Below are 72,089 nucleotides of genomic sequence, written 5' to 3' on the forward strand. Positions count from 1 at the left end.
CTTTTGAATACTAAGGGCAATTTAGCATGGCCAATCCACCTAACCTGCACGTCTTTGGACTGTGGGAGGAAACCGGAGCACCTAGAGGAAACCCAGACGCGGGGAGAACATGCAGACTCCACACAGATGGTGACCCAGCAGAGAATCGAACCTGGGACCCTGGTGTTGTGAAGCCCCAGTGCTAGCCACATGTGCTACCATGCTGTCCGCCACGTGTGCTACCGTGCTGCCTAAATTAGGGTGCTCTTGCTGTGAATCTTCTGAAAGTATCACATGAGTATTTTGGCAACAATACGAGTGCAGGGGCTGAGAATTATGCAGTGAGTAACTCACCTCCTGACTCCCCGCAACCTGTCCACCGTGTACAAAGCACAAGTCATGGACATGACAGAATACTCTTCACTTGGCTGAATGAACAAACTCCAGCAATTGTCCAGAAGCGCGACACCGTTCAGGCCTAAGTAGTCCACTTCATTGATACTTTCATGCATCACTTCATATATATTTAATCTCTCTACCATCGATGCACTGTGGCAGAAATGTGCACCATCTACAAGGCTGCTTCGACAGGATGTTTCAAACTGGTGAACTTCTCCACTTAGGGGAACTAAGGCAGCACATGCGTTGGAAAACCACCACCTGCAACCAACCCCACACATCATCCTGACTTGCTGATATGTCACCAATTCTTCACTGTCACTGCATCAAGAAACTGGAACACCCTACAACACCATGGGTGTTTCTACATCACTGCATGGACTGCTGTGGCTCACAAGGTGATTTACAACCAACTCCTTGATGGCAATTAGGGATGGACAATAATTATTGATTTTGCCAATAACACCCACATCACATGACTGAATGAAAAATAAGAAAGCATTATGTACTATGATCCGGGTCATTTCTGGGAGTGCATTTAATATCTTAGTCAGATATTTGCATATCTTAGTGGCGCCATTGGATCTACAGGCCCAAGTAACTTTTGGAATAGGAGAACCTTCTGGAATGAATAAGATATGTATTTTCACCTAGTTGATGCAGACATGTATCTAGCATGTGTGTTTGAAAGGAGAATTATAGAGAGCCTAATGTATATGAGAGAGAGATAGAGACTGAGACAGAGAGCTCAATTTTCAAACTACATTTGGCAATCCCTCAGCCAGATAATTTTAGGGCTCCCACCTTACACTGCAACTGTCTTGAAACTATCTTGAAATCCAAATTCCTAAATGGGTTGGAGGTAATCTTGGCACCCAATTAATGATGCTAAATGTAAACATGAGACCAGAGCTACCTACAGAGTGCAAGTGATAAAGGCAGACATCAGCCTTGTTGGGGTTTGCTGCTGCCTTGCAGAAAAGAGAAGGCCACCCATGTGATGACCACCAGCCTCACTGAGCAGAAAAGTGACCAATGGCCAAAAGTAGGTAAAACGCACCATCTCAGCACGTTCCAGTATTTCTCGCTGCATAAGGAAAACCTTTCCCTTCTTCCCTCTTTAAAGCAAACATTTGTTCACTGACTGTTTGGGTATGTTAATTTTAACTTTGCAAATTCCTTCGCCCATTAACAAGCTCATCCAGAAGTTAAACGGGCAACTAAATAGAGGCCAATTGGACGTTCTCCCCATCGGCCACATTGTGAAAATTGCTTGCCTTCTGAATGTGGTAGGATTCGTTGTTACACTACTGGAATGCAATTTTAAAATTATACTGTCACACATTCCTGCCCCCACTGGCAATAGTAAATCCAGTCAGAGAGAGAAGACTCATGATGACGAGAGTGGAGCCAGACTGCAGGAGACAAGTCGTGATCAAATATTTTAGCTTTGTGTTATATTCAATGCCTTTTTAGTTATTTACTCTGCAGGGAAGGGAGGGGGAGAGGGGAAAAGGACACATTTGTCACTGAATCCAGAGGATTGGTGATGATAACACATCTAATTCCTTTTTTGGCTACTTTGAAAAAAACTTTCAATCACGTCTAATGTCCTAGTCTTGTTTCAAATCACCTTTATGCCACTTATGGCAGGACAACTTTTGTCAACTTATTTGAACACTACAGAGAAACATGTACACTTTGATCAATTCTATTTTTAGACATGTTTGATTCCTGGCTGAACTTTATTTAATTTAGTTTGATAGTTTACAGAGCATCGCAAGTACACTTGTATCTCCTCCAGATAGAATATTCTCGGGTGACCTGTGATACCCTTCCACTTTGTCATCGTGGTGTATGTGCAGCTGCTCAGAGAAACTAGAACACAACATCAGAATCAGATTGTGTCAGCCTCGGTTTAGCATGAGCACTCTTGTTTATGAGGCAGATGATGCTGCAGTCAAGTCCAATTCCAAGGACATTGTTCACAATAATAACTCAAAGACAGCCTTGGAGCACGGAGCATGATTGATGAGAAACTGGAAAAGGTTTCAACACATCAGTTTATGATATTTCAACAATGTCACCACTTGACAATATTACTTATGGGTCTACTGTCGGGTGCACAGCAGCAGGCATGATGTGGACCCGCGTGACACAATCTCAACTCGAGTATTTCAGGGCCTATCCAATTGTAAGACAAGAAAGCAATACAAGCATTGATTATTTGTTATGTATTGCGTGCCTGCCTTATAAGGAATCACATGAAATTCTGTTCAGTTTCCTTGCCTTTGAAAACCTGTGAGGTACTGACAGACATTCCAAGCATGACATACAACCGTAGAGAGAATAACGGAGTCCAGCTGAAGCACAAGGCAGTTGGTGTTCAGGGCACTGCGAGTATGTCTTCTTCCATGGCCAACTCTGTGGAATATGAATTGCAGAAGTTAAATGAGTCTATCAAGCCGTGACCATGGCTATACACATTCTGTATGGAACCTTCTGCCCCTCTCTAATGGTGTGTGTGGAGATGGTGCAGACATTTACTCGGACAGAAGGGATGAGTGGAGCACCCTTCTTCCAATCCAATTAAGGCCAGGGTTTGTGGATGGGGATTATGATTTAGTGGGGGAACCTCGTTCAAAGGCATTCAGTACATGATTTAGAGCCCGACCTCAGGAAGCAGGAAACCCACTGAGAGCCATTGTTTCCCTTGCTGCCGACCTCATTATGCATGCTTGACTGAGAGCCAGGCTTCCATTAATTTGTCAAAACAGATGCAACAACGAAAAAGATTGCTTGATTGTCATCTTTTTTCTATGATGTATTTTGTCAATGTCTCAATGCTTATTCGCACAAGATAAAGAGGTTGAAGGACTTATGGTTTCTGTTATTCATATTTTAAAGGTCTGATTGATTTACATTTTTATGGGGTTGTGATAACAGCAGTTTTTTAAGAAAGTTAGAAATATTTAGTTTGTTAGAGCTGTTTCACAAATGCCATTATTATTATAGGGTTCATTGGTTCTGTACAGAGTATATACTAGATGAATGTGTTTGGAAGTGCTATGAGTTGGCGTGGAGGTTATGAAATGAAAAAATGAAAATTGCTTATTGTCACAAGTAGGCTTCAAATGAAGTTACTGTGAAAAGCCCCTAGTCGCCCATTCCGGCACTGTCTGGGGAGGCTGTTACGGGAATTGAACCGTGCTGCTGACTTGCTTGGTCAGCTTTCAAAGCCAGCAATTTAGCCCTGTGCTAAACAGCCCCTTACGAGGAGCTATTTGGTTGGGTGTGGACTGGGTTGACATAGGGGATGTGAGAGGCCAGTGAAATTGGGTGGGTGGGGTGTTCTCAATTGGCATAAGGGGCATGGTTATCTTTCCGAAGGATCCTGCCACCAGATTATGGTTTACAAGTCCTCTGGGGGGCATGAGGAGCTGGTTTAGCTCACTGGACTAAATCACTGGCTTTTCACTGGGTGCCTGGTGAAAACCGAAAATAGGGGATCTCATCCTGTAAACCAGGTGCGAGAGCGGGCTCTCCTTTGCCATTTCTTCATGCGGATAGTCTGCACGATGCTGCAGAGTATCGCCAATGCTAGAAGGGATTTAATTACGGAAGAAAAAGAGTACCACGTTATGAACTTCTCATGGTGCATTGTTGGTTGTCACTGGGCTCTGGGTGCTATGGGGGTGACTCAACAGGGTTTGTTGGGGTGAGGGGGTTCATTTCTGTCATGTCTTCATTGTTGTCTTCTTTCTTCTCTTCACTTCCTGTTCTTCTCTTTCTTCCTGGAGCTTCTGGAAATCTGTGGAATCAAGCATAGTTTCTGGGTCTACCTTGTTTAATATCTTGTACGTTATCATGTCTGTCCTTTAGTGCCAATTTCCCTTTACAATTGGTCACCAATCTGTGACTCCCTCTTTTTTTTTCATAAAAACGAATTTCAGGACCAGACATACTCAAAAATATTGAACCATTGCGAGCCGTCTCGCAGGCTGTGCGTTTTACCATCCAAACGTTCATGGATGTAAATAGCAGGAGGGGTGGCAACCGAAGGGTCCCCCTAAAATAAAACAAAACTTTTCAAACCAAAAGAGCCAAAATTAGGTGCGTATGGGCCGCGACGGTTAAGATTTGGGTGGAATCCCCGGGTAGGGCGGGCTGTGCTCTACCCGAGCGTAGCTGACCAGAGGTGGGGTCCTCAGACAGGGCGGGTACCACTGCCGTCTGTCCACTGCCTGGGTGACCGACAAGAACGGGCAAGAATGTAGTCATCATGGGGGGTTGCTGTAATGGTTCTACCATCGAACCAGAAGAGCAATTATGAACAGGGGTTTGGCAAGCTCAAAGAGGTGTCTGCTGATAAGGGTATCCTCAAATCAGAAGAGCAGTTACGAATAGGGATCTGGCAAGCTCTCAGCGGTTTCAGCTGATAGGCATGCCGGCAAGTTCTCAAAGGTATCGGCGGACAAATGGGGCGTGTGGACACCGAGCTGTGTTAACTGGAACAAAGAACACACACAAACACAAACAAACAAACATGCAACATAAATCGTGCAGGTTCCATCAGAATAGACAACCGTTTCTCTCTTAAGCGGTTCCTTTTAAAACATCATGTGGACACCTCAGTTATCAGTTGCGAACAGGGTCGTAAAGGGGTTCTCGTGTTGGGAGTCAGGCTCAATGTCATCCTCTTCTCCCGGATGCCATACGTTTGTATGAATGAGGGTTGCTAAGGCTGCATGGTGTGACTTTGGGTCCATCTCGTCCGTTCCGGATGAGCCTGTATGAATTGTCACAGTGCCAAACAGTCGTCTCTAATTCAGTGGGAACGGAGTCGGGGTCGTCATCGTAGGGCGGTGGTCTTTGGTGAGGGTTGTTACGGAATGTGATCAGGAAGGGATCAGTCGAATCGTGTTCAGATGCGTCAGGTGTGGGGCCTGTAACATGGGGATAGTAGGGAGGCGTGCTGTGGCTGAAGTCTGTGTCACAGTCGCTGTCTCTGCTGCTGCTGCTTGTGGGCGTACCGGAGCGGGGCCTGGAGTTGGGGGGCGGAGTCGAGGTCGAGTCCGTGGATGGGTCAGTTGTGCTGGGGGAGGCTATGTGATACGTTTGCTATGGGCGGGGGGGTGGTCTGCTGCGTCAAGCATGACGTGGTGTGCGTGGTTAGACTGCGAGCCATATGCCTTGAGCTGGTTTATATAAACCATGCAGACTTCCCGTTGGGGTACTTTATTTTATAAAACTGAGGGGCTTACTTTGTCAGCAATTGAATACGGCCCTGAATACTTTGGCGACAGAAATGTGCTGGGGTTGTAAATAGATAGCATGACCTGCTGTCCTACCTCAATCTCAGTCGCATGCACTGTCTTATTGAAACAGGCCTTGCTCTGTTTCTTTCGCGTGCCTAATGTTACTGCGGCTACTAGCTGAGCCGTTTTTACATTCTCAACTAACTGTTTAACTGCGTTTTCGTGGATGAGGGCCATCACTCAGGGCTGGTCAAGTCAAGTCCTAATAAAAATTCAGTGCCTTTCATGGGGCGTCGGTCATGAGAGTGTGTGGGGTGAAACCTGTAGAAGTCGAAACAGTATTGCGCAAAAACATTAATGCAAAAGAGAGGACTGAATCCCAAGTGGTGTTGTTTTGTTGGACCATTTTCCTGAGGGTTGCTTTTATGGTCCGATTCATTCGTTCCACGATACCACTTGACTGGGGTGGTATGCTATGGTGAATTTTTGTGTGATGCCAAATATCATGAGGACGTTCTTCATGACACTTCCCGTAAAATGGGAACCTTGGTCAGATTCAATGCAGCGGGGGAGTCTCCATCTCGTAAAGATGTGGTGGGTTAAAAATCTTAGCCGTGGTCTTTGCTGGTATTCGTCCCTAGATTGGGAATGCATCTACCCATTTTGTAAAAGTGTCTATAACAACTAATACATATCTGTAACCATTCCTGCAAGGGGGGGCAATGGTCCTATAAAATCAAACTGGAGGTTAGTCCAGGGGCCATTAACGGGGTGGGTGTGGCTAAGCTGAGCTTTCTTGGCATATCTGTCCGGATTGTTTTGGGCGCAGATAAGGCAATTTTCTATATAGTGAGTGACGTCTTCCTTTAAATGTGGCCACCAACAGAGCTGTTCTGAGGTGGGCTGTAGTGGGGTCAATTCCCTGATGTCCATGACTATCATGGAACAAACAAATAAGCTGATTCCTGTCCTGTTCAGGAACCACATAAAGGGTGTCTTTTAGAACCACACCGTCATGTGTGGTCAGTGCGCTTTTAAACCTATCGTACAGGGCTAGGAACTTTCCTTTTAAAATCTCCTGAGATTACTGTCTTGCTTCTGGGCCTGCACTAAAGCCTCGATATTAATCTGTGACACCTGAATTTCATTTACTGGGGCGCTTTCCGGGGGGGTTCTAAAAATGTCCATGCCTGGAAACCTGCTTTTGCCAATGCATCGGCTTTTACATTTCCAGGTGGGGAGGAACGGTGGTGACTTCTTACTTTAATGATACCAAAGGTCCTGTCCTTTGATTATCTAAATGTGGTGGAGCAGTGGGGCTGAAGGGAGGGGTTTACCGTCCGCTGAAACAATCCTCTTGCTTTCCACAGGGTAGGAATTCTGTGAAGCTGTTACAGACATAGAGGCTGTCCGAGTATCTGTCTGCTGGGCTGGGAAACAAATCTGGGTGATCAGCTACATATGCAATGGCCGCTAGTTCTGCTGCCTGCGCGCCTAAGTGTCCTGGCAGTTTTAACAAAATTTCCTCTAGGGCGCGTCCCTGCGCGTCCTCAACATAAATACCGCATCCTGTAATGCGCTTCCCTTCTAATATAGTGGAAGAACCATCCACATATATCCTTAGGGGTGCGCACGTGTCTGTGTGCTGGGGGCTCTGGGGTGAACTGCCTATCTTTCTGGGGGGTGTTTTCGCGATAAATGGGCCTGTGTTGTGGTGTGGTGAGATGATTTCGCATGTGATGGGGGGGTGCCTGGGTACTGGAGGTTGTCGGTTTAAAATAGTGTGGTCCTTATCCGTTTAACAGTGATGTCCCATCCCTGCAAAAGAAGGGTCCATCTGGCTGCTCTGATCTGGCTTACTGTACCGGCCTTTAGTCGTCCGTCTAGTAAGAGTTGTGTGTGGGTGTGTTCCGTGAAGATGGTGATGGGGGTTTAGTCCGGTTATGTAAGAAAAATATTGCACTGCCCAGAAAACTGTGAGCAGGTTGCCTTTCACAGGCTGAAAATCCTGCTCCACAGGATCTAAAACTTTGGAGGCATAAGCCACTGGTCTTAACTGGTCGTGCCGTTCCTGGAGGAGCACGGCCGAAAGGGTGCGATCTGTGGTAGCGACCTCTATAGCATAGGGGGAAAGTGGGTCTGGAACCTGTAGTGCGGGGGCTGCAATGAGGGCTCGTTTAAAGCATCCACAGCATCCGTATGCTGCGGAAGCCATTCCCAAGGGGCTCCTTTCTTTAGGAGGTCTGAGAGGGTTGCTGCTTTGGTGGCGAAAACTGCCTATGTGGTTCGACAGTAGCCAACCAGTTCTAAAAACGACTGGAGGGCTGAAACATTCTGGGGAAGGGGCAATTTGACAATCGAGTCAATCCTTTTGTGCTCGATCTCGCGTTTACCGTGCGTGATAATCGTCCCAAATATATCACTTTGTCTTCCAAAATTTGGGCCTTTTTGGGGGTTTACTTTGCATCCAATTTGCTGTAGGAGTTCCAGGAGTCGGACAGAAGCGAGATGTGCTCTGCCTTGGTGTCTGTCTGCAGTAATAGGTCGTCCACATACTGGACCAGACATTCAGGGTGAGAAAATTTAGCTAAACCATTTGCCAGCTGTCGGTGGAACATGGAGGGGGATTTGTGGAATCCTTGTGGGAGGCATGTCCATGTATACTGCTGACCTTTAAAGCTGAAGGCAAATTTGTACTGGCACGCCTTTGCCAATGGAATGGACCTGAATCCATTACTGATATCCAAAACCGTAAAATATCGTGAGTTGAGTCCCTGTTTGAGCATGGTCTCAGGACTTGTGGCTACCGTGGGGGCTGCGGCGGGGGTTATTTTGTTGAGTTCCCGGTAATCGATGGTCAGTCGCCATGATCCATTGGGCTTTCTCACTGGCCAAAATCGGGGGCATTATTAGTAGAGGCTACTGATCTAAGTACGCCCTGCTCTAATAAGCTTTTAATAACTTTTGCGATTTCTCCCTCCTGCCTCTTGCGGAAATCCATATTGTTTCTGGGGTCTAGGGTCAGGTCCTGTAATTTGAACGGAACAATCCATCCTGCCACAGTCATGTTTATGACTTGCAAATGCTTGTCCTGTTCTTCTGGAGACTGCCCTAACCTGTTTGTCTGTACTAATTGCGGGTCGGATTAAACCACTTTCACCTACTGCGCTAATCTTGTTTGCAGACTCACCTACTGGAGCGTTGCGGGGGGGCTCTTGCTGACTTTGCCATTTTTCATACACATTGATTCACAGGATCAATGACAGGTGTGGAAATTCCTGAAGTCGATGACCAAACTGTGTTCTGCTGTGTGGGGCAGGGTCGACTAAAACTATGGGGTGTTTTGTTGAAATGCTATCTATTTGAATGGATTACAGGGCTGTGATGTGTCCCTGCTGTGAGTTGGCCTGTGAAGCCGCTGAGGGTGATTGTGGCTGTAGTGGGCCACGTGTCTTTTTGAAACATGTTGGAGGAATTAATTGTGGTGCGGGACCCTCCTGTGTCCCAGAGAAGTTCAATGGGCTGTCCCCCGTATTTTTGCTGCAACTACCGGTCGGCCGGACCTATCCCAAAGGGTGTCACAGACCCAAGTCGGGGAGCCCCGAACACCGTCAGTCAGTGCCATTCATGTCTCCCTGGTCTGAACGGGTTCTAACACTATTGTATTGGCTTTGTCCTGTTTCTATTTAGAGTGCCTGTCTGCTGGGCTCTCTATGCTTTCTGTGGGGCATTGCACTCTTGTGCAAAGTGTCCTGGATGTCCAAAGTTGTAACACTCCTGTGGTTTCTGTGGGGGGCTGTTCTTGCCTTCATTCACCCATGCGGGGTTCTGGTGCTCTCTAACCGGTTGAATATCTGCCTTTGCCTGTGCGTCCTCGGGTTTCCTAATCGCGGGTTTATTATGCATAGATTGCTCCCAAGCGCGGGACAACCTTTTTAAAACCCATTTCTCGTTATGTGTTTCTTCCGAGGGGTCATAGTTAGTACAAACTCTTTGTTCTGCCTCTGTGGCATGGGAGATAAGGGTGCGCGTCCATTTGGCCATGTTGTCTGGGGACAAATGGGCGTGGTCTAAGTTTCCAAAAACGGCTATAAAATGGATCCACAGGCATCCTGCAAACGCTGTGGGGTGTTCAGTTTTCTTTTATCTGCACTTATTCAAGCCTTCTACTGGGTCACCTCTGTTATAACCGATCGCGTCTAGGATCGCCGTATGCATCTCTGCAAGGGTGCCTCCTCCTATGTTCTGTGGGTCGGGAAGGGCTGCTACAATTGAGGGGTCTAAACTTAAAACCATGATCTTCACTTGCTCACGCCCATCCAGGCCGTACATGGTTGCCTGCTGTTTTACTCTAGCAAAGAATTGGTGGGGGTCTGAGGTGGGGAGGACGGTGTGATCTTTTTGCCACATGTCCCTTAATTGGGTCACGGTTAAGGGGGGTCGTGTACGTGAATTCCACATCTCCGTCCGATGTGACTGTGCGGGGGTGGTGACTGGATTCATGGTGCCTGATCTATCTGCTCTGTGGGTGGTTGGGGTGCTTTCCACTTTTGGGGCTTTCCTCCCGCACATGTGCCCTGCACATATCTTTGCGTGGTCTCATTTAATTCTTGCCAATCAGGGCCGTCTTCCTCATCTAATTGGGAGTCAAAGGTGCTTTGAAACCCATTTGTACTGAAAGCAAAGACTGCAGTTCTGCAATCTGCTTCCGGCATTTTGCATGATCTAAGGAGGTTTGTCTCTGCTCCATGGTGGCAGCATGGAGTGCTCTAATGCTGCTTTTAAGTCGCTGCATTGCTTTCACAATGCCTCTACCTGTTCCTCTGTCTCTTCTCTTACCAGGACTGCATGTTGCATGTGCTGATAGGCCTTATCGTATTGGGTTTCGAAGCTGCTCAGATGCGCTAGACAAGACTGGTGTGCCCTCTTGGCATCATCCACCTCTCCGTCCTTTGCTGCTAACTTCCTTCTCAATTCTATATTCTCGCTCCCTACTTCGCTTAACATCAACCTTGCTCATTCGATGTCTCTCTTCTAACTCTTTGCGGAGCGTCCGAACGACCTCCTCTGTGCTCGCAATTGTGCCAGACAGGACACAATGCCATCGGCTTACAAGCTTTCCCTAAGCTCTTCTTCTGTATTTCGCTCAGGTTCTCCCACCAAGTATGTCCTATACTCCCGGACCTGTTTCTTCATTTGAGCAAAAGTCACTCCAAATCCCTTTCCTTTGAGGTACTTTCTCAACTCAACTTCCCAAACGGGACACTGACCTACTCTGCTGCTGGTCGCTGCGACACAAATCTTGAGGGTTCATGAGGCGTTCCATTGCCTGCATGGCCATTTTTCCTATCTTAATGCTCTCTTTTAAATTTGGAACGAGGGGTACTAAAGCGGTGCTGTAGACACGGGTACGGCTTTCGCTATTGTCCGGAATACAAACTCCCGACAGTTTTTCGCAACAAAATCTATCAGTTTTACCTTATAACCCTGTTAGTTACGCATGCATCAGCACACTTCCGAATTATGAGGATTGATCAGAACTGCCTGAACACTTGTGGTTACCTCTGTTCCCAATTGGATTCTAATTTCAAATTTCTGGGTTCTCTCGGAGTGGAGGGGCCACTTCTAAATCGAGTCCAGGCGGAGTCGCTACTAAATGTTGCTAATTGTGTGTGAGTGTGCTTTACACTTAATTGCTCTGTGTTTTTAACCTTGCTCCAGAGTCGCCAGGTATCTTTATACCACCACGAGGTTCAAGTTCAAGTGCTGATCAATAACTCAATAAACCAGTTAGTAAGGTTCAAATCAAAACACATTTATTATATACACAGTCAATCGCTACTGATGCATAAAATACTACAGAACTAGACTATTTCTACCACTAAAGGCCAATACTTAGCTTTGGAAAAGGAACCTACTGGGTCAGGGAACAATGGCCTCTCGTTTGATCCTGAGTCTGCAGGCTTCCAGCTGGTATGGACTAAGGGTTAGGAGCGCCTATCTCATAGCGTGTGTTGACTGGACACTTACTTGTTGGTGCAGCTGCTAGGCAAGTCTCTCCAAGTTGAGAGTCACGGTCAAGAGTTCTTTGAGAGCTGCCAAGAATACCGAATTGAACTTGGGGACTCTATTTTATAGTCCCCAGGGGCTTTGCGCCCTTTTGGCCGGACACCGTACCTGGCTCCAATTGATTGGACTATGTTCCAATCGATTGGTTTGATTTCCCCAATACTGGGGCTGTTCCCTGATCGCTGGGCGGTTCCTAAGTGTCCGTTGGCTTCTTTTGTGTTGGCTCCTGCTGGCGCCGAGGAGTCTGGCTTTATCTCGATTATCTTTAACTGTTGCTGTTGTTCCCGGAGATCGCTCATTAATACGTAGATGGTCGTCAGTTTCAGTGCTGTCTGCTTTCTGCAACTCAAATATACAGGACACTTTGCATTCTGCTTGCTTTTCTGAGCCTGTCCATTTTTCCCTGCATTCTTTGCGAATCTCCATTTTAAACTCGGGAAGTGGCCAACCCAGGTGGCTACAGTCCGAGACCTCCGAGGTCTGCGTCTCCAGTTCAGAGTTGGAAGACACAATATCAGCATGCCGGCGTTGAGAGAGACTGGAGGCATCACAGCAGGCTGGTTCAGCAATGGAACCGGAGGATACAGGACCGGTTTCTTTCGAGGCACTTCACGAGGAAGCCACCTCCATGAATGAAGGTGTGGGTTCATTAGTTGGCCCCAGACCCGAACTTGGTAAGGGACTGGTCCAGTTCGGTGGACAACAATCCCTGTGAGTCAGCGAGCACCGTCGTTGAAGTTACGAATGAACACCACATCGCCAGGTACAAAGTGTCGAAGAGGTCAACATCGAACTGGCCAACGCCCTTACAAATCTTGGCTACAGCGCAAACAATGATGGACAAGCAACCCACACCTTGGGTCCAGTCTAGTGTTCGACAGAGCCATGTCCACAAGCAAGCATGGAGACAGTGCCCAGTTTTAGCCCATTTCTGTATATTTGTACATAGTTCTTGTGGTTAATAAATACATATAGTTAATCTACTTAAGCCTATAAAAACTTCATTAAGACTCACTGAACGTTATCCAACACCCTACACAAGCAGAAAGGAGCACGGTTTCGGCCAGATGGGGGAGAGTGCAGACTCGATGGGCCAAATTGGGTGGGAATTGGTCGAGCAGAAGATGTAGGAGGTGCTCAGGCTATGCTGGTGGGTGATGCAGATGTCGAGGGATTGGATGTCCATAGTAGAAAGGAAACAATTAAGGCCAGTAATCGGAGGAAGACGAAAGGCATCAGAAGAATGATGGATATAGGTGGAAAGATTGACAAGGTTAGCAAAAATAGATCAGAGACAGAAATAAATCGGTTCAGTGGGCAGCGACAGGCTGGAATCATGAGTCTTCTGGAGAAATCCTGTTTGTGGGTTTTGGGAAGGAAGTAGAAGCAAGCTGTTTGAGGTTGGAAGATGTAAAGGGAATATCTCCGGAGGAGATAAGGTCAGTGACATTCCAGGCATTACGGTGGCACAATGGTGAGCATTGCTGCCTCATAGCCCCAGAGACCCGTGTTCATTTCCAGCCTTGGGTGACTATCTGTGTGGAGTTTGCAAATTCTCCCCGGGTCTGTATGGGTTTCCTCCAGGTGCTCCAGTTACCTCCCACAGTCCTAAGATGTGCAGGTTAGGTGGATTGGCTATGCTAAACTGCCCCTTAGTGTCCAAGAATATATAGGTCAGATGCAGTTATAGGGACAGGACGGGGGTATGAGCCTAGGTAGGGTGTTCTTTTAGAGGTTCAGTGCAGACTCGATGGGCCAAACAGTCTCCTTCTGTGCTGTAGGAATTCTATGGTTCTATCGTTCTATCTGAAGCCCAATTTGAGTATGCTCAGTGCTAGTCATCTGGTTGTTATGTGGTTCCTGTGTTTCTTTGCTGTGGTTCTCTCCCAGTTCTCATCAACCAAGGCTAAAGGGTATGTCCTTTGTAACCTAGCAGCTATCCTTTAGGGTTCCTTGACTTCCCAAAGAGTTTGGCAGCTCGGCCTGCTACAGGATGAAAACACTGTGGCAGCTCACAGGGAACTAAATGCACGTTGTATCACATTTTTCTTGCTCTTACACGTAGATTGGACATTGATTTAATGAAATCCCTTGCAAATAACTAATGCTCCCTGTTGATCTGGAGGTGTCTATTTAATTATCCTTTGGGTAGCTGGCCAGAACTGTAAAGCTGCAAGCACCAGCTCATTCTGACTAATGTCATCATCACAAGCAAAGTTAACACAAATGTTATCAGTCAAAGAAGTGCAGGTTAGCTGGATTGGCCATGCGAAGTTGCCCCTTAGCATCCAAAAGGTTAGGTGGTGTTACTTGGTTACAGGGATAGGGTGGGGGCATGGGCTTGGGTTCCAATGGCCGGTGCAGACTGGATGGGCCAAATGGCCTCCTTCTGCACTGCAAATGCACTGTAAGTTTTATGATTCTATGAGATCTTTATGTAGCCGACTGAGAGATCCAGGATATGGCTCCAGTACCTCTCTGGAAGTTTTGGGGCAGTTGGGTGAGATTCACAGCCAGTGGGAGTTAGGAAAGCAATTCAAAAATGGCAGCCTGATCTTCTCCTGCACTGAGGAGCTCCTCAGCACAGGAAACGGGGCTAATCCGGCTTCTTCGGGGAGTTCCCCACTGAGGTCGCAAATTGAAGCAGAGACCTGGTAGAGAGCATGGTGTTTCTCCAGGCTGCGAGTTCTGGGAAACACTCAGCTAAACGTGCTCATCACAGGACTTTGTTCCCATTCGGTTGGATCATGCCCCCCATTTCAAAGTTGGAATATTGGGAAATTAGTAGTCAATTGGTAGTGGCTATCCACTTTATTAAGGAAATTAATTCAGATATAGTAGCGGTAATATCATAATAATTAAAATTTTACTGAAATATATTTTATTTGCAAGGGAGAACAGAGAACAAGAGGAAGAAAATGTTCTTTTACCTTGCAAGTGTATCATCCACCACCATGTGTTATTTTCTACTATTGCACTAAGTCTCATTCCAACTTCCTTTTGACTGAAATGGTCACTGAACTTTTCAAAACAATAAGCACAAGAGAAATCTGTTTGATAATGTCACAACAATAAAGTTACACCTGATGCCAAACAATACTAAAACCAGCAGCACATCGAAAATATCAAGTGCTGTTATGTCATCTGTCATGTTTACTGCCTGCAAGCTATAAAGCACAAGTGCAGACCAGAGGTAGAGCAAGGATCAGTGGGCTGGAAAGGTTACACAACCAAAGATTTAATATACTTTGTTGGAGGAGAAAAAAATCTTGAACAAAATGCTCACTCTTAAAGAACGTGCCTGCATGCCTGTCATTCCAAATTCTCAACTTGAAATACAGCATCTGAGTCACTAACTGAAGACACTGTGTTGTTTTCTTTACCCTCTGGCAGGCTTGAGCTCATTTAAAACAAAACATACAAGCTTGGGATTCTCAGTGATCAGTCTGACAGAAGACACAATGCATTACCGTCACAAATAGTCTGCAGATCCCTCAATTGGATTGGAGATTGATAATCAATGGATTCTTAGGTCAGCCATCTCCCTGGTTCTCATTTGGGAATTCTTGGGAGTTAGGAGGGAGAGAGGATGTGAGAGTTGCACAGTGCTTAGCACTGTTGCTTCACAGCGCCAGGGATCTGGGTTCGATTACTGCCTTGGATCACTGTCTGTGTGGAATCTGTGCATTCTCCCCGTGTCTGCGTGGGTTTCCTCCGGGTGCTCCGGTTTCCTCCCACAGTCCAAAGATGTGTAGGTTAGGTGGATTGGTCATGCTAAATAGTGTCCAAACGTTAGGTGGGGTTGCTGGGTTACGGGGATAGGGTGGAAGTGTAGGCTTAGGTAGGGTGATCTTTCAGGGGCCTGTGTAGTCGCGATGGGCCGAATTGCCTTCTTCTGCACTGTAAAAAAAAGTCTATAGAATTCAGTAGCACTTGGGAAGAAGGAGATAAAGGACATGGGGCGAAGGTGAGAGTAAGCTATTGAGTTGGATAATCAGCCATGGTCGGATAATCAGAATGGCGTAGCAGGCTCGAAGGGCCGAATGTCCTCCTCCTGCTCCTATTTTCTATGTTTCTATGAAACCCAAGATATTGTGCTCTCTAATTCAAGCTTCTTGAGCATCCTTGATTTTGATTGATCAATCATTGAGAGGCATGCCATCAGCTAACTTAATCCAATGCTCTGGAATTCACTTCCTAAACCTCTCCTCCTTGCTACCTTTTCACCTTCCTTTAAAGAGCTCCTTTAAATCCTACCACTATGACCAAACGTTTGGTCAGCTGTCTTAATATGGCCTTTTATCAACATTTGTTTGATAGTATTCCGGTAAAGTGCTTTTGGATGATTTATTACATGAAGTGTAAAGTGATTTGGGATGTTTTAAGACTGCAATAAAAAAGCAAAACTTTCTTTTTGAATAGGAAAACTGGGCCGGGATTCTCCCCTACCCTGCGGGGTGGGGGGGTCCCGCCGTGTTGGAGTGGCGTGAACCACTCCGACGTCGGGCCGCCCGAAAGGTGCGGAAGTCTTCGCACCTTTAAGGGCCAAGCCCTTACATTGAGGGGCTAGGCCCGCACCGGAGTGGTTCCCGCTCCACCGGCTGGCGTGAACGGCCTTTGGCGCCACGCCAGCCGGGGCCGAAAGGACTTCGCCGGCTGGCGCAAGTCCGCGCATGCGCCGGAGCGTCAGCAGCTGCTGATGTCATCCCGGCGCAGGTGCAGGGGAGCGGGTCTCTTCCGCCTCCGCCATGGTGAAGACCATGGTGAAGGCAGAAGAAGAAGATTGCCCCCACAGCACAGGCCCGCCGGCCGATCGGTGGGCCCTGATCGCGGGCCAGGCCACCTTGGGGGCACCCCCTGGGGTCAGAACGCCCTGCGCCCCCCCCCCCAGGACCCCGGTGCCCGCCCGCGTCGCCTGCTCCCGCCGGTCAGGTAGGTGGTTTAATCCATGCCAGCGGGAGAGGCTCGTCAACGGCGGGACTTCGGGCCATCGTGGGACGGAGAATCGCAACGGGGGGCCCACCGGCCGGGGCGGCGCGATTCCCGCCCCTGCCGAATCACGGGTGGCGGAGAATTCTGGCACGGTGGGGGCGGGACTGACGCCGGCCCCGGGCGATTCTCCGACCAGGCGGGGGGTCGGAGAATCCCGTCCCTGATGTTGTTGAGAGACAGAGAAAAATAAGAGTGAGAGCAATAAGTGAGAAGGTGATGGAGGAGGTGCCTGAGCGAGATAAAAAGGAAGAACCATCACCACAGTTTCTGACTAATGGATAAATTAGCAGGCTATAACTTTCAGTGTGTCATTATGGTTAGCTAAATATTATAATGCCCAGTGTGTACAATTCTCAGACAACTGAATATCTTGATTAATGGTGGTTACTCAACCTGACAACGCTTCTTCGCAGAAAGTTTGGTCAGTGTTCTAACTTCTATTCTTTCATTACTTTGTAATATGAGAGATGTTCCACTTGGAGACATTAGCTGCAGCTCAAGGCAGTGATCTATGGTGACCCTTTGTATTTTCATCCTGTCGCCCCATTAATCACTTATTAATGATTCTTTGTAACATAATGCACGTGTCAGGGGAATTTATCTCCAAAGAACTCAGTAAAATAATGAGATTCTGAAAAAAGGGCTTCCTTTTAAAGCTCTGCACAGCGTGCGTCATAACTGCTGAGGTGAGACATTGCACTCAAGCGCATAAGCGAAGTGACAGTCATCAACTTGGACATCAGGCTAGGTCCACTTGTAGAATTATTGCACCCAGCACCAAACACAGACCATACACATTTTCAAAATGTCAAATTTCCCTTTTCAGAAAGACCTTATCATGATTTGAACTACACTCTTGACCCTGTTGATTCTGTGTGAGAGGATATCAAGGACAGAAAAAAATATATCGAGCTTTTGCCAAGGCAGGCTAATTTGGTACATAACATTTCCTGATTGCCAAACCAAAGCACTCCAGGCGTACCTCATGTGGTAATACATTTTGTTCACTGCACACTCAGTACGTTCTGTCAGAACCCCTTTATTTAGGGACAATGGACTGTACAAGATTGGCAAAGATTTCCAGAGGAATTCTAACCCCAAAAATGGGTCAAGTGGAGGGTTGTGATGTGTTGGGTATTCTGGATCTGTGGAGACTGCGTTTACCTCAGCAGTAACATAGACAGGCTACCGACACTTGTAATAGTACAACTCTACTTTATTAACTTAAAAGCTGTTGAACATACTTACACTGTGGGTCGACTCTATGTTAGATTGATTGAAGACCTATGCCTAACCTGACCAGCCTATACTGCTAGCACATCGTGGATGTTTGTGCTACTGACTGCGGGCTCTGTCTGTCTCAGAGGCTGCATCCCGAATGAGCGGGAAGACTAGTGCCCTCTGGTTTTATAGTGACCGTGCCCTAACTGGTGATTGGCTGCTGTGTCGTGTGTGTTGATTGGTCTTGCAGTGTGTCAGTCAGTGTGTGTCTCTGCACCATGATTTGTGGTCAGTAATGAAGAAGTGTCTCCCAACAACATACTGGTGAAATTTCTTGACCGCAAACACCACGGGCATGCCTTCCTTTTCGATTTGGGAATAGCGGTGCTCCACATCTGCCAACGTTCTTTATGCAAATACAAAGGGGTTCTCCATGCCATCGTCCCATCAATGGGCCAACACCGCTCTGATGCCATAGGGGGAAGCATCACAAGTCAGAATGCCATGGGACGGAAACATCACAAGTCAGGATAAGCAGTCGAAATGGGTCAAAATGGGTGAGGAGTTGCGACGATGACAGACACCTCTGCACCCCGGTGAATGCTTCCTATGGGGCAACCCAGGCCCACTTTTGGTTCTTTTTTAATAATATGTGAAGGGTTGCCAAGCGAATGGCCAAGTTTAAAATTAATTTTCATAGTAATGAGCAAGGCCCAAGAATAATCGCAGTTCTGTGGCATTCCCCGAAGTTGTGATCCCTTTTATGGTCTGAACCTTCTCCTCCACAGGGTGCAGGACTCCACCCTACACCCCAAATACGCCACTGCCTTTGCTCTTGAAAAACCATTTTCTTCTTTTCAGACGGACGCCAACCTGGAAGAACCATCTGAGCACTTCCTTCAGGTTTTCCATGTGCTTCTTGTTAGTAGTCCCTGAAAAGAGCACACCGTCCAAATACACTGCTACCTTTGACAGTCCATGAAGTATGCCTTCCACCACCCTTTGAAAGATCGCAGAAGCTGATGAGACCCCGAACGGAAGGTGGATGTACTTGAGTAATCCATTGTAGGTATTTATAGTTGTGTACTTCAAAGATATGGATGTCCAGTTCCAACTGCAGAGAAGCAAGGCCCCAAACAATTTTTGTAAAGCAGCACCCTCCATCCAGTTTTGCATACAAGTCTTACATCCTAGGCATGACGTGACAGTCCAAGTAGGAAGCCCTGTTCACCATTAGTTTGTTGTCCCCACAGAGTCGAACAGATGTGTCTGGCTTCAGAACCGGTACGAGGGATGCAGCCCACTCTGCAAACCTCACTGGCCATTTTATTCCCAGATCCTCTAGGCACTGCAGCTCTGCATCAACCTTGGTAAAGGAGTAAGGAACAGGCTGTGCCCTTAAATATCTGGGTTGAGTCTTTGGGTCTCCATAGATGTGGGGAACTTGGGCCCCCTTTATTCTACTCAGCTCCTCCGAGAAAACTTCTGGATTGTGATGAATGGTTACTGTATTACTGTACTCTTATCATCATGTGAGGTGATGTCCCCTTTAAGACCGGGCTTGGAACCCTGGGGGACTCCGCCTCCAGCTCCACCCGCAGGGAGTCGTATATAAGGGGCCGCTCTGTAGGTGGCACCCGGTAAGCACCCGTCTCGGCATCAGGCTAGTTCTCAGCTTGTTAAAGCCTTCTTTACCGTTCTACTCTCTTGCGTTGTTATTGAGGGTACTACAATTTAATGAGCTGAACTATGTTAGGATGGACACAGGTCTCAAGCCAGAGAAGCTCAACCTGGAAGCACGGACACCGGAGGCAAAATACATTTTTAAGTACTGGCTCCGCTGCTTCGAGGCTACCTGGACTCCTCGGAGACCCCCATCCAAGGGCCACGCAAGCTGCGCCTACTCCACTCCTGGGTGAGTCACAGAATCTCCGCCACGATCGAGAAGACAACTACTTATGACGAGGCGGTCGAGATCCTACGCAAGTGGTTCATCAAACCCATAAACGAGGTACATGCCCGGCATCTGCTGTCTACCTGCCATCAGCGCTCAGTGGAAACGCTAGATGAATTCGTAGAAAAGCTCACTGCACTCACCAGGAACTGCAATCATCAGGATGTGTTGGGGGAAGTCCATATGAACCTGCACATCAGAGACGCTTTTGAAGCAGCCGGCCGGCTCTTCCACTTCCTCAGGGTCCCCTTCGGCGTCACAAATGGCGTCTCCGTCTTCCAGAGGGTGATGGACCAAATGGTGGACCAGTACGGCTTGCAGGCTACATACCCGTACTTGGACAATATCACCATCTGCGACCTCGATCAGCAGGACCATGGTGCGAACCTTGAAACGTTCCTCCAGACCGCCCGAGCCCTCAATCTGACCTATAACAAGGAAAAATGCGTTTTCCACACAACCCAATTAGCCATCCTCGGCTATGTCGTGGAAAACGGGGTCCTAGGTCCCGACCCCGCCACATGCGCCCCCTTAGGAACTTCCCCTCCCCCGTCGCCTCAAGGCCCTGAAACAGTGCTTGGGGCTTTTCTCCTATTACGCCCAGTGGGTCCCCAAATATGCAGACAAAGCCCGCCCACTCATAAAGACCACGACGTTTCCCCTGATGGCTGAGGCCCAGTCGGCCTTCAGCCGTATCAAGGCCGACATCATCAAGGCCGCTATGCACATGGTGGATGAAACCATCCCTTTCCAGGTAGAGAGTGATGCGTCAGACATCGCCCTGGCTGCTACCCTCAACCAGGCAGGCAGGCCAGAAGCTTTCTTGTCCCGGACCCTCACCGCCTCCGAGATTCGGCACTCTGAAGTCGAAAAGGAGGCACAAGCCATTGTGGAGGCTGTGCAGCACGGGAGGCACTACCTAGCCGGTAGGAGTTTCATCCTCGTTACTGACCAATGGTCGGTAGCCTGCATGTTTGATAACGCACAACGGGGCAAAATTAAAAATGATATAATCTTGAAGTGGAGGATCGTACTCTCCACCTACACGTATGATATCAAGTATCGTCCAGGGAAGCTCAACGAGCCCCCAGATGCCCGCGGCATGTGCGCCAACGCTCAGGAGGATCGCCTGTGGGCCATCCACAATGACCTCTGTCACCCGGGGGTTACCCGGCTCGCCCACTTTATCAAGTCCCGCAACCTACCTTACTCCACCAAGGAGGTCAAGGCCATGACCAGGGCTTGCCAGATCTGCGCGGAGTGCAAACCGCACTTCTACCGGCCAGACAAGGCTCGTCTCGTAAAGGCCTCGGGGCCCTTTGAGTGACTAAGCGTGGACTTCAAAGGACCCCTCCCGTCCACCAACCGCAATACCTACTTCCTAACCGTCATCGACGAGTTCTCCCGCTTCCCATTCGCCATCCCCTGTCCCGACATGACCTCGGCCACCGTGATAAAGGCACTTCACAGCATCTTCACCGTTTGGTTTCCCCGCTTATATCCACAGCGACTGGGGTACATCGTTTATGTGCGATGAGCTGCGTCAATATCTGCACAGCAAGGGCATCGCATAGAGAAGAATGACCAGTTATAACCTGCGGGGAAATGGGCAGGTGGAGAGGGAGAACATGACAGTTTGGAAGGCTGTCCTTCTGGCCCTACAGTCGAGAGGTCTCCCAACCACCAGCTGGCAGGAGGTCCTACCCTATGCCCTACACTCCATTAGGTCGCTCCTCTGCACGGCCACGAACGAGACCCCTCACAACCGTTTGTCTTCCCCAGGAAGTCCATCTCCAGGGTCTCGCTTCCACCTTGGCTGACGACTCCGGGACCTGTTCTTTTCCGGAGCCACGTGAGGAGCCATAAAACGGACCCCCTGGTCAAGAGGGTCTGATTACTGCATGCAAACCCCCGATACACCTACGTCGAGTACCCTGACGGTAGGCAAGACACGGTTTCCTCCGGGATCTGGCACCCGCTGGTTCCCCCACTACAGATGGCCCCCTTTCACAGTTTCCCTGCGGGACCTGGCATCCACTGATGGTCCCCCTTTCCGTCGGTGGGCACCGGCGCGTGTACCCCCTAGCCCCCCCCCCCCCCCCCCCCCCCACCGCCACACTCTCCGCCGGCGCCGCTACCCCCAGCCCCAGCTATCACCACTGTGCCCCGACCCCCTACCCGACCCGGATCAAAGCTCCGACCACCGTGCTCCCGGATGTGCCCTCACCTAAGACGTCCATGTCCGCCGCACCACCGCCTGAGCTAAAAAGGTCAACAAGGATGATCAGGCTGCCAAAATGAATAGACTTGTGATTCCACTTCACCCCCGCCGGACTTTGCATTTTTTTTTTTAAACAGGGGTGAATGTGATGAATGGTTATTGTGTTACTGTACCCTTATCATCATGTGAGGTGATGCCCCTTTAAGATGGGGCTTGGAACCCTGGGAGACCCCGCCTCCGGCTCCACCCACCAGGGAGTCATATATAAGGGGCCACTTTGTAGGTGGCACCCAGTAAGCACTCGTCTTGGCATCAGGCTAGTTCTCAGCTTATTAAAGCCTTCTTTACCGTTCTACTCTCTTGTGTCGTTATTGAGGGCACTACATCGATATTTGCCCAGGACTAAACGCAAGTTTCCAGTGCTCATCTGGAAAATCTGCTGCCAATCAAAACAGAGGACTTGTAGCCAATCACATTCCGATAGGTTAGGTCCCAACCTTTGCACCACAATTAAAAGTAGCCTGACTGTTTACTGCCCGTGGGCCGCTGGTAACACTGTGGTTCCAATGATGGTTAGTGGTTCACCCTTATAAGTTGCAAATCTGCCCTTGCTGTCATGCAGAGTGAGTGGCAAGATCCCTGTACGAAGTCGGTGACCAATGATGGAGGCATCTGCACCTGTGTCCATCTCCATCACCAGCGGGTGACGGTTCACCTGTAGTGTGATCTGTATTGGTGCCACCTTCAGGGTCATGATGCAGTTTTGCTGCATCATATTGCCTTCCTCAGGTGGGACTTGACGCACCTGTAGTTCCCATAGCCGCGTTGAATCGGTACCATTACATTAAACTGATGGCTTTGGATCAAAATGCTCAGACATCAATCCAACTAACTGATTGAATGATGTAAGGCTCTTTATAATCCTGAAGGTCGGGGCCCCACAGGCCGTTAGTAGGACTACCTTTTGCTGGTGTTCTCCCAAAATGTCTTGCCCTGGAAAAGCATCATACATGTTCTGCATATTGGGCCCAATCTTTCAGGCCTGTGTCAAATGCCTCCAGTTTGCCAAGAAGCGGCATTTTTGAACCTCAGTTCGTTGTGCTCAGTTCAGTATGGTAGTCTTCCAGGGCGGCTGCGGCATTTGAAACAGAGTCTGGAGTTTCCTTTTTCCTCATCGCCAGTTTAAGACCAAGGAAGCCAGCGATAGGAAGGATAAAGATTTATTTTAACAAACAGTAAATCTGCCCAAGGCAGTAACTATATACATCTTGCAGCCCGCGTTGGGACAACCAACATGTCGGTCACTGGCTGGGTCGGCTTTTATTCTTAGTTTTATGAGCCCTAGCTGATTGGGCCTACACCCACTACCGGAGGAGCTTGTACTCCATGAGTCTCATGGGGAGATCGATTATAGTTTCCCCATGGTCTTGTGGGGTGATAGCTATGGCCTTCTCCCGACAATTCAATCAGATAGGCTTCCAGGGAGGAACGTCTAGTGGCCTAGCTCACTCAGGGAAACTCCACAGCAAGCAGGGGGAAACCAAAACTTCTGGGTGTCTCATGCTTTGCCATCTCCCGATAGGTCAGATTAAATTAAAATGTTAATAATTCACTCACTATCTTTTACGTCAATTGAAATTAGCAAGTGCTGGGAACATTTATGATGCCAGGCAATATCCTTGGAGAGAGAGGAATGTAGGATTAATGCAAAAGGTCAGTCTGAAGCAATCAAGCCATCTTTCCTGCTGCACAGTCACAGGCCGACCTAGTTATCCGTTCATGTTTTCAGTTCAGAGCATCAACATCACAATGTTTTGGCTTTTGTTTTATCTCAAGCATCTTTCTTCAGCACTAATTCTTGCAACATTAAATGCATATGGTATGAAAATACTGAACATTTTCAACTAAAACTCCTCGCGCTACAATTTTTTGTGGAGACATTAGCCTAGTTAAAAAAAATACTTTAACCCATCCATTAAAATAGCAAGGAGAGAGGAATTTCAGATAAATTGTATGTGTGCAGCTGCATCACAGAGTGTAATTTCAGGGCCTTTGTTATACACATAATTATACAGACAAAGGATTGCCCTGACTCTTTTAGAGTAATGATTGCAACAGTGATTTAATTCCAGCAAAAAAAAAACCTATATATCATTCCACAGGTACCCATTTTTTTGTTCAACTATATCCGTATTGTTAAACCATTCAAGGCATTACATTACCTACTGCTTTCTCTCACACAAAATACAAAGAAAAGCAAAATCTCTTAAGAGCCCTGGCAAATCAAGGGGCTCAATTAAAAAAAATTAATGACCCGCTCTCAGATTAGTGAACTTGCTATTACGTGTGTGTTGAAACACGTTGTAACATGCTTTTAAGGGATATCGACATCGGTAGAAGGAAAAGGTGTCATGTAATCCAGACTTAGTTTTACTTTTGATTTGCTCCGCTGGTAGCCTGTTCCTGTTTCTCTACTTGTTTGGTGGAAGGTGCCGGAAGAGCTTACTACTCTGCATTATTTAACACCGGCCTTGGGAGTTCAGCTGGAAGCAAGGCTGCTGCTCCCTAATTAAAGGCCTGCTCGGGTTGCAAGGGCTTGCAGCCTGCGAGGCCTGAGGCCCAAAGGCTTGAGGTTTTTAAGGGGAGAAGACGGAAAAGTGGGATACAAAATACTGCATTATCACAACTGGAGATGGGTGCTTAGTTTTTTGTGGGGGGGGGGGGGGGGGGGGGGAGGGTCTGTGAAGAATCTGTGTGTTTTGAAGGCAGAGGAAAATAAGATAATTTGAAACACTTGAGAAAGGAGGGAGATGCAGCTGTGCGTATAACTCTAGCTTCCAACTCCTCCCTGCTTTCCTTTGTGTTTGAGTCCAAATAGCTGGTGCTGCCTGATGAAGGAGGAAAGGAAAGCATCTGTATGCCAGGCAGTACCAGCTTCCTGGTGAAGACATCTTCCTCCTGCCACCTTGGAAGAACAACCAGAACAAGACAGACCCGCCCACCAACACCACTTCTCACCCAGTGACACCCACCCACCCTGCACACGTTCCACCTCCTGCTATGTCTCCTTGCTCATTTCCTCCTTCTTTCCCATCTTCCATCCTCCCTATTCAACACTGGGGAGGGTGATTATACCATCTTTTCCCTCTCACCCCGATGAATGAATACAAATATTACCCCCAACGCAAGAGTATGGGTGGGTGTAACTAATAGCTCCATATAAAAGCACCATCACTGATGACAGGATCTTCCACAAGAACGTACACAGAGGAGCTTATTCTGTGACCCCATCACCATTCCAGCTGGTCACAAAAGTCTTTGGTTGTAGGGCTACACCTACCCTGAAATGACCATTGAGGCTTGCGTGAAGACTATGGTTGGAGTTGTTGGCCCCTCAACTGTAGTCGCAGCTTGGGGTCTATATGGAAGTTGTGTTTTTCCTGCGGACCGAATGGACATTGCATCTGGCCTTGGGCAAGGAATTCATTGTGAGTGGGACATTTCTGGCAGTCAACTTGCTGGAGACCACCATTCACAGAGGGTAACATTATCAAACATCCAGACCTTCATCCCCGGTGAGCTCCTCCCACATTTGCAATACTGTGTGGCGCCACTCCCACTCGGCCTCAAGGAGCCTAATCTCCACTATGTTTACTCCTTTCAGCACCAGGCTTTTATTGACTTGGCCCGGGAGGAGGTTCTTGGAGGACTCATTTACTGTCCAGCATGAAGGCAAACATTACAACGTCTTCTGGTCTGCAGACAACCTGTGGTACCATCGCTATAAAGAGGTGGGGCTTTAATGGAAGCACTGCCTGCAAGGCTGCCAGCACCAGCAAGGTGGCCCTGATTGGCTGGGACCTAATCAAAGTCTGGGCGGTGGTCACCTCGCGCCGCAGTTCTCTCCCTTCAGAAGTAGTGACTGGCGTCAGGGAACTGCTGTTCAGGAATCTGTATCTCCACCGCTATAACTTCAGTGGCTGTGGGAGTGGAGGTCTACTGGGGTGACCAGAATGGGGAACATACTGGGTAGCAGAGGTGTGGGCTGGCTGACCCCTTTGAAACTGGCATGCAGGCATCGGTGTGCATTCAGCACGCAGTCGATGCCAACTGTGACCTCGAAATGGTTGTTCTCGGACCTGATAGCACTCATGGTCTCGAGAAGATGCAGGTGTGTGAGGGACTCCTGACTGTGTGTACCCTGCTTGGACCGAATTTCACATTGGCCCCAGGCTCTGAACCATCTGCCCATTGCCAGTGCCCCACTATCTGAGTTGCCTCACTGAAATCACCCTCGTGCCCTTCAGCACGGTGCGGATGGGTTTCCTGTATGGGCTGCTGCTGCATATCTTTAACCTTCTTGTTCTTGCCTGCCACTTGAACGCGCCTTGGCATGCCTTGTTACTGCCTGACCCCATTACTATTGGGAACCTGGGGCGGAGGGTGTTCCATTCAGCAGTCCCATACAACCATAGGTTGCATTGTTTCACAGACTCCCAAGATGCAGGGGCGTTTTGCGGCCTTGTGGAGTCCATGGACCACATATATGGCAGTTATCCTATGTTGTACCCACTTTTTTAGTTTTCTGAGAAATCTGTTGCTTTCTATTTTATTGCACTTCAGCCCCACACTCCTGGCCAAGCTGGTCATTAATAGGTCTAGGCAGAGGATAATCGAGGTGGTCATTAATCCCATCTGTTTGCCCCTCTTCCGTGGATGGAAAGGGAGCACGGGTGTCTGCTGGCACCATCGCGGGCACCGCAGGGACTAGAGTGTGTTATCGATCCTTTAATCACTTACTGTTTTGATGTTTTAAGTTTCCTTTGACCGTCCGCGAACTGAATCTGCTTTGCGCATGCCACTCCTTTTCAAAGGCGTTTGAGCCAAATTCCAGACATGAATTTCCCGCTCGTGTGACACAAGATTTAAAGACATGGGGAGGTTCTTTCAAGTGGCTCTTTTAATGAACATTCATGAGATGCAAATGAATGCAAATCGCATTCACGCCGTTAGGCAGTAGGAAAACTGAGCCACCATTAACGTGCCATTGAGAGAATTGTACGCTGATGGTTTTCCAACATTTTTGCCACTCCTGCTAGATTTTCTGCTTCCACCCGCCACCAAACTTGCATGGGCAAGATGGGAGACTCCACCCGTGGCTGTTGTAGTTTTTATGGATGACTAACTCATGTTTTGTCGTTGCCAGAGCACACTAGGTAATAGTTTTTGTCATTTCCCACCAGTCCATTTCATATTTTACTGATCATGGTCAGTCTACCTTTCTCCCTCCTTTGCTGTAGTGATTCTCTTCTTTGACCAAGGATATGAAATTGGTTTCTTTCCCATACTAATTTGTGTAGAATTGTGCAGCACATCTTTGGATCGCTTCAATCTTATTTATATCTTTTGCCATATCAGGATCTCACACACAACTTGCATATTCCAGGACATGGTGAAGAATTGTTCAGTAAGCTGCAACTCTGATATTTTTGTTGTCTGCCAAAGATTTCTCCTCAGAAATCCAAGAGGCTTATTCCAATGCATTCCTTAGTGCTATTCTGAATAAAAGGGCACAGTGGTTAGCACTGTTGCTTCACAGCGCCAGGGTCCCAGGTTCGATTCCCGGCTTGGGTCACTGGCTGTGCGGAGTCTTCATGTTCTCACCGTGTCTGCGTGGGTTTCCTCCAGGTTCTCCGGTTTCCTCCCACAAGTCCTGAAAGACGTGCTGTGAGGTGAATTGGACATTCTGAATTCTCCCTCAGTGTCCCCGAACAGGCGCCAGAGTGTGGCGACTCGGGAATTTTCACAGTAACTTCATTGTAGTCTTAATGTAAGCCTACTTGTGGCAATAATAAAGATTATTATTATTATTATTGCTGCTCACATCAAGTGTGAATGAGGCTAATCATTACTGACTTCACCCATGAGTGAGGCAGTGGCACTTCACACATCATGGCGCTGCACCTGCTTCCCCCATTGAAGCTCTTGCTGCACTCTATTGGTTGCCATTTAATCCTGGAAATGTAGTCAGGAATGCGGCACAATTATCAAGTACCAATGTGGAGAACGTGCACTATCTAGTTAGTACAAGGCATGGAGCGGCCTAAGGAATAGGATGAGACTGCTGCCGGTCACTCACAAAAACAGTAAAGGTTTTGGTATTCAATGGTGAAAGAACAAATTAAAGAGAATGGGGGCCATGCCGAGCAAGTGGATGGATCTGAAGGATTGGAATGTGGACACATGAATGACATGGAAATCAAAGTAAAGGCAACAGGTAGAACACGCCAATGTGAAACAGAATTGAGGAGCAAATGTGATGGTTTTGTTGCAGCCCGAATTGACACTGAGCAACACTTAATCTGCTACAAATCCAATATGGCCTGGGGTACTAAAATGCAAGGTAATTTAATTACAATGCAATGTGTGTATGTATGATATCAAATATATTTGCGATACACAGAAACTTCAACTTGGCAATTTTTCGCAATGACAGGAATGACCCGACTCAAGTAAGGTGACTTTGCTCCGGGGAGCTGCGATGAAAAACGCAAAATAAATTATTGCACTATGTTCCTTCCGATAACATAAGCTTCTTTTTGAATAGTTCAGGTTTCAGAGTTTTGCTTCCTAAAAGCTGTAATATTGCACTACAGTGAGGCTCTGTCAACTTATGAAGAAAGATGTTATGACCTTGGTAAAATGTTTTTCTGATATTTTGACTGTCGACTATTAAAGTCTCTTTTTTCTTTGTCTTCTGAACACCAAACAGAATCAGTAAATGTAGAACATGCACAAGGTTCTGCCTTGTGGGCTTCAGGGGAAAGAGAGCTAGGGAAACAAAGTACCTTCCTCGATGATGAGTTGCTTTGCCTGTATTGTTCTTGTTCCCCCAAGGAATGCCCAAGAAGCAGCTCTTCGGAATGTTCTACGTGTTTAGACATTATTTGATGTTGCATTATTGAAGATGTCTAAATAATTTGAAATGTGCGATTGTGGTGTTAAGTATTTGCATATTATTTTGGAGCACAAAGGCTTGTTTCTTTTGTCAGAAGAAAGGCTTCGTGATTCAAATGCTTCACAAAAGAGGAAGTCACTGAAGAAAAACGGCCCTGAAGCTATGCCATGGCATCTTGGTGCATGAGTGCCTCGCATCTTTGTATAAAGTTCCACCCTCTGGTCTTTTAATGCAGATGTTTGTTAAATATTCCAGGCTACAGATTCAGCAAGTGTTCTCCCTACGGTATTTCCAGACCAAAATCCACAATATAAATGTTTGGTCAATGTATGTCTATTTTTTCATTGTTTTAAAAATTATTTTTTAAGGCCTTCGATGGCTAGGTCAGCATTTCTTGCCCATTCCTTAATTTCCCTTGAGAAGGTGGTCGTGAACTGCCTTGGAGGGGCACAGTGGCACAATGGTTAGCACTGCTGCCTGACAGCGAGCCAGCTTCAATTCCGACCTTGGGTGAATGTCTGTGTGGAGTATGCACTTTCTCTCCATGTCCTCCGGGTGCTCCGGTTTCCTCACACAGTCCAAAGATGTGCAGGTTCGGTGGATTGGCCATGCTAAATTCTCCCTTAGTGTCCAAAGATGTGGAGGTTAGCTGGGGCTATGGGGATAGTGTGGGGGAGTGAGCCTGGTTAGGGTGGCCATTCAGAGAGTCTGTACAGGCTCGATGAGCTGAATGGTCACCTTCTGCACTGTCGGGATTCTGTGGTTCCAGGTTCTTGAACCATTAGTCTATGTGGTGCAGGTACACCCACAGTGCTGTTAGGGAAGGAGTTCCAAGATTTTGACCCAGCAACAGTGAATGGCGATATATTTCCAAGTCAGGATAGTGAGTAACCTTGATGGGAACTTCCAGGTGGCGGTATTCCCATGTATATCCTTCCAGATGGTAGTGGTCGTGGGTTTGGAAGTTGCTGCCTTGGTGTGTTCCTGCATTGCATCTTGTAGATGCTTGATTCTCCGCACCCCGATGCCGAAAGCAGGGCCGGCGCCGGGGCGGAGAACCCAGTTTGACTCCGAAATCGGGCCCGGCAGTGGATCGGCGATTCTCCGTGCACCGAAAAGCGTCATCACCGGGGAGTACGCCGTGCCACTGGGGGTCATTGCAGAGGCCCACTCAGACATCCTCCGCCCCTGACTGGCTTAGTTTCCGATGGCATGGAACAAACCTAGTATTGCCGCTCGGGATACTCGCGTGGCGGCTGCGGACTCAGTGTGCGGCCGCCCTGTTCGGAGGCGTGCGCATGTGCGGCCTCTGAAGTGCAGGCGCCCGTGTCTGCAGCAAAAGCTGCGAGATTTACTCCGGGTCCCTGCTCGCCCCCTACAGGGCTATGAACTCGTATCCCTTTTCCCCAGGATTTTCAGGAGTAAAACTTCACGGTTTTGACTCCACGATGTGGGGACATAGTCTCAATAATGGTGAATCCAGCCTGATATACGTGGCTGTGACTGTTCTTCGGTGGTGGAGGGAATTAATGTTTTGGGAACAGGTGTCAGTCAAAAGAGCTGCTTTGTCCTGGACGGTGTAGAGCATCTTGAAGGGAAAGATCAAGCAGTGGCAGTACAGAACGAGATACCAGGTGGGAGAGGCGAGGTAGTTTATCAAGATCTCGGAACATGAGTATGACTACGAATAATAATAGAAGTAGAAGCCCACATGCACGTGAGATTTTGGTGGCGTCCAATAAATTAGATGAAAAAGTTATCAAAGATGCCAAAGAACAAGTACTGCATAGTTGGAGTGAATTTGGGGTATACACGGAAGTACCGGATAGGGGACAAAGAGCTCTATCCCACAGATGGATTTGTACTGAAAAGGTTCTTCCGAATGGAATTTATAAGGAAAAGGCCAGGCTTATGGCAAGGGGATTTGAAGAAAACTTAGAAGATCAGGATGTAAGGGTAGATTCACCTACGGCAGGAAAGGATATTTTAAAGATCTTCTTGGCTCTATTAGCCACAAAGGCATGCCTTTTTGCAGGGGCATCAGCTCCAAAGAGACATTTTTCTCCATCCTCCGAAAGAGGCAGCAAACACAGAGGGGTACTCTGGAAGTTGAACAAATGTGTATACGGATTGAATGATGCATCTAGAGTCTGGTACTTTGCGGTAAGGTCAGTTTTGTTAAAGTTAGGCTGTTGCAAGTTGAAAGCAGATCCGGCAATGTTTTACTGGCACTATAAAGGAAATCTTTCTGGCATCTTTATGATGCATGTCGATGATTTTTTGTGGGGTGGGACTAGTGGGACTTGATTTTCCCCTACTCGGCGGGGCGGGGGGTCCTGGCGGGATGGAGTGGCGTGAACCACTCCGGCGTCGGGCCGCCCCAAAGGTGCGGATTTCTCCACCCTCACATTGAGGGGCTAGGCCCGTGCCAGAATGGCTCCCGCTCCGCCGGCTGGCATGGAAGGCCTTTGACGCCACGCCAGCCGGGGCCGAAGGAACTTCGCCAGCCAGCGGAAGTCTGCGCATGCGCCGGAGCATCAGCGGCTGTTGATGTCATCCCTGCGCATGCGCAGGGGTGATGGTCACTGCACAGTGCCCTCACTGCACAGGCCCATCCACAGATCGGTGGGCTCCGATCGCAGGCCAGGCCACCGTTCTGGCACCCCCTTGGGCCAGATAACCCCGCGCCCCACCCCCAGGACTCCGGAGCCCGCCCGCGCCTCCAGTCCCACCAGTAAGGGAGGTGGTTTGATTCACGCCGACGGGACAGGCATTACAGCAGCGGGACTTCGGCCCATCGCAGGCCGGAGAATCGCCTGGGTGGGGGGGGGGGCGCCGACCTGTGTGGCGTGATTCCTGCCCCTGCCGAATATCCGGTGCAGGAGAATTCAGCGGCCGGCGGGGGCGGGATTCACGCCGCCCCCAGCAATTCTCTGACCCGGCCGGGGGGATCGGAGAATGCAACCCGTGATTTTGAAGCTATTGTAATCTCTGGTTTGAGGAAAGAATTTGGGTTGGAAGTCAGTCTTCCGGTGCATTTAAATATATTGGACTAGAAATCAGACACACTAAGTTAGGTCAGCAATCTTATTTGGAAAGCATCAGCTCAATCGCAATTAGTCGTGGCCGGGTTTCACAAAAAGACGCAATGGTTTTAAAGATGGATAAAGAGCAACTGCAAAGTTTCATTGGGCAACTGAATTGGTTAAATAGACAGACTAGACCGGACATGAGTTTTGATGTCTTAGAATTGAGTACAAAAATGAATGATCTCAAAGTGAAAGACATTATAAGAGCAAATAAAGCATTGGTCAAACTTAAAATGCAGGAGTGTGTTTTGAGCTTCCCGGTTTTAGGTGACACTTAGGCACTTGAAACTCATAGTTTATCGTGATGCATTCTATGCAAATTTATGTGATGGGGTTTCAAGCGCAGGAGGTCTTATAATTTTCCTTTTGGGGAACAATGGTAAATGTTGCCCTCTTTTGTGTGGAAAACATAGAAAATAAGGAGAGTGGTCAAAAGCATTTTGGCTGCTGAGACGATAAGCCTTGTAGAGGCGGTGGATGTGCCCTTTTATATATCTCAAATATTGACAGAAATTTTGGGATTAGGGGATTTGGCAAAATATACCTATTGAATGTCACATTGACAATCAATTCCTACGGGAAAATGTGCACTCTACAAAAGGTGTCAATGAAAAAAGGTTAAGGATAGACATCGCAAGTTTGAAGCAGATGTTGGACAGAGGGGAGGTAGCAATTGTCAGACTGTTTTACAAAAAGAGGGGCTAGTTCACAGAAACTTTTGGATATTGTTAAGGAAGGGCGGCAATTCCTGTGACTGTTTTTTTTTCTTCTTCCAAAAATGAAAAAAAAAGAAGGGGGGAAATTGCATGTGTGTTTTTGCAACTTTGTTTCACCTAATTATTTTTTTCCTCCAAGGAAGGGTAGACTGTTAAGTAATGGGTTAAGAGACATTCCAATTAGTTGCCTTATTTATGTTATGCATCCAATAATTGACACTGGCCGCGTGAGTGGGAGCCGCTCGGAGAGGAGGGGGAAGCTGCAGCAGCGGAGTGGGCAGCAGCGTAACAAGCTGCAGAGGACCGGGCTGCAGAGAAATGGTCTGCATAGGAATGGTCTGCAGAGGGGCAGGTGGCAGCTGCACAGGGCGGAGGACCAGCCGTTCAACTGGCCGAGGCCTCGTGTATACCGGCACCACCTGTCATTCAAGGACCTGCTGGACCATGCATGCCAATGATGACTCCAGATGAGCAGACAGACAGAGCGACACTTTTGCCAGATGATGTCACACCTGGCACTGCAGGGGTATGGGGGAGGACACCCTCTTTCTGTGACCATCAAGGTGACAGTCGCCTTGAAAGTCTATGTGACGGGGTCCTTCCAGGTGCTGAGTGGGAACCTGTCCAGGATCTCACTGACTTCAGTGCACAGGTGCATCCGCACCGTCACGGAGGCCCTACTTGCCCAGGCGGATCATTACATCCATTTCCATGTGGACCAAGCCCACCAGGATTCCTGGGCAGCATGGTTCGCTGCCATCGCCAGGATGTCCCGGATCCAGGGGGCCACAGACGGAATGCATGTCGTCCTACAGGCCCCAGCAGATAAGAGGCTGCTGTACACTGAGTGAAGTGGGTGCCACTCGATAAACATGCAGATCGTCTGTGACCATCAGCTGCGCATCGTGCATCTCTATGCCCAATACCCAGACAGTGTGCATGACACCTTCATCCTGGCATAATCGGTCATTCCTGACATGTTCAAGGGTCGTCGCCATCCCCCATCCCCCACACCACCTCCGCCCAGATGAGTGATTGGATCCTGGGTGACATGGGTTACCCGCTGCGGCTGTGGCTGATGACAACTCTCCAGAGGCCACAGACCGACACGGAGACCTGCTACAACGACGCCCTTACAGCAACCAGGAGTGTGGTCGAGCGCTACTTCGGCATTCTAGAAGATGCGCTTCAGGTGCCTGAACCACTCTGGAGGGGCCCTCCAGTATGATGTTGAGCGGGTTGCCCATATCGTGGCGGCCTGCTGTGTCGTCCACAACATTGCGCAGCAGAGGGGTGATGTGCTGGAGGGGGAGGATGAGGAGAAAGGACAGGCCTCGTCCGACAAGGAGGATGTGGGGGAGGGGGATGATGAACAGGACATGGGGCCCGGGTAGGCAGGGGAGGCCTCACGATGTCATCATCAGGCCCAACGCCAACAGGACATTTTGATCGCCTCCAGGTTTACCAACTAGGAGGGAGGGGGTGGACAGGGGGTGGAGGAATGGCCAGGGGCACGGACACCAGATCCCGGACCCACACCCCCTTCCCACACCGCCAAACCGCCCTCTTGCACACCACCAATCCGTTATACATACCTGCGGCACTATGAGCTGGGCGCACTGGGTTGACAGTGGCAGCGGGTCTGGCCCATGGGATGGAGGATGATGACAACCCGCTCTGCGAAGGGCTGTGGTGCTCCCCATCATATGACAATGTCTAACTCATGCCCACACTAGCACCTTCCACCTGGGTGATCCCTGCTTGCGAGCTGGCCAGTCCATCACAAGGCCCCGTCGAAACCCTGGAGTGGGATTGCTGGGGACAGTCGAGGCACGGGTGATGAGGGGGGAGCACGGCTCTGCCACTGTGCCTGCATTGTTCCCCCCCACCACCTCCGCAACCGGCCAGCCCGGACCAGCCCACCTCCACACTCATCAGACAGAGCACCAAGGCACCGTTTAACAGTGTTAACAGGTGTTTATTGTGCGGAAATGTGTACGTAGTCTGTACCCTAGCCCCGATAACTCAACTGTGCCCTGCATCCATGCCAACTTAATTGGTGTCTAACTTTCTGGCCTTACGCTCCCTAACATTACACCTAGGTGGTTCCTCAGACAGTACAGCAGGAATGGAGGCTGCCTGCTGTGACTCCGACCCCGCGACAAGCTTCCCCATTGGCATGGGTCACCTGATGGGTTTGGCTGCTGCTTGTGTGTCCCGGTTGCGTGGTGCCACCCTGTTCTGCCTTCTGCCAACTAGATGCACCAGGGACAGGAGGGAGGGGAGTCTGAGGAGCTGCAGTGTTCTGGCACATCCCCTGAGAGAGTCACCGGCAGGGGGGCCCAGCATCTCCTCCTCCGTAGGGGTGCCCGATGGCCCCGGGCTAGTCCACTGAGCAAAGCCCGGTGCGAGCACAGCCAAATCCAGAGGCCCCCCCCCCCTACCCCGCCACTTGGCGCTGCCTGTCCTGGAGACCCGCTCTGGTCACGACCAGGGTCTGCACGCTCATGGCCAAGGAGCACAGGGAGTGGACCATCTCGGTCTGGGACTGCACCACATCACGCTGCGACTGTGCCACCACCCTGTGGGTCTGTGCCACATGCGCCAGTGACTGGGCCACCTCCCTATGGGTTGGACCACATCCCTCTGGAACTGGGCCACCTCACCCAGTGTATGCGCTACGCCGGCCAGCACCTGGGCAATGCTGCCGATGTTCCCAACCATGGCCTGCTGTGACTGAGCGCTGCTGTAATGTCCAAGTGGCTCTGGCACATAGCTGCCTGTGAGAGGGCAGCCCTGTTCTGTGCCTCGGCCACCGCCTGCACAGAATGCCCCAGGCCTTCGACATGCTGATCCATGGCCGGAATTGTTGCCTCAATGCCTCCACCGCAGACACCACCCGTGCGTTATCCGGCTGGGTAGCACGCATGACCGGCATCATCCCCTGCTCCTGTACACGGCTGGACTCCTCCACCTGTGCTTGCAGGTTCTGGATGCCCGTCATTCCCTTTTGTGGTCCCTGGGTCTCTTGCTGCATCTGCATTGTGGCTGGGACTGGATGTTCCTGACGCCCGGGACACATCTGGACGGGAGTTGGTTCCTGGGGCTGGCCTGCCCTCCAAATGCTCCTGCTCGGCTGCTCCTTCCTCCATCTGCTGTACTGGATGCCATGTGTGGTGCTCACCAAATAGTGTCTCAGGAGCCTCTTCTCTAATGTGCCCAAACGAGGTGGTAGTCTCTGGGATGGTGGATGGTGTTGGATACAGCTGTGACAGAAAGTCAGTGTTATCTTCCAAACGGAGCTCCGGGGTGTCCTGAGTCTCGGGCGGAGGGCTGGTGTTCAGGCTGCTCTTCCCGTCAGTGCTCGGCTGTCTGGGGGGCACCGGATCTGGCACTGGCTGTGGGCAGGGGACTCCGGATAGACCAGAGTCTGGCACCATCTCCGGCAGGTCCAATAAGACAGAAGATGCCATATAAGATTAGACAGCGTGAGGGGGGGGGGGGGGGGGGGGGGGGGTGGGGGGGGGAGGAGGCTGAGGGGGGCGGGGGGGTGGTGAGGGCTGAGAAGAGTGAGTGGTGAGGCGGTGAGGGGGATGCGGGCCATGAGGGGTGAGGGGGTACGGGTTGGAGGGTTAGTGGGGTGGGGGGGGTGGGGGGTACTGGTTGGGGGTTGAGTGCGGTGAGTGATGTGTGGGGTGAGGGGGTGTGGGGGTGTGACTGTTCAAGCATGTGTCATGGGAATCTGCAAGTAAGCAGGGTCTCACTTCCTCACCCGCCGCCACCTCCGCCTCGGTAGCCTCCCTTTCTTCCGGGCCGCGACCAAGTCCAGTGTCCTCTGCTCGGGCATGGTGAGGGGCCGCAGTTCTGGTCCTGGCCTCATCGCTGCTGCCAGGGGGACCTTTTTCTGAAACTGCCCTCACTGGAGGCTGCCATGGATGTGGCCCTGGATGACGGCCAGTTGGGCGGGGTTTTTGGGCCGAGGGGATGTGCTGTTGCGGGGAGTGTGCTGCAGAGATGGACACACCCATACGGCCGGTGTCACTGTATAGAGCCAGGGGCTGAGGTGGGTGGACAGTGAGTGCACAGCAAGATGGCCGTCGTAATTGCAGTCAGTGTCTGGGCACTGCCCTAGTCCTGTGGGGGGGGGGGGGCACCCCAGCTGCTCAGCTGCTCAGCCTGACCCCCCCCCCTTCTCCCCTCCCCCACTGCAACCAGAGCTGCCAGTGTCAAGGCAAGCAGCCCGCAGTCACTCCATGCCATTTCCTACCTCCTCTCTCTCGCTCGGCAGCCACGACGCCAGGTTCACGCCTTTTGAAACCACAAGTGAACCACGCCATCAGGAACTCGGCAGATTGGAGGCGATGAATCTCGGAGGCACCTGTGAATTGTCAGGCCCGCTAATGCTTTGCCTACTGTACTTCATCCTGCGCGGCGGGCGATGCATTTACTCCATTTTCGGGATGCCAAAGCATCCCGATTTGGCGTCAAACTGGCGCCTACCGTAATTTTGGCATCGGAAGCATTCTCCGCCCAATTGCGTTTTGCGATTTTGGTGTTGGCAAGCGGAGAATCCTGCCCTTTGTCTCTGAAATGGAAAATCCCACCCGCTCTGTTTTGTAGGGGAAGATAACTTTCCTTATTTCAGTGGCTTAGTCAGGTCATCCAGGTCAGAAATCTGAAATCAGTCACAGCCCAATATCTGATAACAGAAAAGTGATCCCAGTGGCTGTAACATGCCATATAATTTGGATGTCACGATCTCAGATGCATGACCATGTGTTTTACCCCCAATTTTCCTTATGGGACAAAAGGTAGACTTTTCCACAGTTATTCCTCTATCATGGATAATTTAAGAATTCCGAGCCAGCCTTTTCCCAGCTTGATATCCAGCTTTGTTCTACATTTGGCTACCTATATTCTGAGGGTAAAATAGCCTCCTGGCTGTTTCTCTCAGCAAGCTTTCTAGTATTCACTCAGAACATACATTTAACTGCCTCCTTCCTGCTGTCCCAGGACTGGAACTTAGACAACTGACCCATCTCCTTTAAACGGATTAAGTGAAAAATTAAACGACATACTGCTCCCTGAGCTGGAGACTCTTCAGAAATACCTCCAGATGCTCTCAAAATGAATATAGCATCATCCTGGTGTGTATAGCTTGCACAAGGATTGAAATAAGTCTCCATTGCCTGAAGTCAGACAGAATAATCTATCTAGTTTTATTATAACATTGAATTTTACCCTCATCTCCACCACTTTCACCCTCCAATACCTCGCTCCTACTGAGTTCCAAGCAGATTTTAAACATCTGTGAATGTAAAAGAATGACGTAATTTAAAATTGCAATTGTATTCTTTCATGGCAAAAATGCTTGAAAGTCTCAAAATGCCTCACAGACTCTGACATTAATTAGGGATATCTCTTTAAATTCAGCTCTGTGTTCTGCAAATGGCTCCTGTTAGATTAACCAGACTAAGTCCTTTTGAATGCTTCTTAGCATGGGAGGAAGTCAAATCAAAGATAACAGAATTTCTATTACTCAGTGTGATATTAGTAATCAGAGCATTTTAGTAGATTAATAGGTCAATGCTTTGTTAAAATAGGACCCAAGCACATTGTGTATGTATTACTAATCGTGCACAGCACAATTTCAACCCTGATGCCTCTATTAAATTAGGCTATAATTGGAACATATAAGCATGAAATGCTGGTATAAAGAACATACAGCTACATCTGCAACTGCATCTTAACACTCTGACAAACTATCTAAGTTGTCTGGTCAGAGTATACTGAGGGTAAAGTTGCAGACATTGCCTCTCCTGTTACGACCTTTAATTCTGTCACTTGTGTCTGAGACTGAACCATGGAGTGGAGTTATACCGCGGAGATCTGTTTGACAGTGAGCTGAGTTTGCAATCCTCAGCCATGGTTTAGTTGGAAACAACCATACCCCTCTGAGTGGCAAAAGAAAACTCACCTCACCTGCAATTTGGGTGCCTGGTTCTTTCAAACAATAATAGTTATTTGGAAAGACCAAGGAACTGATCATCGACTTCAGGAAGCGCAGCACGACATACACCATCATCTGCATCAATGGCTCCAAAGTGGAGATGGTCGACAGCTTTAATTTCCTGGGGGTCACCATCACCAACAGTCTGTCCTGGTCCACTCACGTTGATACAACAGTCAAGAAAACCCAACAATGCCTCTACATCCTATGGAAGCAAAATAAATTTGGCATGTCTGCATCGACTCTCACAAACTTCTACAGATGTGTGAAAGAGAGCATCCTGTCCGGCTGCATCACAGCCTGATATGGCAACTGCTCGGTCCAAGGTCGCAAGAAACTGCAGAGTGTGGTGAACTCAGCCCAGCGCATTACACAAGCTTGCCACCCCCATATTGATTCTGTATTCACCTCCTGCTGCCTCAAGAAGGCAGACAGCATTATCAGAGACCCCTCCCACCCAGGCATTGCCTTCTTCCAGACCCATCAGGCAGAAGGTACAGAAGTCGGAAGACCCGCACATCCGGACATAGGAACAGCTTCTTCCCCACAGCTACAAGACTCCTCAACGACTCCCCCTTGGACTGGTCTGTTCCCTGTAAAAGTACTACTCCCTGTAAGAACACTCTGAGCTCTTGCTCATGTATTTGCTTTGTTTCGCCCCTTTTTCCACACTGTAGCCAATCAATGTTTGTCAATGTACCATTTGTCAATGTTCTCTGTTGATTAATCTCTTTGTCTACTGTGTACATACTGTGTACATTCCCTCAGCCGCAGAAAAATACTTTTCACTGTATTTAGGTACATGTGACAAAAAATCTAATCAAATGAAAATCAAAAGTGCAGCGCTCATCTTGCATCTCTTGCATTGGTTGCGGAGTGATGCAGGAATTACATTGAATTCAAAGTAGGGATTCTGGCATCACATCCATAGAATAGAATCCCTACTGTGCAGAAGGAGGCCATTCGGCCCATCGAGTCTGCACCGACCCTCTGAAAGAGTGCTCTACATGTACTGATCTCTGTATATCAATATGTATAATAATAATAATAATCACTTATTGTCACAAGTAGGCTTCAATGAAGTTACTGTAAAAGTCTTCTAGTCGCCACATTCCGGCGCCTGTTCGGGGAGGCTGGTACAGGGATTGAACCCGCACTGCTTGCCTTGTTCTGCATTACAAGCCCGCTATTTACCCCACTGTGATAAACCAGCCCCTAAATCCTACACAAACATGGGGAGAATGTGCAAATTCCACAGTGACAGTGACCCAGAGCCGGGATCAAACCTGGGATCTCAGCGCCTTGAGGCTGCAGTGCTACCCACTGCGACACCATGCAGCCCAAAATCAATATGTGTAATGCTAGTACAGGCAATTGAATACTAGATGTCTCACTGTCAGGACCTATATTAATAGCTTTCCCACTCTTTCTGAAGAAGTGTGTATCAGGAATGCGGAGAGAACAGACATGGGAAAGCTCGAAAGAAAATAAGTTATTAGTTGTCAAAGCATTGTATTGTATAATTTAGTTATACAATAGTTAGTTATCGCTACAATTGTTTCTTTGTTTTACCAATTGAGTATTAAGTAAAAAGAACTCACAATATTTATTTATATCACGCGATACGTTAGTTTATTTTACAAGAAGACTACTGCTCAGTTCAACAACTTGCCTGGTTCAAAAGGGGAATATATATATTACACAAAGAAATATAACACTACCTAGGTCCACTACCCCACCCTTTCCCTGTAACCCCACATAACCTGCACATCTTTAGCCACTAAGGGGCAATTTCCATATGGCCAATCCACCGAATCTGCACACCTTTGAACAGTAGGAGGAAATCCGAGCACCTGGAGCAATCCCAAGCAGACGCGGGGAGAACATACCTCCACATAGACAGTCACCCAAGGCCGGAATTGAACCCTAGTCCCTGGCGTTATGAGGCAGCAGTGCTAACCATCGCACCACCGTGCCACCCATCATCCAGCTGAGCCAAGTGCCAGCACGGTAGTATCCATTCAGAGATTTCCAGCATAAGCATGGGTTGTGACCCCCCCCCCCCCCCCCCCCCGCACAACACACGCATACACACATGCGCACACACACACAAACACACCGCCCTGCATCCTTCTCAGAACATTGTGTGGGCTAGGCTTGAAGCAGCTCCCTTTGCAGGAAAGAGTGCGGACATCTGTAGCATTGCTACAAAAGGTGCTCCACAAGTTAATTTATCTCCCTCTGTGTCCTCCTTGCAGCTTATTTTCCCATCTAGCTTTTCATTGCCATCAAAATTAAGTGCCTTAGGTCCTGTTCCGTCATCCAAATAATTGGCCAGGATTTCCCCGCCCTACCGTGGTGTCCCTCCGCTAGTGGGATAGCCAAAAGTCCATTAATTTTGACAGGATTGGAAAATCCCAGTGGTGGGCAGGACTGGAAAATCCCTGCCATTGAAATAGATTTGAAATAGCTGAGGGTCCAACACTGATCATTGTCAGACCCTACTTGTAATAGCATGTCCACCTGATAATTAATTTATTCCTACTCTCTGTTTTCTGCCTTTCAACCAATCCTCAATCCACACTAACATATTACCCCCAACGTCATGAACCTTTACCTTGTGCAACAAAAGGTTGCTGAATTTATCAAATTACCATTTACCATTTAACATTTATAGAATGTGTTATGCCCAGAAAAGCATCTTTTCATGACTTTATCATGGACTCTATTCAGTATAGAACTTTCTCCTCTTTTTAAAAATGGATATCAAAAGGCAGCTCAGATGGTGAGATGACTTTTGCAATTTCTACATAATCCCAGAAGTACCTCTAATTTCCAGAAAGTTCTGAACTGAATAGTCATGGGTGGAGTGCCTCCTTTAAATGGACACAGCAAGATGAAATCATCTGCTGAATTCACAAACTCAATTGGGCTGGATTCTCCATTTCAGCGGCTAAATGCCGGCGCCAATGGAGCACGTGTGGTCTTTTACGACTGAAATGTCGCCATGCAACCCTCACCGGTGAGGGGCTAGCACGAGCACCAACTGAAACCCTCGCCGTCCACGCCAAAAATGGACGGAGCATGACCGGGTCCATTGCTGCGCATGCACATGGCTGACGACCTGAAACGGTTGCACCGTACAACATGGCGCCGGCCGTGCGCGACCACACCCCACCAACTGTGATCCCACAGCCCACTCCTTGGCCACTCCCCATCAGTCCCTCCAACCCTTGCAGAAGCCCCCGCGGCCAGCAGCACGGATCCCAGTCAAGGGTGATGGTGCTGGACACAGTTCCTAGCCGTTACGCCTGGTTCCCGTATGGTTGGGACCACACATGTCCCGTGCCGTCGGAAACTCGGACCATTGGAGGCGGAGCATCGCAGGTCGGCCGGTCCATAACCCGCCAATGCTGTCAAAATGGTGCACGGCATGCGTCACAATGACGCCTGTTTGGAGGGGGCGGAACATGGCGGACCGACGCCGACCCCAATTATGGTGCCAAAGTCCGTTCTTCGCCTGATCGCCAAACAAATGTTTAGCAACAGGCTATGGAGAATCCAGTCCTATTGTTTGTGGACTTACCCAAAACTCAAAGTCAATGGACTACCGGACCAAGTATCTCCAAGCTTGATACGTAGCAAAGAGATGCAGAAACAAGCTACAGCGGAAGTAAAGGTGAATAGCCAGAGACCATTCCCCATTTAGTAGCAATGGCTTCAAATTTCAAATCATTCTGGATGGACAACAGGAGTATTGCTCATGTGGTCAATTGATCCAAATTGTCTTTGGATAGCTAATCGTACTTATTCCAAACACTGGGAGAAACCAACTAGTCTGCAAAACAATACAGCAAGGAGCAGAAGCAGTAAAGGCAGCAACATCTATGCATTAAAACTCGAGACTGCAGCAACATACGGCTTCTAAGCCTGTTCCTTCTCAAGTCCAACAGTGCAGTAAATTGACCTCCTAGTCAAAAGGCTGCAAGTTTGTGACGTGCTGAAAAATATACCTCTTTAAGGGAAAACTGCCTTGTTGTGGTGGCTTGAGTAACACTCTGGAGTCTTCCAGTAGTCACAAAGGGGTTTATTAATGAAAGGCAAAGGCTGGTGTACGTAAAGATGCAAAGCACACTGGGATGGATCTTGTCTCTCTTTGGCTCCAGGGTCCACTCTGCGCGAGCCCTTGCTCCCAAATCACCACGCTAACACACTATTGGGCTTCTGCACAATTGGCCGGTCATGTCGGGCTCCAGGCCCGCCCCCTTAAAAGGGCTCAGCTACCGCAACTTTGATATACGATTTGGCGATTGCATTCACCTAGGTATACTTCAAGGTTGGAAAAGAATCCCTCCTTACCAGGTCTGCACCTCCATGAAGCCAATAACGTGACTTAAGAACTATTCCTTTGTAACTTTAAAAGTGCACTATTGTGTGTGTGTCTCTGACTGTCGATGTGTGTGTGTGCATATGTTTTTCTGTGTGTTCATCTGTCTGTATCATCTATGTCTGTATCACACTCAGGGGTTAGGAAACAGCCACATTTTACTTTTCAAAAACACACACTGAATACTGTCAGAAAGGAAAGGGGACAGTTCTCTGTCACCCTGTACATAACAAATGCTTTTTCAAAATCCAGATATACCACATCCACTGGTTGCCATCGAATATACCATGTTGACACCTGTTCAGAAAGTTCTAACTGATTCATCAAACATGATTCCTCTTGTATTGAGTCATGTCTTTTGCCTGTGATGTTCAAAGTGCCCCATTACCAATTTATTATTAATGGATTCTAGTATTTTCCAGAAGACTGTCATCAGTTTTTCAGATCTGCAGTTCACTGTTTTCACTTTCCTTTTCTAGAATTGTGATTTTTCTTGATTCTTTCACGGGATGTGGGTGCTGCTGGCAAGACCAGCATTTTCTGCCCATCCCTAATTGCTCTTGAGGAGGTAGTGCTGAGCTGCCTTCTTGAACTGCTCCAGCCCATGTGGTGAAGGTACACCTGCTGTTAGGAAGTGAGGGAGTATCAAGATTTTGACCTGGAAACAGTGAAGGAACATCAATACAATTCCAAGTATTGATGGTGTGTGGCTTAAGTGTGTTACGACCGGGTGTGAAGGAACAAGCTGGCTCCCCTCTTTTCCGACCTCCTTGGTTGTTTGCAGCAAATGTTTGTTTAACATGCTTTCCCCATGGATAAAGTTTACCAATCAAAATGTATCTATTTTTCATAAGGAGTTACTTTAACCAGACTTTCTTGAGTCAAAGAAATAGTAAGGGTGAAATTGTCTGTCTGTTCACGCCAGTGGGATTCTCCAGTCCTGCTGCAGTGAGTGTAGTTTTGGCTAAGTGCCAAATTCTCCGTTCTCGCAGGCAGGCTCAGTTGTAAGACTATTAAAACCACAGTTTACTTCCAATCGTGTCTCTAGTGAATTGATGGTCACATCAAGTCGCACACACTCAAGAAAACATTTTCAGTTTATAAAATTGGTTTTGAAGCCACAGTTTACCTTCCCCACTCTCACTCTTTTATATCAAATGCGCAATCAATCTCGGCAATGAGCCTCAATTTTTTTTACGAGGAATAAACTGGCTCCCTTTTCAATAACCTCCTTGGTTATTCGCAACAAAGGATTGGTTGAAAGCATTCCTCAGTGGACGCCTTTTCCCAATTAAGATGTGTTTCCATTTTATCAAGAGGAAATTGAACCAGCCTTTCCTGAGTCAAGGAAAAAGTAAGTTTCACAACATCTTACTGTTCTGAGAAGTGGTCAGATTTAGAACATGTTACAATTATTACATGACCTCTATTCGTTTATAGATTTCTAGTAATGTTGCTGTCCGAACTGAGTAATATACTTGTTCCAAGAGAAAGAGAGAGAGAGCCTAGCCTTCAGCCTGTTTCCTCTAGAACTTTATTTTATTTTCCCTACAGTGGCTGGAACTGGACCTGTTTTACTTCACCCATTGTGTATTTCCTAGGAGTTTAGATGAGTTGGTCTGTGGCAGCCATTGACTGGGATTTTCCACTCCTGCCCATGGTTCATATCAACATGGGCCGGAGCAGATAATATTATGTGAAGACGATAAATCTCATTATAAATTCTGCTTACTGGTATCACCTCCTCAGCTACCCCACTCATGATATTTCACACCATCCCCCCCTCCCCCCCCCCCCCCCCCCCCCCCACCGGCTTCGGCAACGCTCGTGATATTCAGTTCCAGGCTTTGCAGGCAGCGCCGCATTGCTTTCAGGGGGTTACCATAGATAAATGTCTTCCTTCCCGACCAGTGGTAAGGTGGGGGGGGGGGGGGGGAGGAGAGTGGGGGAGGGGGGGGGCTTTTCACTGTCTTCAGGGCGTTAGGGCTCCACTGTGGAAGTGGGGGAGGAAACTGGCCTCGGGCAGGGGAAAGGGCTGCACCTCGCACATGAGGCAAAACACAATCTTACATCTGTTTACATTGTTAGTTTTTTGAGAACAGATCATTAACCTGTCACCGGTGGTTGTAGTTTGAGGAGCGTGTTTTGCATCAAGCATGGCTGACCAGAAGAGACTTCCGCTCTTACCATCTGCCATAGGCATACTGGAACATTTTATGGGCTAGTAATCAACTTGTTTGGTAACTTTATGGACACATCTACCTTGGCCATCAGGTTCTGGAGTGGAACTTGAATCTGGAGCATCTAGCTCAGAGGCAGGGACCCTATCCATTGCACCTCAAGATATTCCAATGGGCTTTCACAGGAGAGAGAGACACAGAGAGAGACAGACAGAGACAGAGAGAGAGGAATTTTAACATTGTTCGGAATATTTCTCCATAAAGTTATCAGTGCTTCAGAGCTTCTGCCCAAAATCATAATGGATAGGTGTCTGGCCTATTTTTGTGATTTTTGGATACTTCATAAGTTTAATAGTAAGGATATTTGGGACATTATCTAATTGGACTAAATCTTCAGCACTGAGCAGTCAGTTAATCACAGGTAATTTCTACAGGACTACAAGTTAACTATTGTTAGCATGTGTAGGTTGGAATTTGCAGGGTGCTGTGTTGCACACCCCCTTGATAAAAATGGTAGTCAGAAGTTGCCAATCCCACAGTGATTTTATTCTGGCGGGATATTAATTGGCTCACGGTGAGACTTCTGCCCCCCTTCTCGGGAGGAAGTCCCAGTTTAGAGAGGTGTCGGACAATCCGATTGGCAAGTAGTTCTGGATTCCCAGCAGCACCAGGTTCGAGCGGTGGTCACTGCTGGGATTAAAGCCAGTCCCCGAAGATGAGGATTTATGAAGGTAAGTCTGTGATATCGACAGAGCCTGACTGGCAGGCACCAGCAAGAGAGGGCAAGGATGGTCAGGGGCCAGATTTGAGTGGCTGGAGAAAGAAGGGTGATGCACCATCAATGCGACACGAGACGAAGGTGAGATCCAAACAAAAGGCTATAATGCACAAGATGTGTGCCCGGCAGCAGATGTACAGAAGAATGGCCGACTGCCGGGAAGCACGGGTTCTTATACCCCACCTTGTTGGCGGAGCTACCTACCTCTCAGCCAATCGGCTGAGAGGTACAGGACTTACCCGGGCCAATGGGCAGTGAGTCCTCTGCACCAATAGCAGCTCACTTCTAAGGTACTGTAATACCCCTAGTCATACTACCACAAAGGGTTAAAGTGCGGAAGGGGGTTATGAATTTGGGGTGGGAAGGTGGGGGAATGCTTTGGAGAGGTGCAGGAAATCCACCCCTTGGCCTGACACCAACCTGCCCAGTAAAAGCTGGCATCCTCTACTTTTGGTGATACTCCCTGCTGTGGTTAAATAGTGGCGGGGGAGGGTTGAGACACTTAAATTATCTTTAATTGACCATGTAAGGGTCTCAATAGACACAAGGACAGGCAGTTCAGCCAACACCCTCACCCACCACAAAATGGGAGACAGGTCAGTGTGGGTGGGAAGGTGGTGCATGGACTGTATTTTACAAGCCCGTTCCCTCCCCCCTCTTCAAACATGCCAGCAGGGGAGCGTCAGATCCATTCCTGTGTCACAAACTGTATTATTTAGCACAAGATGCATGATTTGAATTTCAGTAATAGCATTTAATTTATGGATCTACAAGATTATGCTTCCCTTCGGAGAAATGTGTTTTTTTGTTAATTATTGCATTCCAGTAAAAAGCTACAAGCAAACATCATAATTTTTTAGTTGACTAATACCAAGACTGGAAACAGCAAACAAAAAAAACCTAAAAAATCCAAACTTTTAAAATTCAAATATGACAAACATAACCTATTAATAGCCCAATCGCAGGACATGACACTACTAAATCACACTTTTCACTGTGTCACATCTATCCACTATCAGTTTCGCCATGTACTATTTGCAAAACATTTTAAATGGTTTACAATTCTGTTAACGGTTTATGTTAATGCTATCATCCAATGCATTCAATATTTATAAACTCTGACTTAGAAGCCCAAACTGATTGTTGGTCTCTCTCCTACTCTAATTCTTTAGAGCTATAACAATGTCTGCTGTGTGAATCCTTTGGAGGCAGCCCTCACATTGCTTGCGGCAGCCAAGGCAGGCAAATGCTGGAGACGGCAGAAAGGCCAACCCAGGTTGGAGGCGGCACCCCATATACAGAGAAGTGCCACACACCCTGAAGACACAGCCACCCATCAGGTAGAGGAGGACCCAGGAGGGGAAGCCCAAGGTGCATCACTGGTCATTCAATGAGCTGATGGACACTGCCAGGAGGAGGGGGATTCAGAAACACTGAGATGTCCCAGCACCTCCCCTGCAGGATGCATTGGCATGGTCCCCATCACTTACTCAGTGTGCTTGATGGCCCCTGGGGTACTCCATAGGACGGAGGTGAGGCCAAAGTAAGTTTCGGAGACTCCAATATCATCTGATGCTCCCAGTGCTGGAGGTCATCTCTTGTCTCAGCCAGGTATAGATGCCCTCAACCACGGAGCACAGAGATGGATCACATTCCTCAACGAGTGTGTCATGTGCCTCTGTGCTGACCAAGGTGAATCAGCACCTGGCCAAGGCTCTTGCTGTCTGCAACTGTAGCCCGTTGTGACTGGGCCAAGCTCTGGAGTGCCGCAGCAATGTCAGTGTGGTGCTAGTACATGTCTGCCTACATCCTGAGCCTCAGCCATTGACCTCACAGTATGCCCAAGCCTTGGATGTCTTGACCCATGGCTGTGTCATTTCACCCAAGGCTTCCACCGCGGACGCCACCTGTTCGGTGTATCACACATTGTTGGCACCATTTCCTGTGCCTAAAGGTGGTGGACCTCTCCAACTGCACCTACAGGTGCTGGAGTGGTGCTGACATCTGCTTCTGTAGATCCTGCATCTCCACCAGTGATGGGATCATTTTGTCCAGAAGCGCCATAATTTGCTGGACTACAGCTGTTTCCTGGAATCTGCAGCCCTCCGACTCTCCTCTCCCTATGATATCCCTACCTCCACCTGACATGCTGCAGCATGTGTGATATGTGTACGAGAGGGTGACTCAGGAGCTTCTTCATTAATGTGACCCACCGAGATAACAGTATCTGCCTTGGTGGAGAGTGCAGGTGAAAGCAGTGCCGAGAAGTTGGTGTCAACCCAGTCTGGTTCTCCGGTGAGTGCCGGGTTTTGTGGCTGGGGACAAGATACCCAGATGGTGATCCTGCAAGACAAAAGAAAAGACACAAGTTGAGATTTCTGGAAGGAGTGGCCTGGAGGAGAGGGGTGACTCACTTGCCATAGGGACATCAATTTGCATTAGCGATTCATTTGATTGTTCCATGCCGACCGCCGCCTCAGAGATAGCTCCAACTTCCAACTCCCCGGTTAATTCCATCTCCTTCTGCTCGGCAGCGGTGAGAGCCCTGAGGGGTTCTTTGCATTCCCTCCAATCTTCTCCTGCTCCCGGCAATTATGGGCCGCCTTTTCCCGGGGGACACATAAGGATATTATGAGACTCATGGATGAAAATTACAAGGGGGATTTGTAGCTGGTGTCCTGTCAGTGTAAGGCACCTGGCCAAAGAGCACAATACAGGTGTTGTGGTTTGGTGCGGGGTGGGATGTAAGGGGGATGTAAACAGATAGGTTTTTATTGGCCTCCAGGGAGTGGGAAGGGCGAGGAGTGAGGGGTGGGAGTGATTCCAGGGGCACAGAGGTGGTGACTCGCCCACGCTGACCTAAGGAGGTTGTTCATCTTTTTCCTGCTTGCCAGTCTGCCTGGTGAGATCCACAACACTGACTGCCTCTGCCACCTCCTCCCAGATCCGGTTCACATTCATTGGTGGTAACCTGCAGCCTACCCTGGGCAAAAGGGTGTTGTGCCTCTCCTCCACTTCATACAGCATTCAGCTCTTCATTTGTAAACTGGGGGGGGGGGCAGCTCTTCGCGGAACCATCTTCTTGGCAGGAATGAGAGTGTGTGGACGGTGGTGTGCTTATAAGCAGTTCCAGCTTTTCAAACTCTCCAGCAACAATAATGGTCCCAGCAAATCCAGCACCAGAGGGAATGAGAATTGCTCTAGATTCACTGGCCAGAGTACTGACCCATTAACATGTCCTGAATTGCTCCGGAATTGGCACCCTCACATGAACACCGTGGGCTGGATTCTCTGTTTCAGGGACTATGACCCCACATCGTCATGAAAACTAGTCTTTTACACCAGAAAAATTGGCGTCAAAAGGCGACAGATTCATAGCCCTGCTGGGGGCTATCAGGAAGCCGTCATGGAGTTCTCAACTCCAGCTGCAGATATGCACCCCTGCACTTCCGGGTCAGATGCCACACATGCGCATGGCGGCGGCCTCCAGCGGCCTCGCCGTGCTCCATGGCAGACTCAGACTGCAAAAATAGTGTCTCCAATTGGCCGCATACCCGACCCTGACCGCCCGCACAATAAAGGCCCAGTCCCGTATGAGGCCTCCCCTGCCCTTAGATCGGCCCGCCCCCTATTGAGTCTGCAGCTGCCTCGCAAGATTCCCGAACGGCTGGGACCTATTTAGAAATTCACTGTTGGGTCTTCGGCTGTTCGGGAGTGGAGAATAGCGGGGTGGGCTTCAAACAATGGCCACAGGTGGTGGATACGCAGCACGGCGTACTCCCCGAGTACGCCACTTTTCAGGGGCCGGAGAATCGAGGAACCGACGCCAGTCCCAATTCCATGCGTGAAAACTGGATTCTCCGGCCTGGCGCCGGACGGGATTTCAGCGTCGGAGTGCGGAAAATCCAGCCCATCATGCAATGCAGTCCGGCATCATCAGTTAGTTACTCAAACGGAGAATCTCACCCAAGATTGAAAAAACAGTGGGCTGAGTTCTCTGCTGTATCTGGAATTCCACTGCCAGTGGCAGGTGGCAGACATACAGCATTGGGCAGAAAATGAGATTGGCGCCCATTCCGCTGCTCCAGTCTCCCACTGGCATCAGGATCGAGATTCACCCATTTGCGTCCCATTAGTGAGCCAGTCACCTTTCTCCAGACCCACGTGATTCTCCGGTCCTCCGGGTCGGGAACCATGTGGGTGAGAATTGGTGCAGGTCTTGAGAAGCGTATACCTGGCATGGTGGACCTCGTGATGGGCCAAGGAAGTAACTCTTTAAGGGAGTTGTACCCAAAGTCCATCGGAGGGCCACTCTCCCCCCCACAAAGACCTGCCCATCCCACCTCCAGCAGAACACCCCACCAGCAGCCCCCCACTAGAGACACTCTAATTAAAGAGACTCCTCCCCCAGAGGCCCCCTAATTAAAGAGACAAGAGACGCACACCAGAGACATGGTCTCTTTAATTAGGATATATTTGTTAAGGGGTCTCTGGTCGAGTGGTGGTGGATGGGAGTCAGGTCGACCCCATAATGTAATGGAGGGGCTGAGGGTGATGCAGAAAATCCCGGCGGTGGTGGTGGGGGGGGGGGGGGGGGGGGGGAATTGCGCTGCATGGGGGCTACAGCTGCAGGACCATGCTACCGGGCCGTCTGCTCAAAATATTTGCATGGTTAAGGATTGGGAGTGCGTTCCTGATTTGCTCTCCCAGCGTGAGTCCAAATTAGGTGCAATTCAGCTCCGGCAGGAGAATATAGAGCGCGATCTTACCAAAAGGACTGAAAGTGAAGAGGATCTCCAAGAAGATCGCGCATATAGACATTGACATTAAGAAAGCAGACAAGATCCCAAAAGGGCTACAGATCACAAACCCACTCAAGTCGATCTACAACACAGACTACGCTGAGACTCTGCCGTCGCACCTCTCTCACACTCCTCAACCACCTCGTACACCAGCTCTACAGCAGATGCCACAACCTGGAAACCAAGGTAGAGTCCATATTCTCAACTTGCACTCAGGACGCAGCAGACCAGCTGTGGAACACCGCCAGACAGATGAGACAACGATACTATGCCACCAATATGCACACCAAGAACAGGAAGCTTGAGAAACTCGGCATCACCACCAGCAGCAACCAAGCCTCCCCCGGTACCACAGTAGAAAACAACACAGGGAAATCTATTGTCAACTTGTCGGTCTACACCCTTCAACCAGACAAAATTGAAGCCCTCAGCAGAGGGCTCAAATTCAGGACCTACACCAAAATGGACCCCATCAGTCTTGCGGCAGACACAGAGGAATTCATCAGGCGAATGAGGCTCCAGGATTTCTTCCACAGACCCCAAGAGGCCAACAGCGAACCCAATGAGACAACCAATGAACCGGAACAGCAGACCCTGAGATCAGTGGTGCAGTAACCGAAGAGAAAAGTGTCGAATTGAACCCCCCCGGAAGGCTGCTGCCCCAGACTCGACATATATGCTCAAGCCGTCAGGAGTCGCGTCAACGCCAGATTCATCAGTTGCCTTCACAAGACAGCACCGAACGTCAGCCAAGCACAACGCAACACCATCTGCGCTCTCAAGACCAACCGCAACATTGTCATAAAACCAGCAGACAAAGTAGGGGCCACCATCATGCTGAACAGAACGGACTACTGCAAAGAAGTATACCAGCAACTCAACAACCAGGAACACTACAGACAGTTACCCACAAATCCGACCAAGGAACACACCCGCCACTCAACAGACTGATCAGGAGCTTGGAACCAGACCTTCAGAGCACACTACGTGCTCTCATCTCACGTACTCTCCGCTTTGGAGATCTCTACTGCCTCCCGAAAATACACAAGGCCAACACACCAGTCCGTCCTATCGTATCAGGCAATCGGACCCTGTGTGAGAACCTCTCTAGCTACATCAAGGGCATCTTGAAACCCATCGTACAAGGAACGTCAACTTCTGTCGCGATATGAGCACCCATGGACCAGTTGAACCAGGAACATTCCTAGTCACAATAGATGTCTCGGCACTCTACACCAGCACCTCCATGATGACAGCATTGCTGCGACAGCCTCAGTACTCAACACCAACAACTGAAAATCTCCAGATGCAATTCTACAACTCATCCGCTTCATTCTGGATCACAACGTCTTCACCTTTGACACTAAGTTCTTCATCCAGACACATGGAACAGCCATGGGGACCAAACTCACATCTCAATTTGCCAACATCTTCATGCACATGTTTGAACAAGATCTCCTCACCGCACAGGACCTTCAACCAACGTTATACACCAGATGCATCGATGACATTTATTTCCTTTGGATCCATGGCAAAGAATCACTGAAACGACTACACAATGACATCAATACGTTCCATCCCACCATCAGACTCACCATGGACTACTCTCCAGAATCGGTTACATTCTTGGACACACTCATCTCCATCAAGGACGGTCACTTGAGCACTTCACTTTACCGTAAGCTAACGGATAACCTCACAATGCTCCACTTCTCCAGCTTCCACCCTAAACACATTAGAGATGCCATCTGCTATGGACAAGCCTTCCGAAAACACAGGATCTGCTCAGACGAGGAGGAGCGTATCAGACATCTACAGACGCTGAAAGATTCTCTCGTACGAACGGGATATGGTGCTCGACTCATCGATCGACAGTTCCAACGGGCCACAGCAAAAAACTGCTCCAACCTCCTCAGAAGACAAACACGAGACACAACCGACAGAGAACCCTTTGTCATCCAGCACTTCCCCGGAACGGAGAAACTACGACATCTTCTTCCAGCCTTCAGCACGTCATCGATGAAGATGAACATCTTGCCAAGGTAATCTCCACACCACCAGTACTTGCCTTCAAACAACTGCACAACCTCAAACAGACCATTGTTTGCAGCAAACTACCCAGCCTTCAGAACAGCAACCACAACACCACACCACCCTGCCATGGCAATCACTGCAAGATGTGCCAGATCATCGACATGGGTACCACCATTACACCTAAGAATACCACCCACCAGGTATGTGGTACATACATGTGCGACTTGGCCAACATTGTCTATCTCATACGCTGCAGGAAAGGATGTCCCGAAGCTTGGTACATTGGCGAGACCATGCAGCCGCAGCGACAATGAATGAACGGACATCGCGCGACAATCACCAGGCAGGAATGTTCCCTTCCAGTTGAGGAACACTTCAGCAGTCAAGGACATTCAGCCTCTGATCTTCGGGTAAGCGTTCTCCAAGGCGGCCTTCAGGACACGTGACAACGCAGAATCGCTGAGCAGAAACTTACAGCCAAGTTCCGCAAACAGGAGTAAGACCTCAACTGGGACCTTGGATCCATGTCGTATTACATTCACCCCCCCCCCCCCCCCCCCCCCCCCACCGTTGGCCAGGGCTTGCAAAATCCTACTAACTGTCCTGGCTTGAGAAAATTCACATCTCTTTAACCTGTGATTATTCCTTTCCCCAGTTGCTCTTCCTGGACCTGTAAAGACTTAATAACCTGCAAAGACTCGCATTCAAAGTATCGTCTTGCATCTTTGACTTTATATATATGTTTCTGGAACCCACCTCTTCATCGACCAGAGGAAGGAGCAGTGCTCCGAAAGCTAGTGATTCGAAACAAACCTGATGGACTTTAACCTGGTGTTGTAAGACGTCTTACTGTTCCCAAAAGGGAACAAAGTCGCCGAATGAGTAAGTTCAGCCGCGTGTTCGCGAACACCTGCAGTGCCGAGAAACACATGGCTACTGAGCGCAGCTGGCTATGAACAAGGGACCTAAATGGTGAATGCATGGCTGAGGTCATACATAACCCGTTTTTTACAATGGCGAGCTCCGCATGCTGGAACTCCCCGTTGTAGCAAGAGATCGGGACGCCAGTGTTAAATGGCATCGCAATCTCTGAGGTCCCAAAAAGAAACCCAACATCCCTCCAGCCCGAACACTACATGGGAGGGCTCCCTGCCCCCTCCAACACCCATGGCGGGCAACCCCAGCCCAATCGCATACACGCAAAAAATGCCAGTGCCTCTGCCAGCAACACCAGGACACTGCCAGGGTACCCAGGTGACACCAGCAATGCCAGGGCACCACCTTCCCAAAAGGCATGCAGCCTGGGGCCTCCAATCCCATTTGGAGACCCCCACTGGTTCCCGTTTGTGGGGACCAGTCCCAAACAGCGCTTGCCCGAGTTCCCTGAGGAACGGGTTGAATCCCAAAGGCTCAGGCACCTTGGGAATCTGCACATTAGATTTAGGCTCACTGCCTCGCTCTAATATGCAGATTTGCCAAAAAGTGATCCCGCCCATTGAGGGCAGGATTTCCCTTGCAACATCTTGCCAGTTTGTGTTGAAACTCGCGCGACGTTGCGAGCTGGGTAGATCCCGGGAGCGGAGGTCTCCTGGCTTTCAACAGCCACACTGCATTTCCAGTGCAGTGTGGCTGGAGGATTGTACCCATAGTCTCCCAAACTGAGAGTCTAGCCCAGCATGTAAAGTTACAACTTTTGTTCACTGGAAACCCCAGCATTCTATTCAGGAAGTAATATCTTTTTGATCAACTCGTTCCTGATGCCAAACAATTTATTCTGATTGACATCTGAGTTCACAATAAGTACTTAGCCTTTTCGCTGAGGAGAAATATAGCAAAGACATTTTATTAATTTTCATCATTTTACAACTCTAAAATATAAAACGTTTGAAAAATAATTTCCATATTAGCTGGAAGCCATTGTTGACACTAGGCATAAATGCTGCATATGCAATGGGATTACCACTTTTAATCCTGACAAGATTTCAATTTAGCAACAAGTTTGTTTTGCCAAAATATAAAAATATCCTAATTAGGTGTGTTGCACATATGAGAGTCACTGACCGGGGCGGTAATGCGTAGCCTGGTCTCCCAATAGTGCACTATTCATTCTGTTTGCATCTTCAAATAGTGCATTGCTGCCATTGCAGTGTTGCATTGTGCGGCAAATGTCAGGCAGTGTGAAATCACAGAAAAGAGATTTTGGGGGTGGTGACGGTCACACGCAGTGTCTTACAGGCAGAGACTAAAAACAGACTTAGATTTGGCAAAAACATTGCAATTGACTTTACCTGACAAAATGCGAAAAGGTGAGGTAATTATGGAGGGGGCTAAGCATTTAAAGTTGCCTGAGATACAGTCTGACTCATTAGAAATGGCAAAAATCCAGTTGCAGATTAAGCAATTTGAACATGAGAAAGAAATAAAGCAGCTTGATTACGAAAGAGATGAAAAAGAAAGCGAGCGAGCGGAAAGAGAAAGAGATAAGAGAGGAAAAAGAAAAGGAGAGAGAAGAAAGAAGAAAAGAAAGAATCGCCCTAGCAGAACAAAACTGAAAGAGATAGGGATTATACAGATCAGGGAAAAATATAAAGAGAGAGAGTTTGAACTTTGGAAAATGGCCCTGTAACATGGCAGTCAGTTAAAATTGGCAGACGTAAAGGGAAACGTACAGTTGGATGATAGTGATGAGGATAGTGAGAAAGAGCATCAAAGTCGAAGGCTTGGTGGGGATCTATTTAAATATGTCGAAGCATTGCCAAGGTTTGACGAGAAGGAGATGGAAGACTTTTTCATATCATTCGAGAAAAGGTAGCTAAACAAATGCAATGGCCACAGGACCTGTGGATATTACTGATTCAAACAAAGCTGATAGGTAGGGCTAGTGAAGTGTTTGCATCACTACTGGAGGAGGTATCTGAGATGTATGAGGAGGTGAAAAAATCCATCCTCGGTGCATATGAACTAGTGCCTGAAGCCTACAGAAAAAGGTTTAGAAATTTAAGGAAATAATTTGGTCAAACATACATGGAGTTTGAAAGGATCAAACAGAGTAATTTTGGGAGGTGGATAAGGGCTTTGAAAATAGACCAAACGTATGAAGCTCTCAGAGAAATGATACTTTTGGAGGAGTTTAAAAATTAAATTCCTGATGTAGTGAGAATTCATGTGGAAGAGCAGAGTGTTAAAACTGCGAGATTAGCAGCAGGAATGGAAGATGATTATGAATTAGTTCATAAATCAAAGCTTGGTTTCCGACATCAGTTTCAGCCTGTGAGGAATAGAAACTGGGGATTGAGAAATACTCAAGTGGTAAAAGTGATCTGATGGGAGATAATAAGGAGAGTGTACCTCAGACTAAAAAAGAAATCTAGATGGGTGGAAAAGACATGAAAAGTTTCAAATGTTTTCACTGTGATAAACTAGGCCATGTAAAGTCACAGTGTTGGTGGTTAAAGAAAAGCATGGGGAAGGCTGATGTGGTAAAACAGGATAAGACAGTGGGGTTTGTTAAAGTGGTAAAGGAAAGCCCAAGTGAAGTGAAGGAGGTGCAAAAGATTGTATTGCCTGATCAAGAGGTGATTGATAAGAAGGTGCCAGATCTCTTCAAAGAATTTACTTGTGTGGGTAAAGTTTACTCATGTGTATCAGGAGGAGCAGGTAAAGAAGTCACAATTTTAAGAGATACGGGAGCTAGTCAATCTTTAATGGTAAGAGATGAGGAGTTATGTAGTTTGGGAAGAATGGTGTCAGAAAAGGTGGTCATATGTGGAATTCAGGGTGAGAGGAGCAGTGTTCCATTATATATGGTAAGGTTGGAAATTCCAGTGAAGAGTGGTGAAGTGGTAGGAGGAGTAATAGAGAAACTATCTTGTCCAGGGATACCGTTTATCTTGGGTAATGATATAGCTGGATCGCAGGTGGGAGTGATGCCTACTGTGGTTGATAAGCCAGTGGAAAATCAGACAACTGAAGTGTTGAAGGATGAATATCCTGGGATTTTTCCGGATTGTGTAGTAACAAGGTCGCAAAGTCACAGGTTAAGACAAGAAAAATCAAACAGTGAAGATGAAGTTGAAGTGCAATTATCAGAAACGATTTTTGATCAGTTGGTTGAAAAAGAACTAGAGCAGGTGGAGGATGAGGCAGAAATTTTTAGTTCAGGAAAATTGGCGGAGTTACAACAGAAAGATGTAGAAATAAAATGGATGTATCAGAAAGCATGCACGGAAGAGGAATCTGAGTGTATACCAATGTGTTATTACCATAAAAGTAATGTCTTGATGAGAAAATGGAGACCTATGCAGGTGGATGAAAAGTGGGCAGAAGTTCATCAAGTCATATTGCCGGTTGGGGATAGAAAGGAGGTGTTACGAGTTGCACATGAGGTACTAGTGGGAGGTCATTTGGGAATAAGGAAAACTCAAGCTAAAATACAAAAACATTTTTATTGGCCTGGACTACATAAAGATGCAGTTAAATGTTGTCAATCATGTCACATGTCAAGTGATAGGGAAACATCAAGCAGTGATAAAACCAGCGCACTTAATACCCATTCCAGCATTTGAGGAACCTTTTACAAGAGTCCTAATTGATTGCGTAGGACCGCTTCCTAAAACAAAAAGTGGGAATCAATATCTTTTGACGATAATGGATGTTTCTACTAGGTTCCCAGAGGCCATTCCAGTACTTAATATTACAGCTAAAAAGATTGTGGAGGAGTTACTTAAATTCTTTACTCGATATGGACTACCCACAGAAATACAATCGGATCAAGGATCAAATTTTACCTCAAGGTTATTCAAAGAAGTTATGGATGGCTTAGGAACAAAACAATTTAAATCAACTGCGTACCATCCAGAATCGAAGGGATCGTTACAAAGGTGGCATCAGACATTAAAGACAATGTTGAGGGCTTATTGTCACGATTATCTAGAGGATTGGGATAAAGGAATTCCATTCGTATTGTTTGCAATTAGGGATGCACCTAATGAGTCAACCAAATTTAATCCTTTTGAACTAATTTTTGGTCATGAGGTAAGAGGACCACTTAAATTGATTAAGGAAAAATTGGTGAGTGGCAATTTGGAAATTACATTATTGGATTATGTATCAAATTTTAGGGAACGATTAAATAGAGCAGGTGAATTGGGTGGACAACAACTAAAAGTTGCACAAAATGTGATGAAACGGGTAGCGGACAAGAAATCCAAAGTTCGTAGTTTTGCCAGTGGAGATAAAGTTTTAGTGTTATCACCAGTGGTCGGTGAACCTTTAAAAGCTAGGTTTTGTGGACCTTATCAGATTGAAAGGAAATTAAGTGGGTAAAAACACCAGATAGAAGGAAGACTCACCGAGTGTGTCATATGAATATGCTTAAAAGGTAATTTGAAAGGGAAGGAGGGAAAAAGGAGGAGGTTTTAATTATTCTAACTCAAATTGACGAACCAAATCCAGATGACTGTGAACTTGACATACCTCAAATTAAATTGTAAAACAAGGTGGGTTTCGCCCCCACAACCCAAAAATGTGCAGAGTAGGTGGATTGGCCACGCTAAATTGCCCCTTAATTGGAAAAAATAATTGGCTAATCTAAATTTATTTTTAAAAAAAATAAAAAATTGTAAAACAAGGATGCTCTTAATAATTGGGATAAATTGTTGAGTTGCCTTCCAGAGGAAAAACAGACTGACCTGTAAGAGTTATTGATATCACATGGGCAAGTTTGTAGAGATAAATTGGGATGTAATAAAATGGCTATACATGATGTAGATGTGGGAAATGCTGTTCCAATTAAACAACATCCATACTTAAAAATTGCATAATTGGAGTGGGCTGCAGCCAATGGAGCTCACCCATAGTGATGGTACCAAAACCAGACGGTACCCAACAGTTGTGTGTGGACTATAGAAAGGTTAATGCAGTTACAAGAACAGACTCTTATCCTATCCCACGTTTGGAGGATTGCATTGAGAAAGTGGGACAATCAGCTTTTATTTCCAAATTGGATTTCCTTAAAGGTTACTGTACCTTTATCCAAAAGGGCAAAGGAGATTTCAGCTGTTGTGACTCCAGATGGTATATACCAATTCAAAGTTATGCCATTTGGCACGAAAATCGCCCCAGCCACATTTCAATGTTTAACTAGCAAAGTCGTTTCAGGATTATCCAATTGTGCGGTATACATCGACGATCTGGTCATTTTCAGCCAGTCATGGAAAGAACATTTAAAGCATCTGATAGAGTTATTCGATCGACTTCAGGATGCGGGTTTGGTGATAAACCTAGCCAAAAGTGAAGTTGGTAAAACCCAAGTCACTTTCATTGCGGAGTTTCCGATACCCTCAAGACGAAGAGAAATAATGCGATTTCTTGACATGCGTGGATTTGATCGAACATTTGTGAATAATTTTTGTAGTGTGGTTGCTCTACTGATAGACTTGCTGAAGAAGGGCTGTTTAGCACAGGGCTAAATTGCTGGCTTTGAAAGCAGACCAAGGCAGGCCAGCAGCACGGTTTGATTCCCGTATCAGCCTCCCTGAACAGGTGCTGGAATGTGGCGACTAGGGGATTTTCACAGTAACTTTATTTGAAGCCTACTTGTGACAATAAGCGATTTTCATTTAATTTCATTTCAAATTTCAGAGGACAGCAGACTTTCAACAGGCATTTGACGGCCTAACAGTTATGTTAACCACTGCTCCTGTTTTAGCCATCCCAAATTATTCGAAACCATTCAAAGTGGCGGTTGATGTGAGTGGTGTAGGTGCGGTGCTTCTACAAGATGCCGACGAAGGACTAGAGCGGCCTATTCGTTATTTTTCAAAGGAATGGAATTTCACCAGAAAAAGCATTCCACGATTGAGAAGGAAGACTGAGTTTAGTGCTGGCTTTGCAACATTTTCACTTTTATGTGACCAGCAATCCATCTGACAATGTTATATATACTGATCATAATCCGTTGACGTTTTTGGAGCGATTCCGGAGTAACAATACAAGGCTGTTTCCCTGGAGTTTATTGTTGCAGCCATTTCATTTAAAAATAGTACAAGTGGCAGGATGAGATCACGTGATAGCCGATACTTTGTCACGAATGTGATGAATGGAAGCAGTTTCAGTTGGAGGAAGAAGAACGGGAAGAAAATGGAATATATTATTATACCTATTTGTGTGTGTTGTTTCTTGAAATGAAAAAGTATATTTACTGCCTGCATTTGTTATAGGATAGTGAAAAGGTGAAAAATGAAACCATCTTGAAGTTGATCGTTTATTTTTTTTTCTTGGGGGAGTTATCATGTGGGAGTACCTTTAAGAAATGGGTGTTTAAGAAATGTACCTTTAAAAATTGGGAGTGTTTATCAGTGATGTCAGAGTGTGGGTGGAGCTGGGCTGTCTTTCAGCTTTTTACTTTTGTTTTAGGCTGTTTGCTACAGGGTGTGTTTTAGTTTTGTTTTCAGTGTTGGAGCTGAAGCCAGACAGAGCAGGTGTACTGTTTTTCTCTCTGCCATGAAAAGACTATCTCTTGATCGTTTGATGAATTCAGAATTATGAATGTTCTCAGTAGTGAATGTAAACCTAATGTGCTTCTGTTAAAAGGTGTTTCTTTTGTCATCTGGATGTTGTTTCGGAAGTTATTGAGCATTACTTAGTGTTGTATTCTTTGGGGGTTGTATTTGAATTGATGGTTGCTAAGATGTTTACTGTATGTTTTAAAAAGGTTAACTTGAGTTCATAGAATAAACATTGTTTTGCTTTAAAAATACTTTTCCATTTCTGCTGTACCACACCTGTAGAATGGCCCATGTGCTCCCCATACCACAATCTATTAAAAGCTGTGGGTCAGGTGACCTCTATGATACACTTTGGGGTTCTCTAAACTCCGGCCCATAATAATTATCAGCAACATCACACCCTAGCACATGGTCGAGAGCAAGCTTGTATAGTTTGCAGAATAGACTGAGTTACTAGAGGCAGATGAATAGAATGTCAAACTCATTTAAGAGCATTGTTAATCATTCAATAAATACGTTAAACTTATTTCCGAGTCTGGAGCATCTTTCAGCAGAGCTTACATCAAGTGGCAGCTTATGTTATCAGCAATAACATATCACAACAGTTGCTTTATTGTTGCTGGACCAAAACCTTGGAATTCCCACCCTAACAGCACAATGGGTACACCTGCACCTCAGGGACTGCAGCAGTTCAAGAAGGCTGCTGACCACCACCTTTGGATGGACAATAAATGATGACCTAGCCAGTGATGCCCACATCCTGTAAATATTTTTTAAATAAGCAGACTGAGCAGATTGCTAGACATCTGTTTTGCCAGATAGGCCTTTTATGAATATTTGGTTGAGCTCCAAGAATGTTTAATGGACTCAGCCAAGGAAACTATAGCTATGTTTCATTGATACCTTATTATCTTGTAATTTTGAGATACTTAAAATCTCCTCTGATTGTTATTCCACACTTTTTCACCCATTTCCTTGATTTGTTGACTATTTTTCCTCCGTTCCCCATTTTATCATTCGGTGATTTGTAGACTACCGCTATTAATGTGATTTATCCTTACATTTTTTTGATCTCAAAGTACATATATATTATTATTTCTGTACAACTGACAGCTGTATCACTGCCTTTACCTTAGTTCTAATAAGTATTCCACCTCCCATTTCTCCTTATGTTTTAACATGTTATACCCAGAAATGTTTATCATAGAATCATACGGTGCATAAGAGGTCCTTTGGCCCATCAAACCTGCACCGTCAAAAAAGTAATTTCTCTAATATAAACTAATTCCACTTCCCAGCACTGAGCCCATAGGTTTGATTCCAATCCCGTATTTCTGCAGCCATGTTTCAGTGATCCCTACTTTATCTATTCATTGTAGCTTCTCAGAAGTTTGTGGCAAATATTGCTCAGTTCATTTTCTTTTGGGCACTGTGTTAATTACTGCACAGACAGTTTAGCTCATGTTTAACAGCAGTTCCTGTCACATTATTCTAAACCATCCTCTTACAATCCTGTTGTATAACTCTCTTTATTCCCTGACCATTTGTGTTCCTTCTTTGTTCAGTCCATTCAATGTTTTCCATTCCTGTTGATTTATATTTAATCTAGTGATTTCCTAATTTGACTAATTTAAAGTATTTGTCACCTTTTTTACCTTCACCACTCGGACACTGGTCCGACTCGGGTTCAATGGGGGCCCATCCAATTTGCTACAGCTCCAACGTGTCCTACTACTGCTGCCAATGTCCCAATAAAAGAGAACTTTATTTCGCACAGAAGATCTTGTGGCACAGTGAGTAGCACCCCTGCCTCTGAGCCAGAAGTTCCATAAGACCATAAGACATGGGAGCAGAATTAGGCCACTCGGCCCAACGAGTCTGCTCCGCCATTGAATCATGGCTGATATTTTCTCATCCCCATTCTCCTGCCTTCTCTCCATAACCTAAGTTCAAGTCCCACCCCAGGCCAAAGTTCATAATACAGTCAAACAGGCTGAGTGAGTCAACCTGCAAATCCTTCTAAACACACCAATCAATGGCTGTCAGTAAGAGCGGGAGAGAATACTCGTCAGCCATGCTTGATGCGAGAGGCAATAATAGACATTGGACCACCGGAAAATGAGGCTGGAGAAGTAGTAACAGGAAACAAAGAAATGGCAGAAGAACTGAATAGTTGCTCTGCATCAGTCTTCATTGCAGAACACAAGTGGGATACCAGAACTTCAGGATAATCAGGGCGCAGAAGTGAGTGTAGTGGTCATCACTAAGGAGAAGGTTCTGGGGAAACTGAAAGGTCTGAAGGTGGATAATTCACCTGGACTGAATGGACTACACCCCAGGGTTCTAAAAGAGATAAATGAGGCGAGGTTGGAGGCACTGGGGTTATCTTTTAGGAATCACTGGAGGCAGGGAGGTTCCCAAAGTACTGGAAAATGATTAATGTGGCACACCTGTTTAAGAAGGGACGGAGGCAGAAGACAAGAAATTATAAGCCAGATAGCCTATCTTCGGTCATTGGTAAGATTTTAGAGTCCATTATAAAAGATAAGATTGCGGAGTACTTGGAAGTGAATGATAAAATAGGAGTGAGTCAGCACGGCTTCATCAAGGGGAGGTCATGTCTGAAAAATCTGTTGGAATTTTTTGAGGAGGTAACAAGGAAGTTTGACAGAGGAGAACCAGTGGACGTGATCTATTTAGATTTCCAGAAGGCATTTGACAAGGTGTCGTATAGGAGGCTGTTAAATAAGTTCAGAGCCCATGATGTTAAGGGTAAGATACTCTCATGGATAGAGGATTGCCTGACTGGCAGAAGGTTAGAGAGTGGGGATAAAGGGGTCTTTTTCAGGCTGGCAGCCGGTGACTAGTGGTGTGTCTCAGGCTCGGTATTGGGACCACAACATTTCACAACATACATTAACAATCTAGAATAAGGAACTGAGGGCACTGTTGATAAGTTTGCAGACGATACAAAGATATGCAAAAGGACAGTTAGCATTGAAGAAGCAGGGAGCTACAGAAGGACTTGGACAGGCTAGGAGAGTGGACAATGAAGTGGCAGATGGAATATAACGTGGAAAAGTGTGAGGATATGAACTTTGGTAGGAAGAATGGAGGCGTCGACTATTTTCCAAATGGGAAAAGGCTTAGGAAATCAGAAATACAAAGAGACTTAGGAGTCCTCATTCAAGTTCTCTTAAGGTTAACGTGCAGGTTCAGTCGGCAGTTAGGAAGGCAAATGCAATGTTAGCATTCATGTTGAGAGGAACAGAATACAATAAGAAGTCTTGCAACACCTGGTTAAAATCCAACAGGTTTGATTCAAATCACTAGCTTTCAGAGCGCAGCTCCTTCCTCAGGTCCATTCACCTGAGGAAGGAGCTGTGCTCTGAAAGCTAATGATTCAAAACAAATATGTTGGACTTTAACCTGGTGTTGTAAGACTTCTTACTGTCCCATCCCAGTCCAACGCCGGCATCTCCACATCATGGGTAGAATACAAGACCAGGGATGTACTTCTGAGGCTGTATAAGGCTCTGGCTAGATCCCATTTGGTGTATTGTGAGCAGTTTTGGCCCGCATTGAAGGAAGGGTGTGCTGGCTTTGGAGAGGGTCCAGAGGAGGTTCACAAGAACGATCTCAGGAATGAAGAGTTTGTCATACGAGGGGCGTTTGAGGATTCTGGGTCTGTACTCCTTTGAGTTCAGAAGGATAAGGGAAGATCTTATTGAAACTTACAGGATACAGATAGGCCTAGATAGAGTGGACACGTGTGTTTCCACTAGTACGAAAAACTAGAACCTGAGGCCACAGCCTCAGATTGAAGGAACGATCCTTTAAAACTGTGATGAGGAGGAATCTCTTCAGCCAGAGGGTGGTGAATCTGTGGAACTCATTGCCGCAGAAGGCTGTGGAGGCCAAATTACTGAGGGCCTTTAAGACAGAGACAGATAGGATCTTGAGCATCAGGGGTTTTGGGGAACAGGTGGGAGAATGCGGATGAGAAACATATCAGCCATGATTGAATGGCAGAGCAGACTTGATGGGCCAAATGGCCTAATTCTGCTCCTATGTCTTATGGTTTTATGTGGAATTGTGCCTCTCTAGCTATAAGCCCCAGGCGACAGACTAGCAATCTGTTTTGGGAATGACTAGCTATGGAAACAGACAAATGTTTGCCTGCACTGTCCACTAGGTGCGGGAAGAGAATTGGAATTTCTTTCCCTCACCAGTCCTTTAGCCACACATTAATTCTCCTTATCAGATCTGTCTATTTCTATTTTCTTAATAAATTTAGAGTACCCAATTCACTTTTTTCAATTAAGGGACAATTTAGCGTGGCCAATCCACCTACCCCCAGCACATCTTTGGGTTGTGGGGGCGAAACCTCTGCAAACACAGGGAGAGTGTGAAAACTTCACACGGACAGAGACCCAGAGCCCGGATTGAACCAAGGGCCTCAGCGCCGTGAGGCAGCAGTGCTAACCGATGCACCACCTTGCTGCCCCTGAACTGTCTATTTCAATTTAAATGTGCACATGGCTTGGGCAATAACCTAGACTCTAGAGATAATTACCTTGATGTTTTTCATTTCACACCCTTTATTACTGCCACACATAGGCTTACATTAACACTGCAATGACGTTACTGTGAAAATCCCCTAGTCACCACACTCCAGTGCCTGTTTGGGTACACAGAAGGAGAATTCACCTAATAGCACGTCTTTTGGGACTTGTGGGAGGAATCCGGAGCACCTGGAGGAAACCCACGCAGACACAGGGAGAACATGCAGACTCCGCACAGACAGTGACCCAATGGGAATTGAACCTGGGACTGTGGCACTGTGAAGCAACAGTACTAACCTGTGTGCTACCATATTGCCCTTTAGCTCCTAATTCCTGATACCCCTGAAGAGGATTTCTCTCAGTTCTTACAATTTTTATTGTTTAACATGTATCACAACAACTGGATATTCCATCTCTCTTTCCAAATTCCTCTCCTGGAGATGTTGCTTACCTGAGCACCCATTAGGCAAAACACCCTTCAGGACTCAATCTGGAGATGATGCTATCAGTCCTCTTAATTATATAATTTCCTTTCAATACCATGGGGTGTATTCTCTGCCGGCGTGATTCTCCTCTGGGGCGGCAGCGCACCCCCGCTTGCTGGTATCCCGGCGTCGTGTGGTGGATACACTGGGAAATCCCATTGGTCAGCTCCAGGAATGGAGAAACCCGCTGCCAGCGACGGCTCGTTGTTGAGAAACACACGGCTGGGGACGCGGATAATTCACCCCCATATTTCTACTCTGCTCTTCCCCAAGTTTGACACCCTTCTGAACCATGATGCCTTGATCTGCATTGTGACTATCTTCCCCACATTGTCCTTTCTCATTGTCCTCAAGGATAGCAAGTAACTATTGGATAGAACCAATGTTTTTGAGACCTCCTTCTCATGCTGTGCTAAGTCTCCACTACTTGGCTTCGTAACAGTCACACCCTCCCCGTCCAGAAGCTTTCCTTTCCTCTGGGATGTGACTTTAGTTTGAATAAAACAAACTCAAAGTGTCTCAAACTCATGCTGCAGCTGAAAGACTCCAAGCTGGAGTGACTGAAAGTAGAACCAGTTCCTGTAATCATGGAACATCTGTTATCGTCTCATTGCCAAGTAACTCCCACATATCGTAATCCCAACTTTTAGCCGACCCTGCCATCATTGAATATGATTTTTATTTGAAACTCAATCAGATGAGGTGAAACTGTCCAAATGAACAGTCAATCAAAATCTCTTCGAAAAGTTTAAATTCTCATTGGTGCTCATAAAACTGTCAATCAAACAAATGTCCACTCAAATCCCCCTTGAGACAATCATCAGTCCACTTAAATAATTGCAAAACTGTCAAATTAAGTAAACCACCATTCAAAAATCACTTCAAAAATTCCCTGAGGAGTTCATACAAATGTCAATCAAAACAAAGCCCACAATTCCCTTGACAGCTGCATCAACAACCTCTCCTAAGCTGAATTTATTAGTGGGATTTGGAGAAAAGCACTCATAATAATATTACATTGCATAATTTTGTCAACAAAATCTTCTGAGCTAAATACACATTGAAGCATTTGATGCACTATCAATTACGAGAAGAGGAGAGTAGAATGTATTCGAGGCTTTATTACACTGAGACGTGTGGCCTCCTACAACAGCTGACGAAATGGCTGCTGTACGGGGAGCACACATATTTATACTCCGCCTACTGGGCAGAGTCAGCAGGCAGGGATCTACCCCCGCACCTCTAGTACAGGGGCTTACCGTAAAACACATATATATAGAACATAGAACATAGAACGATACAGCGCAGTACAGGCCCTTCGGCCCTCGATGTTGCACCGACATGGAAAAAAAAAACTAAAGGCCATCTAACCTACACTATGCCCTTATCATCCATATGCTTATCCAATAAATTTTTAAATGCCCTCAATGTTGGCGAGTTCACTACTGTTGCAGGTAGGGCATTCCACGGCCTCACCACTCTTTGCGTAAAAAACCCACCTCTGACCTCTGTCCTATATCTATTACCCCTCAATTTAAGGCTATGTCCCCTCGTGCTAGCCACCTCCATCCGCGGGAGAAGGCTCTCGCTGTCCACCCTATCTAACCCTCTGATCATTTTGTATGCCTCTATTAAGTCACCTCTTAACCTTCTTCTCTCTAACGAAAACAACCTCAAGTCCATTAGCCTTTCCTCATAAGATTTTCCCTCCATACCAGGCAACATCCTGGTAAATCTCCTCTGCACCCGTTCCAAAGCTTCCACGTCCTTCCTATAATGAGGCGACCAGAACTGTACGCAATACTCCAAATGCGGCCGTACCAGAGTTTGGTACAGCTGCATCATGACCTCATGGCTCCGGAACTCAATCCCTCTACCAATAAAGGCCAACACACCATAGGCCTTCTTCACAACCCTATCAACCTGGGTGGCAACTTTCAGGGATCTATGTACATGGACACCGAGATCCCTCTGCTCATCCACACTACCAAGAATTTTACCATTAGCCAAATATTCCGCATTCCTGTTATTCTTTCCAAAGTGAATCACCTCACACTTCTCCACATTAAACTCCATTTGCCACCTCTCAGCCCAGCTCTGCAGCTTATCTATGTCCCTCTGTAACCTGCAACATCCTTCCGCACTGTCTACAACTCCACCGACTTTAGTGTCGTCTGCAAATTTACTCACCCATCCTTCTGCGCCCTCCTCTAGGTCATTTATAAAAATGACAAACAGCAACGGCCCCAGAACAGATCCTTGTGGTACGCCACTCGTAACTGAACTCCATTCTGAACATTTCCCATCAACCACCACTCTCTGTCTTCTTTCAACTAGCCAATTTCTGATCCACATCTCTAAATCACCCTCAATCCCCAGCCTCCGTATTTTCTGCAATAGCCGACCGTGGGGAACCTTATCAAACGCTTTACTGAAATCCATATACACCACATCAACTGCTCTACCCTCGTCTACCTGTTCAGTCACCTTCTCAAAGAACTCGATAAGGTTTGTGAGGCATGACCTACCCTTCACAAAACCATGCTGACTATCCCTAATCATATTATTCCTATCTAGATGATTATAAATCGTATCTTTTATAATCCTCTCCAAGACTTTACCCACCACAGACGTTAGGCTCACCGGCCTATAGTTACCGGGGTTATCTCTACTCCCCTTCTTGAACAAAGGGACCACATTTGCTATCCTCCAGTCCTCTGGCACTATTCCTGTAGCCAATGATGACCTAAAAATCAAAGCCAAAGGCTCAGCAATCTCTTCCCTGGCTTCCCAGAGAATCCTAGGATAAATCCCATCCGGCCCCGGGGACTTATCTATTTTCACCTTGTCCAGAATTGCCAACACTTCTTCCCTACGCACCTCAATGCCATCTATTCTAATAGCCTGGGTCTCAGCATTCTCCTCCACAATATTATCTTTTTCTTGAGTGAATACTGACGAAAAGTATTCATTTAGTATCTCGCTTATCTCCTCAGCCTCCACACACAACTTCCCACCACTGTCCTTGACTGGCCCTACTCTTACCCTAGTCATTCTTTTATTCCTGACATACCTATAGAAAGCTTTTGGGTTTTCCTTGATCCTACCTGCCAAAGACTTCTCATGTCCCCTCCTTGCTCGTCTCAGCTCTCTCTTTAGATCCTTCCTCGCTTCCTTGTAACTATCAAGCGCCCCAACTGAAACTTCACGCCTCATCTTCACATAGGCCTCCTTCTTCCTCTTAACAAGAGATTCCACTTCTTTGGTAAACCACGGTTCCCTCGCTCGACCCCTTCCTCCCTGCCTGACTGGTACGTACTTATCAAGAACATGCAATAGCTGTTCCTTGAACAAGCTCCACATATCCAGTGTGCCCAACCCTTGCAGCCTACTTCTCCAACCAACACATCCTAAGTCATGTCTAATGGCATCATAATTGCCCTTCCCCCAGCTATAACTCTTGCTCTGCGGGGTATACTTATCCCTTTCCATCACTAACGTAAAGGTCACCGAATTGTGGTCACTGTCTCCAAAGTGTTCACCTACCTCCAGATCTAACACCTGGCCTGGTTCATTACCCAAAACCAAATCCAAAGTGGCCTCACCTCTTGTTGGCCTGTCAACATATTGTGTCAGAAAACCCTCCTGCACACATTGTACAAAGAACGACCCATCCAATGTACTCGAATTATATCTTTTCCAGTCAATATTAGGAAAGTTAAAGTCTCCCATAACAACTACCCTGTTACTTTCGCTCTTTTCCAGAATCATCTTCGCCATCCTTTCCTCTACATCTCTAGAACTATTAGGTGGCCTATAGAAAACTCCCAACAGGGTGACCTCTCCTTTCCTGTTTCTAACCTCAGCCCATACTACCTCGGAAGAAGAGTCCCCATCTTGCATCCTTTCTACCACCGTAATACTGTCCTTGACTAGCAGCGCCACACCTCCCCCTCTTTTGCCCCCTTCTCTGACCTTACTAAAGCACCTAAACCCCGGAACCTGCAACAACCATTCCTGTCCCTGCTCTATCCATGTCTCTGAAATGGCCACAACATCGAAGTCCCAGGTACCAACCCATGCTGCCAGTTCCCCTACCTTATTTCGTATACTCCTGGCATTGAAATAGACACACTTCAAACCACAGACCTGAACACTGCCGCCCTCCTGCGAAGTCAAAACTGTGCTCCTGACCTCTCTACTCTCAATCTCCCGTACCCCAAAACTACAATCCAGGTTCCCATGCCCCTGCTGAATTAGTTTAAACCCCCCCAAAGAGTACTAACAAATCTCCCCCCCAGGATATTGGTGCCCCTCAGGTTCAGATGTAGACCATCCTGTCTATAGAGGTCCCACCTTCCCCAGAAAGAGCCCCAGTTATCCAGAAATCTGAATCCCTCCCGCCTGCACCATCCCTGTAGCCACGTGTTTAATTGCTCTCTCTCCCTATTCCTCATCTCACTATCACGTGGCACGGGCAACAACCCAGAGATAACAACTCTGTTTGTTCTTGCTCTGAGCTTCCATCCTAGCTCCCTAAAGGCCTGCCTGACATCCTTGTCCCCTTTCCTACCTATGTCGTTAGTGCCAATGTGGACTACGACTTGGGGCTGCTCCCCCTCCCCCTTAAGGACCCGGAAAACACGATCCGAGACATCACTTACCCTTGCACCTGGGAGGCAACATACCAAACGTGAGTCTCTCTCGCTCCCACAAAATCTCCTATCTGTGCCCCTGACTATTGAGTCCCCAATTACTAATGTTCTACTCCTTTCCCCCCTTCCCTTCTGAGCAACAGGGACAGACTCCGTGCCAGAGGCCCGTACCCCATGGCTTACCCCTGGTAAGTCGTCCCCCCCACAAGTATCCAAAACGGTATACTTGTTACTCAGGGGAACGACCGCAGGGGGTCCCTGCACTGACTGCTTCTTCCCAGTCCCTCTTACAGTTACCCATCTATCTCCAGTCTTTGGTGTAACTACTTCCCTGAAGCTCCTATCTATGACCCCCTCTGCCTCCCGAATGATCCGAAGTTCGTCCAGCTCAAGCTCCAGGTCCCTAACACGGTTTTTGAGGAGCTGGAGTTGGGTGCACTTCCCACAGATGAAATCAGCAGGGACACTGACGGCGTCCCTCACCTCAAACATTCTGCAGGAGGAGCATTGTACTGCCTTCCCTGACATCCCCTCTAGATTAAAAAAAAACAAGAAAAAGAAAAAGAAAGGAAGAGCTTACCTGATATTACCTCAAACCCTGATCCCGCTGAAAGGTAAGCAAATTTAAAGGCACTCACTCACCTTCACGACAGGCCCCTGCTCCCGCTTCCCAACCACCGTGGGGTGGGGGGGTTGGTTAGAGGAGGAGGTAGGGTGGGAAACACTCACAAAGTGTTTCGGGTTTAACTGTCACTTGCCAACAGCCCCTCCACAAACCACCTTCAACTTAGGCTGACCGCACTGCACGTATGCAAATTTCCCCAGAACAGCTGATCAGTAGCTCTGCTCTGCTGCCCTCTGCTGGTTGCTTGCCTTTACTCAAACTCCTTGGGTCTTCTTCGCAGGTTCACCTTCAACTTAGGCTGACCGCACTGCACGTATGCAAATTTCCCCAGAACAGCTGATCAGTAGCTCTGCTCTGCTGCCCTCTGCTGGTTGCTTGCCTTTACTCAAACTCCTTGGGTCTTCTTCGCAGGTTCACCTTCAACTTAGGCTGACCGCACTGCACGTATGCAAATTTCCCCAGAACAGCTGATCAGTAGCTCTGCTCTGCTGCCCTCTGCTGGTTGCTTGCCTTTACTCAAACTCCTTGGGTCTTCTTCGCAGGTTCACCTTCAACTTAGGCTGACCGCACTGCACGTATGCAAATTTCCCCAGAACAGCTGATCAGTAGCTCTGCTCTGCTGCCCTCTGCTGGTATATATACAGTATATACATCAGTGGTGACTACCACATTCACCCCCTGTTTAAAAATGAGTCCAGTGGGGGTGGTGGAGAACTATATACAGAAAGATGTGTTTAAAATCACAAAGAATATTACAAATTCAGGTGGTCCGGTGCCTTGATCTGCTGTCGAGAGCGCCGCAGTGCTGGTGGCGACTCAGGCGGCGGCTTGGTCTTCGGTGACTCCGGGAGCATGTCAAAATCCTTTTCATCCCCGGGTGGGAGCAAGGGGAGGACGGATTGTCCCGGAATGGGAGCTGCGGTGGGGTGCGCCGGAGGAAGGGAGGGTGGCGCCGGGGCAGAGGGGAGGGTGTGTGTGTGTGGAAGGAGCTTGTGCCAGGTCCCTGAGTGAGATTGTGTCTTGGCAACCGTCAGGGTACGCTACGTAAGCATACTGCGGGTTGGCGTGGAGTAGCTGTACACTTTCAAGCTACGGGTCCGCCTTGTGGAGTCTATGGAGGAGAATGGGTCCTAGAGCTGCCAGCCATGTTGGGAGCGAAACCCCAGAGGTGGACTTCCTAGTGAAGGCAAAGAGACGTTCATGG

The sequence above is a fragment of the Scyliorhinus canicula genome, chromosome 7 (genome assembly GCF_902713615.1).
Source record: "Scyliorhinus canicula chromosome 7, sScyCan1.1, whole genome shotgun sequence".
In the NCBI taxonomy this organism is placed as follows: domain Eukaryota; kingdom Metazoa; phylum Chordata; class Chondrichthyes; order Carcharhiniformes; family Scyliorhinidae; genus Scyliorhinus; species Scyliorhinus canicula.